At 46.8% G+C, this 72089-nt stretch overlaps 3 protein-coding genes and 1 long non-coding RNA gene across 6 annotated transcripts in view; 3 read left to right on the top strand and 1 right to left on the bottom strand.

Annotated features, from left to right (window-relative positions):
- The window catches only part of LOC123747000 (N-arachidonyl glycine receptor), a 40477-nt gene extending 6035 nt beyond the window's left edge, over positions 1 to 34442 (top strand). The window contains 10 exon segments of the mRNA XM_069317335.1: positions 70 to 535; positions 19854 to 19956; positions 23993 to 24077; positions 24079 to 24147; positions 24859 to 24922; positions 24925 to 25029; positions 29512 to 29609; positions 29611 to 29658; positions 31819 to 31896; positions 32037 to 34442. Of these exon segments, the coding sequence (XP_069173436.1) occupies positions 223 to 535; positions 19854 to 19956; positions 23993 to 24077; positions 24079 to 24147; positions 24859 to 24922; positions 24925 to 25029; positions 29512 to 29609; positions 29611 to 29658; positions 31819 to 31896; positions 32037 to 32270 (1197 nt within the window). The 5' untranslated portion in view covers positions 70 to 222 and the 3' untranslated portion in view covers positions 32271 to 34442.
- On the top strand, positions 12868 to 15653 carry LOC138358848 (putative mediator of RNA polymerase II transcription subunit 12; the record flags this gene model as incomplete). The annotated part of the gene is given in 4 exon segments (XM_069317198.1): positions 12868 to 13041; positions 14717 to 14829; positions 14892 to 15432; positions 15435 to 15653. Coding segments are annotated over 4 exon segments (1047 nt in total), but the record flags the coding sequence as incomplete, so codon positions are not given.
- Positions 34443 to 39021: 4579 nt separating the features above from the next.
- Positions 39022 to 65938, bottom strand: LOC123746999 (neuronal acetylcholine receptor subunit alpha-2). Of its 3 annotated transcripts, none has more exons than XM_069317333.1 (10): positions 65876 to 65938; positions 57453 to 57752; positions 54510 to 54646; positions 54207 to 54251; positions 53266 to 53369; positions 49102 to 49318; positions 47086 to 47281; positions 45635 to 45787; positions 41358 to 41524; positions 39022 to 40958 (listed from the first exon to the last, which is right to left on the bottom strand). In XM_069317333.1, the coding sequence occupies exons 2-10, from the start codon at positions 57526 to 57528 to the stop codon at positions 40704 to 40706; spliced, it is 1350 nt and encodes a 449-aa protein (XP_069173434.1). In that variant the 5' UTR covers positions 57529 to 57752; positions 65876 to 65938; the 3' UTR covers positions 39022 to 40703. The 3 variants fall into 3 exon arrangements, with proteins under 3 accessions (XP_069173434.1, XP_045584874.2, XP_069173435.1); XM_045728918.2 differs by having other exon boundaries at positions 65850 to 65920; XM_069317334.1 differs by lacking the exon at positions 65876 to 65938 and adding an exon at positions 65830 to 65873.
- On the top strand, positions 60955 to 70327 carry LOC138358920 (uncharacterized). Its single transcript, XR_011225626.1, has 3 exons — positions 60955 to 61044; positions 61500 to 61628; positions 70017 to 70327. It is a non-coding gene; the product is annotated as an uncharacterized lncRNA (long non-coding RNA).
- The last annotated feature ends 1762 nt before the right edge of the window (positions 70328 to 72089 follow it).

The following is a 72089-nucleotide window of genomic DNA, read 5'->3' as shown; positions in this document are numbered from 1 at the left end:
GTTATACCGTGATATGTGTACTGAAACATGTTGAATTTAAACAATATTAACAATTAAAAGACTTTACAGAATGTTAATAATTTAAACAATCTGGAAAATGATTGGTTTATATCTCGTGAATTACCACGTTTAAGACGAGGAGAAACAGTGAGTGACCTCGTGTGACCTCCAGCTCTTATCATGACCCAGCAGACTGGTTGACCCTGAGTGACGTCTCCCCTGATGGCGGCCACCGACACCCTCAACCTGACCCCCACCGTGACCTTGGAGGACGTGGGGGAGGACCTGGCCAATCAGAGCACGTTGACGACGTGGTCGCAGCAGACGGTGGAGGCCGGGGTGGCGGCGGAGGTGACGGCGGTGGTGGTGCTGGTGGTGGGGGTGGTGGGGAACGTGGTGGTGATGGGGGTGTTCCTGGGGCGGCCATGTGGGCGCACCCCCATGCAGGTTGACCGTGTCGTGGGGCTCCTGGCACTGATGGGACTGCTCACCACCCTCGCCTCCGTCCCCTTCCACATCGCATCCTTCCTCACAGGTCAGTCATCTATTGGTATTTAGGCCTCAGGTTAGGTTGCCCAACACCTTGTCTTCCCTAGAATATGATCTGCCAGTCGTTTTACACCCAGGTTCCCACCTCCTGCTTGGCACTGACGGGAGAAGGGAGGAACAGTCCCCACTCATGTAGCCCGGTCTCTTCAACAAATGCCAAGTAATTAATTATAAACTCTAAGACAGTTTAAAATTTATCTGGATTTGAGCCGCTGTTACCGCGAGAGTAACTGAGTGAGCACTTACATTTAATTCCTTCTCCGGATCCCTTCGGCGGGAGGGACAGACTGTTTAGTCCAACCCGTCCTCAGACCTATCAGCCCGCCTTCATAAGTAAAGGTCAAAGTCCATTCCATGCACCCGCCAAACCCCCGTATTTATAGAACCCATCCTCAGACCAAGTCCATTCTATCCAGCAGTCGACCCCAAAAACGCATTCAGCAATTTTAACATTCTGGTAATTCAAAACAGAACTTTTCTAAAATATAAATTAATATTATTATATATTAGCATAATGTGCGTATTTAGGCATTGGTTAGGTTAGGTGTTTAGGTTCTGTTGGCGATTATTTCAACCCGTCCTCGACTCAAGTCCATTCCATCCAGCGGTCGACCCCACAGACGCATTCATAAATTTTAACATGCTGTTCATTCAAAACGGGAATTTGCTCAAGTATAAATTAATATTATAATATATTATCATATTGTGCATATATAGGCATAGGATAGATTAGGTGTTTAGGTTCTGTTGGCGATTATTTGTATTTGTAGTACGTGGGTGAAGCATTTACAGCGTTGTGGTTCGAACACTATTCGTCAGTGAAGCACTTGTTCCGGAAGTGTTCGAACGTCATCAGTTGTGAGTCGTGTGTAAACCGTTTTTCATTCATAAAAAAGCCCGTCCTCCAAACAAAGACCCAAAAGTGATTCCATGCACCCGCCAAACCCCCAGCTGTTTATGAATGAAAAACGGTTTACACACGACTCACAACTGATGACGTTCGAACACTTCCGGAACAAGTGCTTCACTGACGAATAGTGTTCGAACCACAACGCTGTAAATGCTTCACCCACGTACTACAAATACAAATAATCGCCAACAGAACCTAAACACCTAATCTAACCTATACCTAACTATACATAATAATAACAATAATAATAATAATATAATAATAATAATAATAATAATAATAATAATAATAATTTATATAGGAACAGTACATACATAGTTGCAGAGTTACAGTACAAACATTGTGTTAGATTTTTTTTTTTTTTTTTTTTTTTTTTTTTTTTTTTTTTTTTTTTTTTTTTTTTTTTTTTTTTGAGATATATACAAGAGTTGTTACATTCTTGTACAGCCACTAGTACGCGTAGCGTTTCGGGCAAGTCCTTAATCCTATGGTCCCTGGAATACGATCCCCTGCCGCGAAGAATCGTTTTTTCATCCAAGTACACATTTTACTGTTGTGTTAAACAGAGGCTACAGTTAAGGAATTGCGCCCAGTAAATCCTCCCCGGCCAGGATACGAACCCATGACATAGCGCTCGCGGAACGCCAGGCGAGTGTCTTACCACTACACCACGGAGACTGCCAAAGATTTAAAGATAGAGGCAGTACATACAATACCTAAAGCCACTAGTACACATAGCGCTTCGGGCAAGGAGAGGTGGGGAAAAAACACTTAGACTAAAACTTAATAATTCTAAAATAATTTTTAGACTTAATTTTTAATAACTTAATAATTACTAAAAACTTAGTAATTCTATCTATCATACATACCATCTTGAGGTTATCTTGAGATGATTTCGGGGCTTTAGTGTCCCCGCGGCCCGGTCCTCGACCAGGCCTCCACCCCCAGGAAGCAGCCCGTGACAGCTGACTAACACCCAGGTACCTATTTACTGCTAGGTAACAGGGGCATTCAGGGTGAAAGAAACTTTGCCCATTTGTTTCTGCCTCGTGCGGGAATCGAACCCGCGCCACAGAATTACGAGTCCTGCGCGCTATCCACCAGACTACGAGGCCCCCTCGTAGGCCCCCTACGAGGCCCCCTCGAAATACATAGAATTTTAATATATAATAATACCTCATGAACTTTAAACACCGTATTTGTGAATATATGAGTGTCACTTACCGTACTGAGGGGCCAGATTCACGAAGCAGTTACGCAAGCACTTACGAACCTGTACATCTTTTTTTCAAATTTTGGCGGCTTTGTTTACAATTGATAAACAGTTAATGAGCTCCGAAGCACCAGGAGGCTTTTTATAACAATAGCAACAGTTGATTGAAAAGTGTTCATGCTTGTAATCTCTTTAATAAATGTAACCAAAGCCGTCAACTATTGATTAAATATGTACACGTTCGTAAGTACTTGCGTAACTGCTTCATGAATCTGGCCCCTGTGGTACTGCCTCTTAGGCACTGTGCTTCCTCTGTTAGTAGAGACCACAGCGAGGATGAAGGCCACACTATCACCTCTCGCTGTTGTCTCTCTTAGTTGGTCTCGCCTCCAACTCAATATTATAGAGAGTATCTCCATCATTATTATGAGACCTGAGGTGAAGTGTCAGGGTCAGCGACTCAGTTGTTTGTACATTAGTTGTCGTCTTCTTGAAGTAAGTGCTGAGTTCTTTATTGTTCTTGTGTACATATCTTTGTCTTTCATTTTGTATAAATAAATGTCAACCCATGTCTTGCTATTTACAATCGATACTGCTTGTTGACCAACTTGTATAATTGCTGATTTCTGCAATATTTCCCCCCCCCCACACACCTATTTTTTATTCCTTTTTCAACACAATTTATACTTTAATCTCAGTTACTATTAAGTTTAAGTCTGTTGTTTTTCCCCCACATCTTGCCCAAAACGCTGTGCGTATTAGTGGCTTTAGGTATTGTATGTACTACCTCTATCTATACATCCAACATTATGTTTGTAACACATCTTCTAGGTATATACTTTTACCTGAATAAACATTTGAATTTGAATAAAGTTTAGCTTTATTTTTGTGATTTGTAGTCATATTGATTAAGTATATAATGATATATTGTTTTTAGCTAATTTGCTATATAAATACTCTTGTTAGCCCTAATGAAGGAGTTTAAGACTCTGAAACGTCTGACATTGTATATAATGTGAAAAGGATGTATATTGCTGCACGCGTCCTACAGATATTGATAACATTAGTAAGACGCCTAATAATATTAACATATATGCAGGAACAAACTTATTTTTATTGCACAATATGTAAAAATTGATGACTATGACTTGGGGGTTGGCCGCTGCTTTAACGAGCCTGGCCTGAGTACGGGTTGCCAGGTGAGTACTCTGGTCAGCTTGGTGGTGTTAAATAATCTGTCTTGATCTACTTTATCATTTCCCTTGAGAAATTATGCATGTGGTAATCATGTCTCCACAGACTGTTCTGTCTTCAAGTAACGTGATGTTTAATTCACGCAGCCTTTCCTCATAACTCATGCCTCGCAATTCTGGACCTAATTTGGTGGCATACCTTAGAATTCGTCTTGTGCCTAACTGGTTAAGGACGCCAGGCCGCGCCGCAAGCCGGAAAGAACAACAAGTTGTTCTTGTTCTCAAGAGAGAACAAAAAGATGTTGTTCTCGCGGAGAACAACATCTCTCAGAACCAACTGCAGGTAGAGACGAGGAGTCACAATACCGTGGCTGAAGATATAATACCCAAGGCACACACCACAAGATGAAGACACCACCACGTCTTGGTCCGTCCTGGATCATTATCAAGTCCATTGTGGTGCCGACCGCAATCGACTTGATAATGGTCGATAATGATAATATGAGCAGCCTCCTCACTGTTGTGTGTGGCAGTGAACATGAGAAACAGTGTCTCAGCGTCTCTCTGCAATAAGGCATAATCGAGTTACTACTATTAGGCAAAATTGTAAGTTAATTTTGTCAATAAAGTTGCTAATAGTTGAAGAGGGACGAAGTACTCTTCCTGCTGCTCGTAGGTGTCTGGGGACTGTTCTTGTCTACACTCTCCTCTCACTCTCCTCTCACTCTCCTCTCACCATCCCTTTCATCTCTCCTTTGTCCCTCTCCTTCGCCTCACACTTCTCTCCGTTTCCTCCATCCCCATACTGTGATTATCGCCTCTTGTGTCCCTCCACTGTGTGATCTACGACCTCTCCCTCCTTCCCTAAGTCCTCCTCACCTTCACTACCTACTGTTGGAGTGTTGGTAAACTCTCCAGTGTGCCAAGAGGCAAATTAATAAAAAAAATTATTTTATGAGAACTATAATGAATTGATTGACACGGTGTGAGAGGAGAGAGAGAGAGAGAGAGAGAGAGAGAGAGAGAGAGAGAGAGAGAGAGAGAGAGAGAGAGAGAGAGAGAGAGAGAGAGGGAGGGAGGGAGGGAGGGAGAGGGAGAGGGAGAGAGGGAGGGAGGGAGGGAGGGAGGGAGGGAGGGAGGGAGGGAGGGAGGGAGGGAGGGAGGGAGGGAGGGAGAGAGAGAGAGTCAGAGAGAGAGAGACAGACAGACAGACAGAGCTGGAGCTGAAGGTAAGTGTTTATAAAGAAGGATAAGAGATAAGAGTGGGCAGGGGGGAAGATGAGAGTGATAATGAGATACAATACTTATTTTCCCAGTAAAAATATATGAAGAAGGTCGGGAAGGTCCCGGGGAGGAGCGGACCCGGACGCTCTGCAGGTGATGTTACCAATTACGGTGAACTGTGCGCCCTCGCTCACTATACACACACAAACACGGTGCTGGGCACACACCTGGGCCACCACACCCGCCACACACCGCACCACACACAGGCTCTATACAGAACAGTGTAATATTTGTGTCCAAGTACACGTATGTGCAAGGCTTGAGCTCTGACGAGAGGATATATGTGTCTACTGGTCCGTCTCACTCACCCACCATCACTTCTCCAACACCAGACCCGCTACACTCTCCACCACACAACACTCTTACTGTAGTGTGGTCTCTCTACCTCCTGATATTATTGTCTGCCTCTCTACCCTTCTCCTTTACCACTCACAGGATGGGTATGGGGTCCACACTACCACCCCACAGGATGGGTATGGGGTCCACACTACCACCCCACAGGTGGGGTATGGGGTCCACACTACCACCCCACAGGTGGGGTATGGGGTCCACACTACCACCCCACAGGTGGGGTATGGGGTCCACACTACCACCCACAGGATGGGTATGGGGTCCACTACCACCCACAGGATGGGTATGGGGTCCACTACCACCCACAGGATGGGTATGGGGTCCACTACCACCCACAGCAGGGGTATGGGGCCCACTACCACCCACATGATGGGTATGGGGTCCACTACCACCCACAGCATGGGTATGGGGTCCACTACCACCCCACAGGTTGGGTATGGGGTCCACTACGACCCACAGGATGGGTATGGGGTCCACTACTACTCACAGGATGCTATGGGGCCCACTACCACCCACAAGATGGGTATGGGGTCCACTACCACCCACAGGATGGGTATGGGGCCCACTACCACCCACAGGATGGGTATGGGGCCCACTACCACCCACAGGATGGTATGGGACCCACTACCACCCACAGGATGGGTATGGGACCCACTACCAATCACAGGATGGGTATGGGGTCCACTACCATCCACAGGATGGGTATGGGGTCCACTACCACCCACACGATGGGTATGGGGTCCACTATCACTCACAGGATGGGTATGGGGTCCACTATCACTCACAGGATGGGTATGGGGTCCACTATCGATCACAGGATGTATATACCACCCACAGGATGGGTATGGGGTCCACTATCACTCACAGGATGGGCATACCACCTATAGGATGGGTATGAGGTCCACTATCACTCACAGGATGGGCATACCACCTATAGGATGGGTATGGGTCCACTATCACTCACAGGATGGGCATACCACCTATAGGATGGGTATGGGGTCCACTATCACTCACAGGATGGGCATACCACCTATAGGATGGGTATGGGTCCACTATCACTCACAGGATGGGCATACCACCTATAGAATGGGTATGAGGTCCATTACCACCCACAGGATGGGTATGGGGTCAACTACCACCCCACAGGAGGGGTATGGGGTTCACTACCACCCCACAGGAGGGGTATGGGGTCCACTACCACCCCACAGGAGGGGTATGGGGTTCACTACCACCCCACAGGAGGGGTATGGGGTCCACTACCACCCCACAGGGAGGGGTATGGGGTCCATTACCACCCCACAGGAGGGGGTATGGGGTCCACTACCACCCACAGGAGTGGTATGGGGTCCACTACCACCCCACAGGAGGGGTATGGGGACCACTACCACCCACAGGAGGAGTATGGGGTCCACTACCACCCCACAGGAGGAGTATGGGGTCCACAACCACCCCACAGGAGGGGTATGGGGTCCACACTACCACCCCACAGGAGGGGTATGGGGTCCACTACCACCCCACAGGAGGGGTATGGGGTCCACACTACCACCCCACAGGAGGGGTATGGGGTCCACTACCACCCGACAGGAGGGGTATGGGGTCCACTACCACCCACAGGATGCTATGGGGTCAACTACCACCCCACAGGAGGGGTATGGGGTCCACTACCACCCCACAGGAGGGGTATGGGGTCAACTACCACCCACATGATGGGTATGGGGTCCACTACCACACACAGGAGGGGTATGGGGTCAACTACCACCCCACAGGATGGGTATAGGGTCAACTACCACCCCACAGGAGGGGTATGGGGTGCACACTACCACACACAGGAGGGGTATGGGGTCCACACTACCACCCCACAGGAGGGGTATGGGGTCCACTACCACCCACAGGAGGGGTATGGGGTCAACTACCACCCCACAGGATGCTATGGGGTCAACTACCACCCCACAGGAGGGGTATGGGGTCAACTACCACCCCATAGGAGGGGTATGGGATCCACTACCACACACAGGAGGGGTATGGGGTCAACTACCACCCCACAGGAGGGGTATGGGGTCAACTACCACCCCACAGGAGGAGTATGGGGTCCACTACCACACACAGGAGGGGTATGGGGTCAACTACCACCCCACAGGAGGGGTATGGGGTCCACACTACCACCCACAGGAGGGGTATGGGGTCCACTACCACCACACAGGAGGGGTATGGGGTCCACTACCACCACACAGGAGGGGTATGGGGTCAACTACCACCCCACAAGAGGGGTATGGGGTCCACTACCACCCCACAGGAGGGGTATGGGGTCCACTACCACCCCACAGGAGGGGTATGGGGTCAACTACCACCCCACAGGAGGGGTATGGGGTCCACACTACCACACACAGGAGGGGTATGGGGTCAACTACCACCACACAGGAGGGGTATGAGGGTCCACTACCACCACACAGGAGGGGTATGGGGTCCACTACCACACCCAGGAGGAGTATGGGGTCAACTACCACCCCACAGGAGGGGTATGGGGTCCACTACCACAGTAACTGCGTGTGGACCACAGAGTGCTGGCGGCCACTAGATGCTCGGCCTGGATGAAATATTTCAAACAAAAATACATAACATTAATGAGTCTCGCAGCCACCTTATGAAGGCATCGAATTTTTAGCGCTAAATAATTAATTAGCGGCCCAATTAAATTTAATTAATCTGACTATGGTGTAAAGCAGAGGTTCTTTACCTGTGTTGGGAGGAGCCCCTCTGTGGTGGCTGGGGCCGGGAGCCCCTCTGTGGTGGGTGGGAGGAGCCCCTCTGTGGTGGGTGGGGGCCGGGAGCCCCTCTGTGGTGGCTGGGGCCGGGAGCCCCTCTGTGGTGAGTGGGGGGAGCCCCTCTGTGGTGGGTGTGGGAGCCCCTCTGTGGTGGGTGTGGGAGCCCCTCTGTGGTGAGTGGGAGGAGCCCCTCTGTGGTGGGTGGGGGCCGGGAGCCCCTCTGTGGTGGCTGGGGGCCGGGAGCCCCTCTGTGGTGAGTGGGGGGAGCCCCTCTGTGGTGGGTGTGGGAGCCCTCTGTGGTGGGTGTGGGAGCCCTCTGTGGTGGGTGGGGGGAGCCCCTCTGTGGTGGGTGGGGGGAGCCCCTCTGTGGTGGGTGTGGGAGCCCTCTGTGGTGATATATATGAATGCTACACAGTATTCATCTATGGACATCCATATATGGTGAAACACATGTGAAGAACCTCTCACACACTCACAGCTCCCTGACAAATGGGAGCCAGCTTAGCTTAGCTGCCAACACCCACACATAGTGTCAGCAAAGGGGAGCAGCCCGCCTGCTTTCATACCTCTCACTGTATTTCCCACTTCTATACTGCCCTTCACCTATGCCTCTCCTTCCTCTTTACTCCCTCCCCCCCAAAAAAAAAAAACTGAGCAAAGGATAGAGCTACACAGGGAGGGAGAGAGCTACACAGGGAGGGAGAGAGCTACACAGGGAGGGAGAGAGCTACACAGGGAGGGAGAGAGCTACACAGGGAGGGAGAGAGCCACACAGGGAGCAAGAGAGCTACACAGGGAGCAAGAGAGCTACACAGGGAGCAAGAGAGCTACACAGGGAGCAAGAGAGCTACACAGGGAGCAAGAGAGCTACACGGAGGGAGAGAGCTATTGTTACGGCCAGCTTGGGCCAGTAACCGGGTTCTTACTGTTATAACCTTATCTTCTTCTATATCTAACCCCAAATCGGAGGTAAGTTTTCAAGAACTGGCTGTTGCAAGTAGTAGTGCAAAAAATAAATGGGGGGGGGGGAAGGGGCAAGGGAATAAACAATACACAATTACACCTTCACCAGTATATATATATTATATTTCAGTATTACTACACGTATTTACAAGGTGTCTTTTTCACTCAGGACACAATACATCGGCAGTGTTCATCAAATCCCGGTGAATCCACACACAGAGATCACAATAACGTGATGCATCAAATGAACAAATCCACAAGGATTTGTTCCCGGTGAATCCATTTTCCAGGTACACGTCGTCCACACCGAGTGGCAAACACCGGCGAGTTCACCTTCTTTAACATGGGCCAGTCCACACACACACCGTATTATCATGATGTCTCAACACCTCACGTCCGCTCCCCAGATACACACTGGCAGAGGGCTTCAGCAACACCCTGATTGTGGTCTCAAACACTCACATACAGGGATAGCTAACACCCTGGCAGAAGTCTCTAGCAGCTCGCTAGCTGCACTTCTCAACAAACGCACCACTGTCGTCGCGTAACTCTTCTTGGCTCTGTCGTCGCGTAACTCAATCCCTGGTACGTCAGCCCATCCAAACACTGCATAAACCAGCATCTAACACTGCTATAACCGACGGCAGCCAATTTTTCCTCTCACAGGACAAAGTCAAGAGCTCTTGGACTGCCAAAGGTGAAGTGCCCTCCTCGACGCAATTGTCTCCTTATGTCACCTCTGTGAACATTAAACGTCATTAGCTAGACAAACAGTATACTGAGTGACCCTAGCAAAACACCCTTCTACCTGGGAATTGACATTGTAAATTGTAGCCACAACCTAGATGGCATTGACCTCGATACTCCACCCACCAGAGGTCATCATCATCGACCTCCTCTGCTAACTGAGGCAAGAAACAGGAGCCTTTCACCGATACCAAGTCACCACCAACTGAAGGCGTTGTCTGCATAGCACCATATACCAGGGAGTTGGAGTGCAAACCCCATAGATGGAACTGAAGTCGCCACTCCATACTCCAGCGATGGTGTTGATACCGTAACCGCTAAACAGGGAGGGAGAAACCTACACAGGGAGCTAGAGACCTACACAGCGACCGAGAAACCTACACAGGGAGCGAGAGACTTACACAGGGAGCAAGAGACCTACACAGGGAGCGAGAGACCTACACAGGGAGCGAGAGAGCTACACAGGGAGCGAGAGAGCTACACAGGGAGCGAGACATGCACAGGGAGCAAGAGACCTACACAGGGAGGGAGAGACCTACACAGGGAGGGAGGGAGAGAGAGCGGGAGGGCAGGAGCATAATACTCAAGCTATGTCAGGAGGCTGGTGTATTGATTGTCGCTCCTCGAACACTTCCCACGATTTTTCTTCACTTTTCTTCAACACTGCTGACATATGTTGACTCCAGCTGACACCTGCTGGCTTCTGCTGACACCTGTTGATACCCACTAACACCAGCTGACTCCAGCTGACACCTGTTGATACCCACTAACACCTGCTGGCTTCAGCTGACACCTGTTGATACCCACTAACACCTGCTCGCTTCAGCTGACACCTGTTGATACCCACTAACACCTGCTGACTGCAGCTGACACCTGTTGATTCCCACTGACAACTGCTGGCTTCAGCTGACACCTGTTGATTCCCACTGACACCTGCTGGCTCCAGCTGATACCTGTTGATACCCACTAACACCTGCTGACTCCAGCTGACACCTGTTGATACCCACTAACACCTGCTGGCTTCAGCTGACACCTGTTGATACCCACTAACACCTGCTGGCTTCAGCTGACACCTGTTGATACCCACTAACACCTGCTGTCTTCAGCTGACACCTGTTCGCGTTTTCTGATCCCAACTGACACACACAATGAAACCTTATAACTCCTTTTATCACCTTCTGACGTCTGCTGATTCTCTTGACACAAGTTCATGATGTCACTAACAACTGTGAGCGCTCATCTACACGTGTCGTCACCCGCGGCGCCTGGCGGGGACGGTGTTAAAAAGCCTCATTCTTGTCATTGTGAAAGGCTTGCTAGTGAGAAATGGCTTCCTAGTCCATGTAGTATTTCCTGAGTAAGTGTTTTATTGCAAAGGTCACAAAGGTTACGCCTGCAATACTAGTTGCAGCGATAACGAATGCAGTATCCCTTCCAGTAAGGTATTGCGGTCGTCACTAGCTGGGTGATTAGCCTTTGAGCTGGTTCTCTGAGCACCCTGGGGTATACTGTCCTGTCTTATGTTGTTCTTTCCTGGCCATTTTGTTGTCGTTATCCTGTTAGATAATCCTGGAGTCCTCAACGGCTTATCGAGAGTCCCAGTAGACCTACGATTGATCAGTCCCAAGACGGTGCACACAAGTCCCTATTTAGGGAGAGAGAGCCATCAAGAGTATGGCTCACACGCTTCGCCCTGCGCGGAAATCGAACTGTGGTCCACTTAGCAGGGAGGTGGGTGGCGCCAGCTGCAGGTCACAGTACTCTAGTGGCCGTGGCGAGGTGGAGGCTGTGTGGCCGCCTTGTGGGGGCTTACTGCTCTCTTCTCCTCCCACCTCTTGTCTCTTTTATATCGAGGAATGTTGTCGTGTGTTTGGGTGCCAGACATGTTATGATGCCGTGTGTTTGGGTGCCAGACATGCTAGGGTGCCGTGTGTTTGGGTGCCAGACATGCTAGGGTGCCGTGTGTTTGGGTGCCAGACATGCTAGGGTGCCGTGTGTTTGGGTGCCATAATGCTAGGGTGCCGTGTGTTTGGGTGCCATAATGCTAGGGTGCCGTGTGTTTGGGTGCCAGACATGTTTGGCGTCAATGAATGCTCTGCTCAGACTGTCGGCAGTGTTAAATATGACCAGAATATCCTGGCGGTGAGAGGAGCGGAGATGGTGTACAGAGGGGGCATCAGTGGTGCCTTGTGAAGTGATTATCATGGTCAGTGATACAACTCCTTATGCGGCTCACTGTTCACACTGCCCAGGACCCGAACCCTCCCGGAACACAGCCCGTCCTCTTGAGCAAATTAAAAATGCTCGTTAATAAGGTCGCCAAACTCCGTTTATGAATAAGAAATTTACAGAGGAGTGTGTTTATGAGGACGGGCTGCGGGGTTCACCGGTGACTGCGTCTTGGAGGTGCCGCCTCCTGGAGCAACCCGTCCTCTTAAAAATAACGTCACTTTTGGCTCGTATGCGCTATGGCCAAATTTGGACGTAATTTGAAATGAAATTGACTCACAAAAGTGACGTACTGTTCCGTTTTCTGTTTGAGTCGTCCGGCCGACTCTGTAAGGTTAGAATAGATGACTTTCAATTCACGTTTTTCATAACGTTTTGAAACTTTATGAGAATTTCCTGCCCACCTAACCTATCAGAGGTCCCTTAACTTACTGTTGTTGAAAAAAAAAATCCCAAATTTATTTTCATTTTTTTTCATTTTCAAATTACGTCCAAATTCGGCGGAGAGCCTAGCGTGAGGACGGAGTGGGAGTCGAGCGTCCGCAGGTAGTGGCCGGACGACCTCACTGGAAGGCGCCAGAAAGTCACCTCACTGATCTTTTCCATCAGCCATCTTACTCTCTTTAGATATGCGAAGATGAGGCATCAGCAGCAGGAGATATACAAATGTGGAGGACTTATAAAGACTCAGAATTCCAAACCAATGTAAGAGGATCACAGGAGATCTTCTTAGATTGGTTCACCCAGTGGAGGAGGGCGAAGGCTCCCCCTCCTTCCCCCGCCCCCTTCAGCAACAGCGTATATGGTGCCAGCTCAGTTACTGCCCCGCTCCTGTGCCAGGTAAGTCCACTACGGGCTCACCATAGTCCGTGCTACTTGGAACATTTTGTTCCAGTAGTTGAATGTAGAACAACAACAACAACAACCACAACAACAACAACAACAACAACCACAACAACCACAACAACCACAACAACAACCACAACAACAACAACAACAACAACAACCACAACAACAACAACAACCACAACAACAACAACAACAACAACAACCACAACAACAACAACAACAACAACAACCACAACAACCACAACAACCACAACAACAACAACAACAACCACAACAACAACAACAACAACAACCACAACAACAACAACAACCACAACAACAACAACAACAACAACAACCACAACAACAACCACAACAACAACAACAACAACCACAACACAACAACAACAACCACAACAACAACAACAACAACAACCACAACAACAACAACAACCACAACAACAACAACAACAACCACAACAACAACAACACCACAACAACAACAACAACCACAACAACAACAACCACAACAACAACACAACAACAACCACAACAACAACAACAACCACAACAACAACAACCACAACAACAACAACAACCACAACAACAACAACAACCACAACAACAACAACAACAACCACAACAACAACAACAACAACAACAACCACAACAACAACAACAACCACAACAACAACAACAACAACAACCACAACAACCACAACAACAACAACAACAACCACAACAACAACAACAACAACCACAACAACAACAACAACCACAACAACAACCACAACAACAACAACAACAACAACCACAACAACCACAACAACCACAACAAAAACAACCACAACAACAACAACAACAACAACCACAACAAAAACAACCACAACAACAACCACAACAACAACCACAACAACAACAACAACAACAACCACAACAACAACCACAACAACAACAACAACAACCACAACAACAACAACCACAATAACAACAACAACAACCACAACAACCACAACAACAACCACAACAACAACCACAACAACAACAACAACCACAATAACAACAACAACAACCACAACAACCACAACAAAAACAACCACAACAACAACAACAACAACCACAACAAAAACAACCACAACAACAACCATAACCACAACAACAACCACAACAACAACAACAACAACAACCACAACAACAACAACCACAACCACAACAACAACCACAACAACAACAACAACCACAACAACCACAACAAAAACAACCACAACAACAACAACCACAACAACAACAACCACAACAACAACCACAATAACAACAACAACAACCACAACAACAACAACCACAACAACAACCACAACAACAACAACCACAATAACAACAACAACAACCACAACAACCACAACAAAAACAACCACAACAACAACAACAACAACAACCACAACAACAACCACAACAACAACAACAACAACAACCACAACAACCACAACAAAAACAACCACAACAACAACAACCACAATAACAACAACAACAACCACAACAACCACAACAAAAACAACCACAGCAACAACAACAACAACAACCACAACAAAAACAACCACAACAACAACCATAACCACAACAACAACCACAACAACAACAACAACACCACAACAACAACAACCACAACCACAACAACAACCAACAACAACAACAACAACAACAACAACAACAACCACAACAACCACAACAAAAACAACCACAACAACAACAACCACAACAACAACAACCACAACAACAACAACAACAACAACAACAACCACAACAACAACAACCACAACAACAACAACAACAACACCACAACAACCACAACAACAACAACAACCACAACAACAACAACCACAACAACAACAACAACAACAAAAACAACCACAACAACAACAACCACAACAACAACCACAACAACCACAACAAAAACAACCACAACAACAACAACCACAACAACAACAACCACAACAACCACAACAACAACAACCACAACAACAACAACAACAACAACAACAACAACCACAACAACAACAACAACCACAACAACCACAACAAAAACAACCACAACAACAACAACCACAACAACAACAACCACAACAACCACAACAACAACAACAACAACAACCACAACAACAACAACCACAACAACAACAACAACCACAACAACAACAACCACAACAACCACAACAACAACCACAACAACAACAACAACAACAACAACAACAACCACAACAACAACAACCACAACAACAACAACCACAACAACAACAACAACAACAACAACAACAACAACAACAACCACAACAACCACAACAACAACAACAACCACAACAACCACAACAACAACAACAACAACAACAACAACCACAACAACAACAACACAACAACAACCACAACAACCACAACAACAACAACCACAACAACCACAACATCAACAACAACAACAACAACCACAACAACAACAACCACAACAACAACAACAACAACAACCACAACAACAACAACAACAACAACAACAACAACAACAACCACAACAACAACAACCACAACAACAACAACCACAACAACCACAACAACAACAACAACAACAACCACAACAACAACAACCACAACAACAACAACAACAACCACAACAACAACAACCACAACAACCACAACAACAACAACAACAACAACAACAAAACAACCACAACAACAACAACCACAACAACAACCACAACAACAACCACAACAACAACAACCACAACAACAACCACAACAACAACAACCACAACAACCACAACAACAACAACCACAACAACAACAACAACCACAACAACCACAACAACAACCACAACAACAACAACCACAACAACCACAACAACAACAACCACAACAACAACCATAACCACAACAACAACCACAACAACAACAACAACAACAACCACAACAACAACAACAACAACATCCACAACAACAACAACCACAACAACCACAACAAAAACAACCACAACAACAACAACCACAACAACAACAACAACAACAACCACAACAACAACAACAACAACATCCACAACAAAAACAACCACAACAAAAACAACCACAACAACAACAACCACAACAACAACAACAACAACAACAACCACAACAACAACAACAACCACAACAAAAACAACCACAACAAAAACAACCACAACAACAACAACCACAACAACAACCACAACAACCACAACAACAACAACCACAACAACAACCATAACCACAACAACAACCACAACAACAACAACAACAACAACCACAACAACAACAACAACAACAACATCCACAACAACAACAACCACAACAACCACAACAAAAACAACCACAACAACAACAACCACAACAACAACAACCACAACAACCACAACAACAACAACCACAACCACAACAACAACAACAACCACAACAACAACAACAACAACAACAACAACAACAACAACAACCACAACAACAACAACAACAACAACCACAACAAAAACAACCACAACAACAACAACCACAACAACAACAACCACAACAACAACAACCACAACAACAACCACAACAAAAACAACCACAACAAAAACAACCACAACCACAACAACAACAACAACCACAACAACAACAACAACAAGGCAGGCGGGAGGTGAGGCGGGTCAACACAGCAGGCTCGGCCACGCTCGGCTCCTCCCGCCTTGCTGGCTTCTGTTGACCATATTTCTGAGCAGCTTTTGTTGTCATTGTTTTGTTATTTCTATAATTATAACTGTATTTACGTCACTCATATTGTTGCTGGGGTTATATTATTAGCATAATTTGTATTGCTGTTTATACTACTTCAAATACTACACAAACATAACAGAGACTACGGCCATAACTGTCAATAACATTAGACAACAAAATGTCTACTGATCCAATAATTTTAAGGAAACGTGTATATTTAGAGAAAGGCTGGTAAATGTTGCTGTTATACATCCTAAATATGTGTATGAATATAGTTGTGCTTGCGGGGGTTGAGCTCTGCTCTTTCGGCCCGCCTCTCAACTGTCAATCAATTGTTTCTATTACAACTTTTTTTCACACCACACACACACACACACACCAGGAAGCAGCCCGTGACAGCAGACTAACTCCCAGGTACCTATTTACTGCTAGGTAACAGGGGCATAGGGTGAAAGAAACTCTGCCCATCGGTGCCCGGGATCGAACACGGGGCCACAGGATCACGTGCCCAGCGTGTTGTCCGCTCGGCCACCGACTCCCAGATGTGTATGAATATGAGGTGTGGGCGAGACTGGATTCCCTTACCTAAAGAAACAAAATAAAGCTAGATAAGGACGACAGATATTCATCACGATTCGTTCCTTATCTAAGGATGTTGAGCTGTGAAGAAAGGCTGTGGGACCTGGGACTCACCACACTTGACGGAAGAAGGAATAAAGCAGACATGATAACGACATACAAATTTCAAAGGGGAATTGACAAAGAAGAACAACAATATTCAAACTGAGGAACAGAATACAAACGGGACACAGAGTGAAACTGGAGAGACACTGAGTCACACAATGTCACAAGAAATGGAGGAAAATGATGTTGATTATAAATGTATATAAAATGTTTTATGTAAATATAATAATGAAAACGGGTGACTAAACTCAGTGGAACCTTACCAGGGTGAACACTCTCACCCGTCCTCTCACTCCCTCTATCTCACACTCTCACACTCACACTCACTCCCTCTATCTCACACTCACACTCACTCCCTCTATCTCACACTCTCCCTCTCACACTCACACTCACTCCCTCCTATCTCACACTCACTCCCTCTATCTCACACTCTCCCTCTCACACTCACACTCACTCCCTCTATCTCACACTCACTCCCTCTATCTCACACTCTCCCTCTCACACTCACACTCACTCCCTCTATCTCACACTCTCCCTCTCACACTCACACTCACTCCCTCTATCTCACACTCTCCCTCTCACACTCACACTCACTCCCTCTATCTCACACTCTCCCTCACACTCACACTCACCGACCGATCCCCGGTGGAGGCGGAAACAAATGGGCAAAGTTTCTTTCACCCTGATGCACCTGTTTATCTAATAGTAAATAAGTACCTGGAAGCTAGAAGCTGCTACGGGCTGCTGCCTGCGTGTGTGTGTATGTAGAAAAACAAAAATAATAATCAGTTGATTGATTGACAGTCAAGAGGCGAGCCCAAAGAGCCAGAGCTCAACCGCCGCAAGCACAACTAGGTGAGTAAACTCTCCCTCTCTCACTCTCACACTGGAGGCCCCGACGCTTACAGCATAGTGGGCCTTCCTATCGCACCTCTGCCTTTATTATACGACAAAAACAACTCCCCAATACATAATACCTTGCTCCACATGCCTTGAGAACAACTGCAATCAGCATCTGGCCCAACACTAACACTGAGCTTGTCTAGCCGGCAGCTGTTGGATGCTCAAAGTAAATCCAGTATTAATAGGGACGGGATTAAAGCCACAGTGTTGCCTGCGGGTGGCGGCTGCGCTCTGGGCCGGCCAGGCGGCCCCAACCTGTAGGGCGTCACTCCTGTCATATACCAGCCGCACCAGGCGTGTTGACCCTGTGTACTACCAGCCGCACCGGGCTGGTGTTACTCTTGTGGCTACTATATAATGCACTCACTGCTGCCCCCACACTCACTCCCTGCCCTCACACTCACTCCCTTGCCCTCACACTCACTCCCTGCCCCTCACACTCACTCCCTGCCCTCACACTCACTCCCTGCCCTCACACTCACTCCCTACCCTCACACCCACTCCCTGTCCTCACACCCACTCCCTGCCCCTCACACCCACTCCCTACCCTCACACTCACTCCCTCTCCTCACCCCCACCGTGACTGACTTCACAGGACGTGCCTGGACCCGGAGATCAGAGCGTGAGCGATGGACACGCTGTGTTAATACTCCCCCCCCTCTCCCCCAAGCACCCCTCCCCCCCCCCTCTCACCCTTCTCTTATTTTCCCGCCGCTCTCTCTCTGCTCCAGAATATAATTGGTTTTGTTAATTTGGAGCTGTGTATCAGCCGCCTCCCCCAGCGGGCACAGCATCTAGCCTCTCCCACCCTGGCCCAGGAGTCACGTGTCATTCTCCACCCCTGCGTGGGGGGCGGTGACCCCCCCCCCCCCCACTCTGCTTACTGCTTGGTCTCTTGCCTTTTGTGTTTGTGCTGTAATTAAGAACCTCAGGTGTTTGACGCTTTACCAATGTCCGGTTCTGCTAGCAATCTATATTTATAAAAGATAATATCTGTTTGTGTGCCTGTTCGAGGTTGGGGGCCAGATGCTTGGGGCTAGCCTCACCAAACTTTGCGGGGTGACTGGTCTTTGTCCGGGGATGGTCATAGGTGCGTCGCCGTAATACCCTTTCCCACCCCCTTCCTTTACATCATGTGATAAATTACACATATTTCCAATGTCGCCAAATACCAGACTCCATCTTCACTGAGATTCATCGAGCTTATTATTTTATATATGATTAAATGTTGTTTGTCGTGTGGAGTTTATTAATTGACGAAGACATAGGCGAGTGGAGATGGTTACAGACATGAAGGGAAGGTGGCGAAGGTCCTACCAACCCCCTCTCTTTATACCCCCCCCCCCTGCCAGCCACACCCTGTATACCTCCCTGCCAGCCTCACCCTGTATACCCCCCTGCCAATCACACCCTGTATACCCCCCCTGCCAGCCACACCCTCCATACTGACCTACACGACACTCTCAACCATAATAAGTATTGTTGTGTTACAGGGGAGTACCCGGCGCGAGGGTCACTGTGCCAAGTACAAGGCTTCCTCCTCAACCTGCTCTGTCTGCTCTCCCTCTGGTACACCGCCGTGCTCGCTGTCGAGAGGTACGTCCACCACCAGGTCCCTGGTACACCGCCGTGCTTGCTGTCGAGAGGTACTTTCCCTCCACCAGGTCCCTGGGTTACACCGCCGTGCTCGCTGTCGAGAGGTACGTCCCACCCACCAGGTCCCTGGTACACCGCCGTGCTTGCATGTCGAGAGGGTACGTCCCCCCACCCAGGTCCCTGGTACACCGGCCCCCCCCCGTGCTACGGTGTCGAGGAGGTACGTCCCCCACCAGGTCCCTGGTACACCGCCGTGCTCGGTGTCGAGAAGGTACGTCCCCCACCAGGTCCCTGACGTACACCGCCGTGCTCGCTGTCGAGAGGTGACGTCCAACACTCAGGTCCCCCGGTCACACCGCCGGGCTCGCTGTCGAGAGGGTACGTCCCGCCACCAGGGTCCCTGTGCTACACCGCCGTGCTCGCTCGCTGTCGAGAAGGGTACGTCCCCCACCAGGTCCCTGGTACACCGCCGTGTACTCGCTGTCGAGAGGGTAGAGTCCTCCCACCAGGTCCCTGGGTACATCCCGCCGTGCTCGCTGTCGAGAGGTACGTCCACCACAGGTCCCTGGTACACCGCCGTGCTCGCTGTCGAGAGGTACGTCCACGCACAGGTCCCTGGTACAACCGGCCGTGCTTGCTGTCGAGAGGTACGTCCCCACCAGGTCCCTGGTACACCGCCGTGCTGCTGTCGAGAGGTACGTCCCCCACCAGGTCCCTGGTACAACAATTGTTTCCATTGCGAGGCCTCAGTATTGGATTCCAGCTTAATGTAGACTTGTGTTGCGGAGGCCTGGAGGTGGAGGCGTGTGTGTGGGCGGCACCCTGGAGGCTGCCAACACAATGGAGGTACAACAGTGGTGGAGGGAACCACGTCCTCGGCTCCAGATCACAACTATATATTGTTCCAGCAACGTGAGGCTGTTGTTGTGTAGCCCGGCCTCATCCAGTTCCAGCTGTCCTCCCGCCTCTAACCCGCCATTATCCAACGCAGTTTAGCTTCTGGAACACTTTGATATATCATATATAATGGACAAATATTTTGCAGTTTTCCTTTGTGAGGTCGTTTGCCACACTTTAGAAGGACACAACGGGCAAATTGCGCCAAGTATATCCCCCACTGGCTGCTCTGAAGGCAATGAAATGGTTTATTACACCTTTCGTCGCAAATGGTTCAGTGTTGTGGGTGCCTTTGATGTCGGCCATTTTATAAGCGCTTGAGCGTCCCTCTTCCCTGGTCGGCCATAAGCGTTAGTGGCGGCAAGATTTTCTTCACCTTTCTTCACCTTGAGATGGTGACGCAGTGTCCCACCCACAAGGTCACCCAAGCCAGTAAGTCATCAAGTCAGAAAGTCATCAAAGCACCAGGTCACGAAACCAGCAGATCACCAAGCAGATCTCCAAACCAGTAGGTCAGCAGGTCAGCAGGTCACCAAGCCAGCACGTCATCAACTCACCAAGCCAGTAAGTCATCAAGCCAGATTCTCACCAAGCCAGTAAGTCATCAAGCAGTAAGTCATCAAGTGACCACGCCAACACACTACCAGTTGAGAACGTTACCAGAGCGTCAGGTCAATAAGGTGACAAGTGAGAGGAGGTGACAGAGTGTAGAGGCGACAGAGTGTAGAGGTCACACCCTCGGTCACACCTGGGAGTACACAGTGTGGCTCACTCATTGATACTCATCTGAATACTTTAAGAGTATTTTTATGGTTGGTAATTAAACATGATCCCCCTCCTGGTGTGAAACTTAATTAAATGATCTGCATATTGACTGTTGAGACTTTTATTTGTTTTAATTAGAGAAGTGGGTCTAAGCTCAACTAATTCTAATTTAACGTTTTCCGATATCCAATTTGTGCTAAAGCGACCATTTGAAATCTTATTGCGTGGAAATGTTGTTCTGGTGTTGAATTGGTCCCCGAATGACGAATTTAATTTGCCAATAATGGCACCAATTCATCTTGGGTATTGTCAAATCGTTGCCACTCAGCTGCTCTCAACCAATCCTTGGTTATTGGTAAAAAACTTGTATATATATTCTGTTTACATAGTTGTGTACAGGAGTGGACGGTTTGTGACTTCTGTTAGCAGGCTGAGAGCTTTCCCTTCCCACAGCTCCTGGTAAGCTTTATCTTGAGATGATTTCGGGGCTTTTTAGTGTCCCCGCGGCCCGGTCCTCGACCAGGCCTCCACCCCCAGGAAGCAGCTCGTGACAGCTAACTAACAACCAGGTACCTATTGTACTGCTAGGTAACAGGGGGCATAGGGTGAGAGAAAACTCTGCCCAGTGTTTCTCGCCGGCGCCCGGGATCGAACCCGGGAACCACAGGATCACAAGTCCAGTGTGCTGTCCGCTCGGCCGACCGGCTCCCCTTAGCCTTAGTAGTGTCCTCCCCGACACACCACCCCGCTAATTGGTTAACAACCTGATACCAAATTACCGCTGGGTAAACAGAGGCGAACAGTTAACAACCATAATGTCCACTTATATTGTAGTTATATGTTGATATAAACTTTACTACAATGTACCTTTCATCTTTCCTGATCTGTTAGATTAAGGACCTCTCCTGAAACGCTATGTGTATTAGTGGCTTTGTAAGAATGGGACAATACCAATATTATGTAATCTCACAAATCCATTGTATTTTCTTGTAAATAAAATTATTATTATTAAAAATTGGCGCCCAGTAAATCCTTCCTGGCCAGGACTCGATCCCGGACTAAGTCGCTCTCAAGGCTCGGGTCGAATGTGCTACCACTGCACCAGAGTAAGCCCGTCCAAATCTTTCCCGTCCAAAGGCTAGTCCAAAAGAGTGTCCACATCCCAGATTCATTGTCTGTCAAATCCTAAATTGTCTGCTTTGTGATTCTCCTTGTTCCGCTGAAGGACTTGCTTGTACAGTACAGCAGAGTACAACAGCTAGTCACTATCATTAACTAGTCAAGTCAAATCAGCTAGTCAAATCATTAACACTTCCCAGTTGACTGTGCAACTAGCTGACCCTTCCCAGTTGACTGTGCAACAAGCTGACCCTTCCCAGTTGACTGTGCAACAAGCTGACCCTTCCCAGTTGACTGTGCAACAAGCTGACCCTTCCCAGTTGACTGTGCAACTAGCTGACCCTTCCCAGTTGACTGTGCAACTAGCTGACCCTTCCCAGTTGACTGTGCAACAAGCTGACCCTTCCCAGTTGACTGTGCAACAAGCTGACCCTTCCCAGTTGACTGTGCAACTAGCTGACCCTTCCCAGTTGACTGTGCAACAAGCTGACCCTTCCCAGTTGACTGTGCAACAAGCTGACCCTTCCCAGTTGACTGTGCAACAAGCTGACCCTTCCCAGTTGACTGTGCAACTAGCTGACCCTTCCCAGTTGACTGTGCAACTAGCTGACCCTTCCCAGTTGACTGTGCAACAAGCTGACCCTTCCCAGTTGACTGTGCAACTAGCTGACCCTTCCCAGTTGACTGTGCAACAAGCTGACCCTTCCCAGTTGACTGTGCAACTAGCTGACCCTTCCCAGTTGACTGTGCAACAAGCTGACCCTTCCCAGGTGACTGTGCAACTAGCTGACCCTTCCCAGGTGACTGTGCAACTAGCTGACCCTTCCCAGGTGACTGTACAAGCAGCTGACTCATCCCAGTTGACTGTGCAAGCAGCTGAACCTTCCCAGTTGACTGTGCAAGCAGCAGAACCTTCCCAGTTGACTGTGCAACTAGCTAACCCATCCCAGTTGACTGTGCAAGCAGCAGAAGCTTCCCAGTTGACTGTGCAACTAGCTAACCCATCCCAGTTGACTGTGCAAGCAGCAGAACCTTCCCAGTTGACTGTGCAACTACCTAACCCATCCCAGTTGACTGTGCAAGCAGCAGAAGCTTCCCAGTTGACTGTGCAACTAGCTAACCCATCCCAGTTGACGTGCAAGCAGCAGAACCTTCCCAGTTGACTGTGCAACTAGCTAACCCAGCCCAGTTGACTGTGCAAGCAGCAGAAGCTTCCCAGTTGAGGTTGAGTGACGCTGGGGGTGTCCACCGACAGATACGTGAAGTTCGCCTCGCCGCACGAGCACACGCTGACCTTCTCGCTGATCAACCTGACCGTGGTGCTGTGCGGCGTCCTGGTTCCTCCTCCTCATCGAGGTCTCTGGCCCCATCTATGGCTGGGCCGAGTATGGCTACGTCTCAGGTAGGTGGGTGTTCCTCCTCCTCCTCACCGCTCTTACAGGTGTGTGTGTCTGAGTCGTTAATGGTTTCTTCTCAGGTGTCTCTGCGGCTCGTTATGGGATGGCTTTTGTAGGTGTGAGGTGTGACAAGCTTGTTAAGGGTGTGTGGTGGCACCTGCACCGGGCTGGTGGCACGTGGTGTATAGTGGTGGAGGCTTATTAGAGTGTTCCAGTTGTGTGTGTGTGTGTGTGTGTGTGTGTGTGTGTGTGTGTGTGTGTGTGTGTGTGTGTGTGTGTGTGTGTGTGTGTGTGTGTGTGTGTGTGTGTGTGTTCTCGTGTACGTACCTGCTTATGATACCTCTGTACAGTTATCATGAACTGTCTGCAACGTCTATGTTAACTTTATAAACCCTGTCCCCTGTGTGTCACCGACCCTGTCCCCTGTGTGTCACCGACCCTGTCCCCTGTGTGTCACCGACCCTGTCCCCCTGTGTGTCACCGAACCCAGTCCCCTGTGTGTCACCGACCCTGTCCTCTGTGGTCACTGACCCTGTCCTCTGTGTGTCACCGACCCTGTCCCCTGTGTGTCACTGACCCTTGTCCCCTGCGTGTCTCTGTAAGACTGTGCCACCCCAGTGTTTATCTTTTCAAGACTCCCCCCTTCCCAGCAACACCCCCCCCCCCCCCCGCATCTTGTGTATCACCCCGTCTAACCTGTGTGCTCTACCCTGTGATCCAACAGGACTGTGGGGTATGCGTGCTGGACCCCGTGTCGACGCACATTCTGACCTACACAGTGATCCAGACGCGTGCTACGTTAGCCTGCCGGTGCTGATCACGTGTGTGTGCCGCCCTCTGCATCCTGCACCGGTGTTTGCACCGACCCCGGCCCCCTCACTCAGGGGCTCCCATGGTAACGTCAGCACAGTGGTGGCTCGGGTGACAAGGGTGTCCAGAATAGGGTTACTTTCAGGAGGAAGTGGTAACATGTGTAACTCTCTCACGTACCTGTCGTGAAGCATATGTAGCCTCCAGGAGGGCTACTGGTTCCGTGCTCACAGGTACTCCTCAGAGCTAATTGGTGCTCGTCTGAGGTCATTCTTGTGAGTTGGGGGTCACAGATGTGTGTAGTGGGACCCTAGGGACGTACCAGGGGTCACAGATGTGTGTACCGGGACCCTAGAGACGTACCAGGGGTCACAGATGTGTGTAGCGGGACCCTAGAGACGTACCAGGGGTCACAGATGTGTGTACCGGGACCCTAGAGACGTACCAGGGGTCACAGATGTGTGTAGCGGGACCCTAGAGACGTACCAGGGGTCACAGATGTGTGTAGCGGGACCCTAGAGACGTACCAGGGGTCACAGATGTGTGTAGCGGGACCCTAGAGACGTACCAGGGGTCATAGGTTAATACCGGAAGTCCACATCACAGAATATTGCTAGCGGCATGTGATTAACTGGCCGATGTCCAAATAGTTTTGAGGAACTTGTGCAAAGGAGCCTTTCAAGTGTTATATTCAAGGTAAGACCAACTGGAGCTCACTGTCCCCACTTTGGAACCCCAGCCAGGAGGAAGCCCTCAGCCAGTACAGTGTGTTGGCTGTATTGTAAACAAAAGCTCCAACGATATGCAACAAGACTAGGCTCTGAGGTGAAGGGACTGAGCTACGAGGAAGGACTGAGTGATCTAGGACTTCACCATACCGAAAGAGAGGAAGAACAGGGGTGGGGGATGACAACGACATACCATTCTAGACGAAGTTGACAAAGTAGTTCAAAGGCCTTGAAAGGAGCTTAATACACAATTTTAAATTTAAATCTGATACCAAACAGTTATGGGATTAAACACCAAAATGTTTGTAAAGCGGGGCTTGGGAGCTGAGGCTCAACGCTTCCACGGACATGCAGGAGGCGTGCACGTGCGCGCGCGCACACACAAAAGCAACATAAAAATAACAACATAAATCCACGAACACATTACAGGTGATGTTGTGATCACGTCTCTCCCCTGACCCCTGAGTCTCTCTCTCCCGCCCTGTGACGCCCTCCCTCGTCACCCGCCCGTCACCCGCCCGGCACCCGCCCGTCACCCGCCCGGCACCCGCCTGACACCCGCCCATCACCCGCAGGAAGCCGTTGGAACACTATAGTGGGCTGATATCTCTTGTGCCAGAGATCGTGGTCGGCCTCCATGAAGTGCGTGTCCCCGAGGGTGAGGCCTGGCTTAGCTTGTGTGGGCGTGCTTGGCCCTACACTTGCCTGGCTCTGTGTCCGTGTGTATGTGGGCGTGGGTCTGTGTATGTGGGCGTAGCTCTGTGTATGTGGGCGTGGCTCTGTGTATGTGGGCGTAGCTCTGTGTATGTGGGCGTGGCTCTGTGTATGTGGGCGTGGCTCGACGTTACTGAGGGTGTAAAGAGGTCCTACACAGTACACTCTTCCAGCGACGGTCTTCCTAACCTACTCCAGGGTAAAGACCTGGATTACGGAGTCCTGGAGAGTTACACGGCATATATTACGGTGAGTCAATGTGTCTGCACCCGAATATTATTGGTGGTCATTATCCCACGGCAGTTATGGTGCAACTGGCAATTATGTTAATGGAATTGTGGCAGAGGAGCAATAAAGGACTAGGAACGAGAGAGAGAGAGAGAGAGAAGAGCACAACACATTAAAGTGCCAAGGTGTTCCAGGTGCATGATAATGGTGGTCATTAGCGAGGGTGCCGCCAGGCAGGAGACCCGAGCCAGACCCGAGAGGAAGGCGGCTGCCTTGTACCACACTCACGGGAGTTCCTCACCACCACGACGATGGACCCCAGGACGGACGGACCCCAATGGACCCCAGGTCACTTGTCAAAGACCCATGGGAGGAGGAAGAGAGAAGAAAGAAGAGAGAAGAAAGAAAAAGCAGATAAGACCAAGCTGAGTGAGACACAATGCCTAGTGTCCCTTGCTGGCATCAGCATCATTGCATGGAGCGTATTTGCAAGACAGGATCGTTTGCCTTAACTGGCCGTCGCTCCGGCAAGCATGTCGCTCTGTTGAGTGATTCCTCCTGTGTCGTGCAGACTTGATTAGTCTGTCAAAAGTGACTCTGAAGGAGGCGTGCTGGAACAACAGGGAGGCCAAAAATAGGATGGGATTTCTACAGTGCCAACTATATGGAGGTTTTGAAACTTGTAGTCCCTATAGCTGTGAAGAACCCCAATGTACGTCTCTCATGGTGACTGACGTAGGGCCAATTACAGATCGGCTGGGACAACCGAATTTCACGGTCCTGTGCGCAGTGCCAGAAGTAACGGCTTCCTGGTTGACCGCGACGTTGTTGTACGTTGACGACGGAGAAGCGACGGAGGCAGTTGTGTTGAGGAAACGTGTCACAAGATTATCTACAAGACCAAGCAGTAATGTCGCCAGCCAGAGATTCTGGACGTCTGTCTACATATTTCATTTTTAGAGTAGGATGGATTTTTATGTTGTTAAAGTTGTCGCACACAGCTTACTTGCTTTAGCAGTGTAGCAAAAAACTTATTTTGGGGAGAAGGGGAGATGTAACACCGTAAAGGTGTTTTGTATTTAATATATATACATAGTACAGGAGTCACAGACAAGATTTTGAGAGGCGCTAGGTTGGCTGCCCCTAGTAATTAAGAAACTCACACCTATAAGTGTTAATGACCTCAAGTCGACCTGTGGTCAGGTCGTGTGATCTGACCTGGCATCTGCTAATCTGATAATTGTAGCCTGATAGCCGGGTTTGTCCTTCAAACAAGCCGCCGTAAGGTGTGGCTCGGAAAAGGGCCTGGGCTATCCACTTGTGGGCGGAGGTAGCTAGTTGGTCCCCAATAAATACCCAGAGTACTGTACACTCAAGAGCAATAGGATAGAGACAGCACAACAGGAGCAGAGCAGAGCAGTGAAGAGCAGCCAGTCAGGCTGTCCGGCTGGGTGGGGACTCTGCCTGTCAACACCCTCCACTCCCTCTCTATCCCAATTAGGCTCAGTCCTCGGTGAGTTGAACGTTAAGGTGACTTAGTCGTGTTTACTAGTGTTGGGTGATGATCAGGGGTAGATGGACTGTAGTGGTCTCGAATTCTTGTGTAATGACTCACGTTGTATAGTAATGCTGACAGAGTGAACCTTCAGTTCGAGTGCTTGAATGATGCTACTTATCATTGCTTAAATATATGTTGATTAACTTGTTTAAATTGTCTTTAATTTGGTTCCCTAGATCTTTGTGAGTTGAGGCGAGAAAGCCTCTGAGTTTACTTATTACATATGCGTACCTGGTTAGAGTGGTACATGAAACAAGATTATGATACAGATGAAACATGATATTAATGACATTTGTTAACAGCTTAAAAGTACAGAAAAGTTCCATTCCTTGTCGTGTATGTAATGAACTAGAATGGATTGGTGGCAGCAATTTCTACTTCTACTTCTCTACCCTTCTACCTCTACCCTACTCCTTCTCCTCTCCCTCCGCCTCTCTCCCACTTTCCCTTTCACCTGACGACACTCCTTACTCCTCCACTCCTCCCTACTTCCCTTACCCCAAACCCTCACTAATTACGTCATTATGCATTTCTTTCCTTTCGTTTCTCTTATATGTTCGTGGCAGTGAAATGTTCAAAGTGTTCTCTAGAGTTGCGGGTAGCTGATCAAGGTACAATACCTTGTGGGTGTAGCACCCTAGGTAATCAAAATACCAGGGTTACAAAGTGTTCAACTAGAAGAGGTTGCAGTAGGAACTCTGGGAGAATCCTAGAATATTTAACTGGGGGCGGAATGGACAAAAAAAAAAGAGTTACTTCCCCCTCCCGCCGTTACAATGCCACACGTCAGCCTCTCCACTAAACCACCTCTCCACACACTAAACCACCTCTCCACACACTAAACCACCTCTCCACACACTAAGCCACCTCTCCACACACTAAACCACCTCTCCACACACTAAACCACCTCTCCACACTAAGCCACCTCTCCACACACTAAGCCACCTCTCCACACACTAAGCCACCTCTCCACACACTAAACCACCTCTCCACACACTAAGCCACCTCTCCACACACTAAGCCACCTCTCCACACTAAGCCACCTCTCCACACACTAAGCCACCTCTCCACACACTAAGCCACCTCTCCACACTAAGCCACCTCTCCACACACTAAGCCACCTCTCCACACACTAAGCCACCTCTCCACACTAAGCCACCTCTCCACACACTAAGCCACCTCTCCACACACTAAACCACCTCTCCACACTAAGCCACCTCTCCACACACTAAGCCACCTCTCCACACACTAAACCACCTCTCCACACTAAGCCACCTCTCCACACACTAAGCCACCTACAAACCACACTAAGCCACCTCTCCACACAAACCACACTAAGCCACCTCTCTGCTGCAGGTGCTCAAATCTGGCGCGGGAATGAGCGTGTTGTGCGGAGCCATGCTGCTGTGTGCACTGCTCATGCTGCCCTACCACGTGGCTGCTCATGCTCCAGGCCTCCCAGCGCCAGATTCCAGTGTGGTCCAAGGTCAGTGGTCCAGCGTGGTCCAGTGTGAGGTGCTCTTTCACCTCACACATAATTAAGACGTGTCAGCATACATCCTCAGCCATAAACACAGTTTGAGAGATCACAAGCATCTCACCAACAACCAATTAATGCCAATTGTTGGGGAATATCCTTGAAGCAGTTAATTGGCACCACCACTCACCCACAGCTTGTCTACCTCAGTATTGAACCGTCACAATTTGGCTTTAATAAAGATTACTTTATTTATCACGTTGGTTGTGGAGAGGTGACGCCCGTTACGGTACAGTATGGTGACGACCGTTACGGTACAGTGTTGTGACGCCCGTTACGGTACAGTATGGTGACGACCGTTACGGTACAGTGTTGTGACGCCCGTTACGGTACAGTATGGTGACGCTTGTTACTGTACAGTATTGTGACGCCGTTACGGTACAGTATTGTGACGCCCGTTACGGTACAGTATTGTGACGCCCGTTACGGTACAGTATGGTGACGCTTGTTACGGTACAGTATTGTGACGCCGTTACGGTACAGTGTTGTGACGCCCGTTACGGTACAGTGTTGTGACGCTCGTTACGGTACAGTATTGTGACGCCCGTTACGGTACAGTGTTGTGACGCCCGTTACGGTACAGTATTGTGACGCTCGTTACGGTACAGTATGGTGACGCTCGTTACGGTACAGTATTGTGACGCCCGTTACGGTACAGTATGGTGACGCCCGTTACGGTACAGTATTGTGACGCCCGTTACGGTACAGTATTGTGACGCCCGTTACGGTTCAGTATGGTGACGCCCGTTACGGTTCAGTATGGTGACGCGACTTTAAGGGGCCGGATTACATTAAATTAAAAGTTGTTCAATTTCAATCAAACTTTTTTTTACTTGTTGTATATAAAAAGTGTTGCAACTGTGCTAGGTTTCAGGGTCGCAGCCTAAAAAGAAAGGGAGGATTATTTTTTCAACGAATTTTACACATTTTCAATAATTCATTACAACCGCAAGTTTCAAATGAAATCATTTCTATGATACTCATCAACCACATTGGCATGTTATAAAGGATTTGTGTAAAAAGTATTATCCAAAATATGTTTAGTTTTACTAATACAAAGTCAAAGTTTCCCCCTAAATTTATGCCAATATATCATGTTTGGAAATATATATAAAATCAATAAATGAACTTAGGAATAAAGTGTTTTATAGAGATTGTTCACTCTACATATAATGTGTAAATTCCATGTAAATTGAAAACAAATGAAAGAGTAGTGTCAATTTTATGTTACTTGACAATGAATGAAGTCAAAGATCCTGCCACCTGTGGTTGAGGTTGACATCAACCAATTTCCTCCAAACTTTGCACCCTTACAGATAGACTTACGTTCTCTAAGGTGTACAAGTTTCGTGCAAATCGCCCGATAAAAAATAAAAAGAACAAAATTCGAGAACAAAATCAATTTTTTTTGCATAAAATTAAATATTAAAATATTATATTATATGCTATTGTGATAGCTTAGAGTCATAGACATGATTACAGTTGACAATGGTGTTTGATGTTAATTTTTTATCATTTTGGAAAATTTTTGACACATAATTAAATATTTTTTCTACCTTCCTATTTATGCTTCGATGCTAAGACTTGGACCAGATGAACCCAATTTCATATAAACTAGTCAAAAACGTTTGATTGAAATCGAACCAGTTTTCATTTATTGCATATTTTCGTAATACGGCACCTTAATTAATTAAAAATATAACATTGGGGCTGTACTATGGGATCGAACTAACATCCCTAGACCTATCAGGGACACGAGCTACCGACTGAACCATGATGGGCTCCATAGTATCTCAGCCAGAAGTAACTTGACTCATCTGGAATATGGAGTCGCTTGCTCAGGTCCTCAACGATGTAAACAAATTAAAATTATTACCCAGAGAGAGCAAGTGAGAGTGATAAAGTGAGCGAGAGTGTGAAGGAGAGGGAAGTAATTATCATAATATGAGTGGGAGAGTGAGAGTGGGAGAGTGAGAGTGAGAGAGAGTGAGAGTGAGAGAGTGACCAACTATGCCAGAGACACAGGACAAGGTGGCCGCGTGCTGTGACCTTGACGTGACCTGTGTGCTCCTCCGTGCACTAAGAACCCCCCTGCTCTCTGTCCCTCAGGTGGTGGCTTACTGGCTCAAGATCACAGCCCTCACCTGTGTCTACCCCGGGCTCCTCTTGTCTGCCGCCCCCTCAGAGGTAAGACCCACCTCTACACACCTGCCTCTACCCCCCTCACACCTGTCAAAGCAGCAGCATATATACAATGCTTACATTAAACCAGCTGTATTCCTTTATACCCAACACGACACCGTAGTGACCAGGTGTGTCCTCTGCAGGTGTGGCCGGCGGTGGTGGCACTCCGGCGGTGCTGGGCGTGGCGGTGCCTGCGTCAGGACGACCCAGGACTCCACCTCTCCAGCCTCGACCTCGGGGCAGGCGCTGACGACTCCCTCAGGAAGGGTCGAAGGATCTCCCGGTCCTCCCACGCCACCGACACCACCTTCCTCTCCTCTCCCGCCCACTCTGCCAGGGACGCCGCCACACCTCCACCCTCCCTCACCAGGGTGTGATGGTGGCGTCACTCCCTCACCAGGGTGTGATGGCGGCGTCACTCCCTCACCAGGGTGTGATGGTGGCGTCACTCCCTCACCAGGGTGTGATGGTGGCGTCACTCCCTCACCAGGGTGTGATGGCGGCGTCACTCCCTCACCAGGGTGTGATGGCGGCGTCACTCCCTCACCAGGGTGTGATGGTGGCGTCACTCCCTCACCAGGGTGTGATGGTGGCGTCACTCCCTCACCAGGGTGTGATGGTGGCGTCACTCCCTCACCAGGGTGTGATGGTGGCGTCACTCCCTCACCAGGGTGTGAGGGACGGTATAGCAAGAACTCTCTCACTACCACATATCGTCTCGCACAAAAGAAATATAGTTTTCTGAGTGTTACCCACTGAGCAACGCGGGAATATGGAGGCTGGGCATATTACAGATGAGAGGAACGAGGCACCGCCACTCCCTGAGAGGAGTATCGGTGAGGTGTTCGCCGCCGTGGTGAGTGGTGGTGTGAGGTGGGTGGTGAGGTAGGCAGGTACACACATTCATGAACATTAAGTGAGTCAAGAGGCTTGCGTAGGCCGTAAAAATGAGGTACACAGGTGCCTCGTCCGCTTACATACCTCAGGGCTGGTTCATGAATCAGCTAGGCAAGTACCTGCCAACATTACATCTTCCCTGAGTGATGGCGGCGTGCACAAACCCCTGATGAGCTACGAAGCACCAAGGGCTGTGTATAACAACAATAACATCTGAGTGGCAAGTTTCCAGGCTCGTAAACTGCTTAATACATGTCGACAAATCCGCCAAACATCGAGGAAAGATGTACAGGTTTCGTAAGCGATTGAGCAAAGGTTTGTTGAATCCTGGCCGTGAGTGAGAGTACACTCTCTCCCAAGTCCTCCCATTACCAGCCAGGGTTCGTCAACCGTTTACACAACCCCAAACAAAACCTCTACATATTTCCTTAATCACGGAGGCTTTGTTTACATTTATTAAGCAGTTTGCGAGCTTGGAAACTTCACAACCCAAGGTTGTTATTGTTATAAACAACCTCGCAGCGCTTCAGAGCTCGTAAACTGTTTAATAAGTGTAAATAAAGCTACCATGTTTGTTGTTGTTGTTGCTAGGCGCTGAGCAGCAGGTGACACAACCTGCTGCTCAGCCGTCTATTCTTTCCTCACTCTCCTAAGTAAGGAGGAGGTAGGCTGGGGCCCAGATTCACGAAAGCACTTACGCAAGTACTTACGAACGTGTACATCTTTCCTCAATCTTTGGCGGCTTTGGTTACATTTATTAAACAGTTTACAAGCATGAAAACTTCCCATTCAACTGTTGTTATTGTTATAAACAGCCTCCTGGTGCTTCGGAGCTCATTAACTGTTTAATAATTGGAAACAAAGCCGCCAAAGATTGAGAAAAGATGTACAGGTTCGTAAATGTTTGCGTAAGTGCTTTCGTGAATCTGGCTCCTGGTCTCCCGGGCACACCTGACTGTACGGCTGGTTGCCCGGGTACTGCGGCCCGGCCACCAGAAGGTGGAGGTGGACCCGCTCAAGCAGAGACAACATTGAGCGAGGAAGGTGTGGGCGTGACAAGCCTGCAGGCACCCGAGGAACTCATCAATATAACATCTGCAACATGTGTGAGGTTGGCAAGTGTCAAACTTGTTTTCAGGCACATAGAGAGGCCTTCAGAACATTATATGCAATCTATGTAAGACCAGCATTTAAACATGCAGCCCCGGGTGAGGAGTCCCCACCTCACAATACACAAAATATAACTAGATAAAGGGCCGAAATATGTACTTGACTGGATGTGTGTGACCTTGGCATCATTACACACATCAAAGATCACTGTTGAGGTTCACTGTTAATTAATGCTGGGTTTCGAAAACAATTAACGAACCTTGCTATGTAAAGTCATTCCCGATTGAAAATGGCAAAAATCGGATTGGCAAATTACTCGTGTCGTTGGCCAATTACAAGCTAGCAATCATGACGTCAGAGGCATTGTGGGCGTGTTATTGGTCAATAATGACTCCTTTCATGTTATTCCTAACCCCGCTGTAGCAGACAATTAGAAGCTTAAGCTTAAAACTGTAAATTGATATGTTGACATTGTGTGGATGTTACAGCAGGTGTTCTGAGTGTACCAAGCCACCATGATCATTAAAGTGTTACTTTAATTACCCGAGTGTTTCGCACCCCCCGCCCGAGCGTGTGCCCTCGCCTCGAACACCAACCCGTCCTCAGACCAGTCTGTAAACAGTCTTTCATTCGTAAACAGTGGGTTTGGCGGGTGGAGTAACAGCATTTGCCTTGTGTTCATGAGGCCGGGCTGCAGGAGGGCGTGTGAGGATCCTCTGGGCATGAGGCTGGCTGGTTATTAGGACCGCTGCTCCACCACTGCCAAGGTAAGGTGAGGCGAGGTTATTATGAGAGAAAACACGAGTTCAGTATAGCTGTATAACTCATGAAAGGAATATGAGGACTGAGTGAAGGAATGGTGGTCAACCACCTGAACCATCAACCTTGAGGTTCGCAAGCTACAACTACACTGTTTTCTGTACAGTTAAGTCATTGTGGGGGATTGTACAGTTTTATTGAAAACTATAATGTGTGTTAGCTATACATTTACAATAACTTTGGCTCGTTGAAGTGACAGTGTTTGTCATCACCATTGTGTGTTGTCATCACCAGTGTTGTCATCACCAGTGTTGTTGTCATCACCAGTGTTGTCATCACCAGTGTTGTCATCACCATTGTGTGTTGTCATCACCAGTGTGTTGTCATCACCATTGTGTGTTGTCATCACCAGTGTGTTGTCATCACCAGTGTTGTCATCATCACCAGTGTGTCGTCATCACCAGTGTTGTAATCACCAGTGTGTCGTCATCACCAGTGTTGTCATCACCAGTGTGTTGTCATCACCAGTGTGTTGTCATCACCAGTGTTGTCATCACCAGTGTTGTCATCACCAGTGTTGTCATCACCAGTGTTGTCATCACCAGTGTGTTGTCATCACCAGTGTGTTGTCATCACCAGTGTTGTCATCAGTGAACACGGGTGTCGGGTGCACAGTGAACACGGTGTCGGTGCACAGTGAACACGGGTATCGGTGCACAGTGAACACGGGTGTCGGTGCACAGTGAACACGGGTGTCGGTGCACAGTGAACACGGGTGTCGGTGCACAGTGAACACGGGTGTCGGTGCACAGTGAACACGGGTGTCGGTGCACAGTGAACACGGGTGTCGGTGCACAGTGAACACGGGTGTCGGTGCACAGTGAACACGGGTGTCGGTGCACAGTGAACACGGGTGTCGGTGCACAGTGAACACGGGTGTCGGTGCACAGTGAACACGGGTGTCGGTGCACAGTGAACACGGGTGTCGGTGCACAGTGAACACGGGTGTCGGTGCACAGTGAACACGGGTGTCGGTGCACAGTGAACACGGGTGTCGGTGCACAGTGAACACGGGTGTCGGTGCACAGTGAACACGGGTGTTGGTGCACAGTGAACATGGGTGTCGGTGCACAGTGAACACGGGTGTCGGTGCACAGTGAACACGGGTGTCGGTGCACAGTGAACACGGGTGTTGGTGCACAGTGAACACGGGTGTCGGTGCACAGTGAACATGGGTGTAGGTGCACAGTGAACACGGATGTCGGTGCACAGTCGTACTGTAAGGAGTGTCTCAGCTACCTTTGTAAAATGTTTAAAGTACCTAACTAATATGTTAGTGCCTGAACCATCAAATTACCTCTTTAAGAATGTCTAATCCTCCTGACTCCCCTATAAAGAGTGCCTGAAGCCACAGACTCCTGGCAGAAAGTGTACTATGATAAATTGCCGAGATTGTGTTGATCCCAAAACTGTTTTTTTTAGTGTTCATAAATAATCAAAATACGTTTGCAGCAGCAGGCTTTGTAGGCGTCGACAGTAAGGCTCCCAACCACTCCAGCTCACGTGACAAGATCAGTCTAAATGCAAATCCGATGTTTCAGGTTTATCACATTAGCACTGTGTAATGCCCCAGTTAGCAACACAATGGCCACGCCAGCAGCCTTGGAGCTGGCTAACGTAATCACCCAACATGAGCTGTTGATTAACAAAAGGTGGTCGTATCTTGGTACATATATTGTGCGAGTCTGACGTGCGTGTTTGTTCTGCATATTGTGAAGGAGGTTATGTGTGCTCTACATTGGCATGGGTTCCGTATGTGTAATTCACACATGGGAAGTGGATTATGACTTCGTTCCGCATTATGTGAGGTGAGTACGTACACACACGCGCAAGCACACACACACACACACACACACACACACACACACACACACACACACACACTGGACAATGTGGTCGTGTACTGGAATATCTCCCATCTCCACTTCCACCCCCCCCCCCCCCCCAGGCAAAATTATCAAGTTATAAACTCAGGAAGGCTTCTAATCTTGAGAGCCGCAGCTGTATTATCATAGCCATCCAAAACCATTTAAATAAACCAAACAAGTTAATGCTGTTGTATATCCCTGCCTTAGAGAAGGGACTGGGAGACTGTCAACCTCACATAATGATAACAACCTCACAAAGGGCTATAATGATCTCACACTTTAAGAATGTACTCCCGTATATTATCAAGGCGGCAGGAGACAGAGAAAGACAGAGAAAGACAGAGAAAGACAGAGAGACAGAGAGAGAGAGAGAGAGAGAGAGAGAGAGAGAGAGAGAGAGAGAGAGAGCGAGAGAACGAGCGAGAGAGAGAGCGAGAGAGAGAGCGAGAGCGAGAGAGAGAGAGAGAGAGCACTGTAAATGTGGCTTCCTACCAGCCATGGCACATAATTTCCAATCGTATCTTTGCGGGAATTAAACGGAATTAGAGTTGGATTAGCATGAGAACTGAACTTGAGTGGCGTCGCAATATGAGGAGGAAGGCAGGAGCCGGAGACACCCACCATGCCTTCCCCTTGACGACTGAGTCAACCTTGTAATTACCTCTCGCCATGAGTGCCTCCGGCGAGTACTAGATTAATCCCAAGCGACATCTGATTCCCAGATTGGCTCTGGGTGTTTCGGAATGGTGTCGTCGTGCATAGCAGTAGTATAATAGATGGAATAGTTGGTGCAAATTGCGCTGTCCCAGGTCTGTGACATATTGATAAAGTTCTCAATATAATACTGCCCTCAGGTTATTCATAGGCAACCCAAGATGACACTCTGTCTTTAAGAGCGCATGCTTTAGTTAACTCACCAGTTCTGTCTTGCATTGGGACTCTAATGTGGAATGAGATCAATAGGAGATAAACGCTGTTTTCATCATTGTTTATTATATTATATCTGTGCCTTGCTTCAGGCACAAGCACGTCTCACTTATGTCTTAAGGCGTTGAGTGCATTTAACGGGTCAACTTTGGATACACATTTGTTTGAGTGCGAGGAGTATGGCAAACAATTATGTGTGAAGAGTGGAGGTCCAGTTATTTATACGAGCTCCCCACTGAGAATAGAAACCATCTCCCACTGCCACGCCACCTGCAGCTTCTGGGGGCACCAGTGGACTGGTGTAGGGAACCATCAGTGTACATAGTTGGCAGAGTGATCACTCTATAATCTGAGCATTATTCTGGCCGAAGTCATTGTATTTTGCCTCAAGTCGAAGCGTGGATTGTTCTTCAGTCTTCTTGGTTGGGAAGGGAAGGATAGTAATTTGGAAATGAGGATCCCCGATGGTGCAGCGAAGTGCCATAGTTGACTCTCAGTCAACTATACAGGCTGAGCTCAGGAACCTGATAGACGCTGAGTTCTGCTGCAGATTTTGTAGTTCATTTTGAGGAACGCTGACCGCCGATAAAGCAGGCTCGGAGGGCGTCTGTGCACAGGTTAACTAAGCATCTTTATTGAAATATAAGAGATTGCAGCACAGAGCGAAGTGCTGTGCTGCAATCTCTCTCTCTCTCTCTCTCTCTCTCTCTCTCTCTCTCTCTCTCTCTCTCTCTCTCTCTCTATATATATATATATATATATATATATATATATATATATATATATATAATATATATAACTGAAAACTCACACCCCAGAAGTGACTCGAACCCATACTCCCAGAAGCAACGCAACTGGTATGTACAAGACGCCTTAATCCACTTGACCATCACGACCGGACATAATGAGGTGATAGCCGAGGCTATTTGAACCACCCCACCGCCGGCACTCGGATAGTAATCTTGGGCATAGCATTTTACCAAATCACCTCATTCTTTGGGGCACACGTGAGGAACACAAATGCGTCTTGTACATACCAGTTGCGTTGCTTCTGGGAGTATGGGTTCGAGTTCAATAAAACGCATTTGTGTTCCTCACGTGTGCCCCAAAGAATGAGGTGATTTGGTAAAATGCTATGCCCAAGATTACTATCCGAGTGCCGGCGGTGGGGTGGTTCAAATAGCCTCGGCTATCACCTCATTATGTCCGGTCGTGATGGTCAAGTGGATTAAGGCGTCTTGTACATACCAGTTGCGTTGCTTCTGGGAGTATGGGTTCGAGTCACTTCTGGGGTGTGAGTTTTCAGTTGCATATTATCCTGGGGACCATTCAGGCTTGTTCGCATATAATATATATATATATTCTCTCTTATTTTTTGTTTCTTACTTTCTTTATCTTATTATTATTATTATTATTATTATTATTTATCACTGTAGAAATACATATCAACAAAACCACGAAGCCGCCAGGTACACTTACAGTTAGAGTAAAAAATAATATGAATGTATGGATTTATGTAAATTTATTTATGAAAACATTCGTCTATTCAAAGACAAGAAGAACTATGCTGAGGTAATGAATCATTTGGACATCCATTGGCGGTAATGGCGACACATAGGTAATGGCATTGGACGTAGGTGTTGGACGTGGATGTTGGACATAGGTGTTGGACGTGGATGTTGGACATAGGTGTTGGACGTGGGTCGGACATGGGTGTTGGACGTGGGTGCTGGGCGTGGGTCGGACATGGGTGTTGGACGTGGGTGGGACATGGGTACTGGGCGTGGGTGCTGGGCGTGGGTGGGACATGGGTGCTGGACGTGAGTGGGATATGGGTGTTGGACGTGGGTGGGACATGGGTGCTGGACGTGGGTGGGACATGGGTGCTGGACGTGGGTGGGACATGGGTGTTGGACGTGGGTGGGACATGGGTGCTGGACGGGGTGGGACATGGGTGCTGAACGTGGATGGGTTATGGGTGCTGGATCCGGTTGAGATATGGGTGCTGGGTCCGGTTGAGATATGGGTGCTGGATCCGGTTGAGATATGGGTGCTGGACGTGGGCGGGACATAGGTGCTGGCCACGGGTAAGACATGGGTGCTAGACATGGTATACACGTTAAGGTTGTATGTCTGTATGAAGGGCTGAGTATGACCAAACAACAGAGTGAGAGGTCACAGACGCCACAAAAATGGTCAACGTTTCCAACAGAAACCATAAGAATTAAGAACAAAAAGAGTTTATTAGAAACCATTCAGAAACATAGAGAGACTCCCGTATATATATATTATTAGAAAACAATACAAGAGGCCATATAACGAAAGAGAGTAGACAATATCAATAAGTATTAGAAACCATTTGAGATCGCTTACCAAGACAAGAGTCGTTAATAATTTAATAAGTCGAAGAATAAAAATATAACCTTAACGATCTACACGAAATCTTTAAAAATATAAAGAAACCAAATGTAGCTAAAGAAAACTATTAAACAAAACTAATAATCAATATTACGAATGAAATGTCACAAGGGAAGAAAACTATTAGGAGAAAGTGCTAAGCCATTACGATTATATAGCACTTGGAAGGGGTCAGGATAAGGATTTGAGATGGGGGGGGGGAGAAGGAATGGTGTCTAACCACTTGGACGGTCGGGGATTGAACGCCAACCTGCATGAAGCGAGGCCGTCACTCTACCATCCAGGCTAAGTGGTTGGGCTGTCACAAGAGAACAAACAGAAACCAAGAGTAGTAAAGATAACTTTAAGAAATGTCTTTCAGAGCATATTGTACACCGGCGGAGAACCCGGGCAACCCCTTCACCATGATAACGGACAGAAGGTGGTAGAATACTCGATAAGATCGCTGACGGTTGCCATGAGGTGACAGGAGCCAGGAGGTGCCAGGAGCCAGGAGGCGCCAGGAGCCAGGAGGCGCCAGGAGCCAGAAGGCGCCAGGACCCAGGAGTCGCCAGGAGCCAGGAGACGCCAGGAGCCAGGAGGCTCCATGAGCCAGGAGGCGCCATGAGCCAGGAGCCGCCCATGAGCCAGGAGCCGCCCATGAGCCAGGAGCCGCCCATGAGCCAGGAGCCGCCCATGAGCCAGGAGCCGCCCATGAGCCAGGAGCCGCCCATGAGCCAGGAGCCGCCCATGAGCCAGGAGACGTCATGAGCCAGGAGGCGCCATGAGACACTACAGAACGCTGTGGAAGCGGATGAAGTTGATGAAGCATATAAGGAGGTAGATGAGGAAGCAGATCCTGTCGAGGACTGCCGCGAGGAACACCCACTCGTGTCTGATGACCGCCTCTGGCAGGTGGGGAGAGGTGAGCGGGTAGTGGTAGGCCGACACCGTCGTCAACGATGACGTCGTCGTCGTTGTCGTCGTCCCCAGCTCTACGTCTTCAGACTTGAGGAGGTGAGGCAGAGTCCGTCTGAATCCAGATACCTGAGAGAGAGAATGAGAGAGAGGTGAGGGAGAGTGACGAGGACGAGAGGTGAGGTAGTGTTGGGGAAGAGAAGAAAAAATCAAGAAGACGCTCGGAAAATTGGATAGCATTGCAGGGTAATGGAGAACGTTTGTGCCTCGGACGCTTGACTTAACACGCTCACGTTACCAGACATGCAGCTAAAGCCATGCTGCCCTGTCAATACTCTCCCAAACTTTGTATAAGTGACAGCATGAACACCTCAGCGGGTGTTCTTCCTATTAGAAGTGAGGGGGCGTGTCACTTACCACGGTGACACATATTCCTAAGGCGGTGTGTTCACTCACAGAATAAGTGCCGCTGTCCTATAGCCTCGACATTCGGAGCAAAGTGCTACCATACCTGAGAAAAATGCTCACCAAGTTATTGTAGTCAGAGAGGAAGAGCCAGGGAGCGAGGTAGGAGAGAGGGGTGGTGAGGAAGCGTGGGAGGCCGGCGGTGTGCGGGTGGTGCACCATCCTCACCACCACCACACTCACAAACAGCACCACCATCACCACAATCACCTGTTCGCACACCAGCTGAACTGTGGGAGGCGAGAAGAACAAGGTCTGAGCACTGAACGATGGACACCAATAGTCTATTAGCTGTGTAACGCACTCTTTACCAGTCATTCATCACCATTGTAACATGATGCACATTTATACATTGTGGAATGCAACAAAAATACAGCACAATATAATAATACAATACTACACAATATAAGTAAAACGTAAGTCACCGTAATGGGGCTGAAAATAAAGGTGAGGACAGGTCCGCGATGGAGCATTATCAAAGGGTGTAGAAACAGTTCAAGTATGTGGTAAGAAGGTGAGGTGAATGGCGAAGAGTTAAAAGGAATGTTCCTATGAACTGCTCACAGCCTTGCCTTACACAGGGACACCACACTCTTCACAGGACGGACCCTAGCGTCGTCCCCTCCAGGTGTGTGGGCTGGGTGTCCACACACTACATCTTCAGGTGTGTGGGCCGAGTGTCCACACACTACATTTTCAGGTGTGTGGACCGGGTGTCCACACACTACATCTTCAGGTGTGTGGGCTGGGTGTCCACACACTACATCTTCAGGTGTGTAGCCCCCCTTCCCATCCGGTCCATTGGTGCCGTGAGGGGGCTTAGTGGTCAGCTGCCGGAGTGTGATGCTCCATGGGACATTCCTTTGTCCTTTTGTGCCCTTATGCTCCTGCTGCTGTCTTCTCCAATTCTGCCAGATAGCTTTTCCTTTTCCTTATGTTTCGTTTTTCTTCCCCCCTCTTCTCCTATCTGCTTATTGTTTCATGCCGACTTTTTGCTTGTTTTGGTTATTCTTTTGGACTTCTTCTATTTTGATGCCCGGATGCTTGGGGAGGCATACTCTAGCATCCGTAGAACTGTAGTACCCAACGTTGAGAGCGAAGGGAACCTTTTTTGTCAATCCTCCTTTCGTCACTGAACCCAATCTCGACGGACTGACGGTTCTTAAGATGTCGTTTGTGGGGCGTATACTCACGACGCACCCCTAGGGAGCCCCGACATGATCGGCGATAGCTTCTTGTTGGGTGTCCTGCCTCTAATTGTGGCTCCATGGTGGGTATGGGGGCACATTCGTGAATGAATGTTTTTCTATTCGTACTTATGTCTAATTCTGTTCCTCTTTTACCTTCTCAGGCTCATAGGGTAGGCGACCAAGCCCCCGAGTAGGACCGTGTTGAAAGACTGGGCTCTGTAGCCCCCACTGCATTGGGCCCCAACCTTGCTCCTCCTTTAACCTTTATGACTACTCCCCTTGACTCCCCTCCCTCCTCTGTGGTTGGGTCGAGCCCCAAGCCCCCAGTGGTGACCACCTTGTCCCCTGACACTGCCCAGTCTCTAGTTGTGACTACTGTGGCTTTTAACCCCTCTTTCTCTCTGGGGGGTTCTCAACGCCGTCCTCGATACGGTCGCACTCGCTCAATTCCTTCCGGTACTGATGCATATCAAGCCTTGTTTGGTCCCGCGTCGTGGGCCAAATATTTTGAACTCCTACTTCTTGATTCTGCGCCTCCTGACGATTTCTCCCTTCATAGGCATATTGTTGAATCCGTAGATGCCTCTGTTACTTTCCACCCCATCCGTCTCGGTACACATATCGTTGCTGCTCCTTCTCAGGATGCAGCCTCTCGCTTGGCCGCCTTGTCCTGCCTTGTCGAGACCCCTGTTTGGGTCTCCAAGAACGCTCGGTTGAATGCCAATGTTGGCACTATTCTCCTCCCACTCCATGTTGCTACCGGTGTTCGGAATCTCCAGGACTGCCACGAAGATATTCGTCATATCCTCGATGCCCAGAGCCATTCTGTCCTCCAGGTAGACTCGTTTACTCGTCCCCCTCGTGGTCATCGCCGTCAACCCTTTTGGGTTGTGAAGATTATCTTTGATGGTAGGACCCTTCCGCCCTGTCATTCTTGCTGGTGCCAGGTGCTCTGTCCAGGAGTACATTCCTTCTCCCGGCTCTGTAATAAGTGCTGGAGGTTTGGGCATGGTGCCCTCCGCTGCTCTGGTACTGTCTTTCTCTGTCCTTTGTGTGGGGGTGAAAGTCATTCTAAGTCGGAGTGCACTTCTCCCCAGGCTCGCTGCCTCAATTGCGGTGAGGCCCACCCTACCTTCTCCCATGTATTGATACATTACAAGCTTGAGGTAGCCGTCCTCAACTTGAAGCACTGGGAGCGTTTGTCTTTTCCTGAGGCGAGGCGCAAAGTTTGCCGACTCCCGCCTTATGCTAACGTCTCTTATGCTCGCGAGTTTCACTCTTCCTCTCCTTGTCCTTCCCACCTTCCTCAGACCCAAATCCGTTTCCAAGCCTTGGACCCTGATATGCCCACTGCCCCCTCCTCTGTTCCTTTGAGTTCTGTCCCTCCTGGTCCTCTGTCTGGGGTTCCCCTTCTTTCTGCCCGGTCTGTCATGTCTCCTGTGTCTTCTTCCTCGTTTCCCTCCGATCCTCCTTCCCATTCTTCACCTCCGTTTATTGGCTCTCCACGCTGCCTGTCAGTATGGGCTGATGTCCATCGCTCTCCCAACGGCCGTCGTGTATGCTCTCGTTCTGCTTCTCCTGTTGAGATGCTGGAATCCGTTGCCCAGTACATATTTGCTGGGACACCTGTCATTTTGAGTCAGAAGCGTAAGTCTGGCTCCTCTCCTTCCTCCTCCCCAGCAGGTAAAAAGGCTTCACTTTCTTCCTCGCCCTCTACTTCTGACTCTCGGTCCGTCCCATCCCGTTTCGGTGGTTACGCCCCCTGTTCCTGCTATGGAGGTCTCTTTGGCCCCTCACTTTCCTCTCGGTTGGTGCCCTGCTGAGGTGCATCCCCTGGTTTCTGTCCCTCCTGCTGCTGTCCTTGACCCTCGGTTATCCCCCCTCTTCTCTCCCTGCTCCGGACCCTAGTCGACCGCCTCCGGTCGGTTCTCTAGCTCCGTTCCCTCCTTCTTTACTCAGTTTACCCATGCCTCCTAACCCTGACTTCGCTGACCCTGACCCTGATCCTGCGCTTCTTTAACGTGCTGTGTTCCCTTTTTGCCTTTGTTTCTTCGTTGTTCTCTGTTGCTGTCCTTTCTCTTCTCGTCGATGTCTATTCTTCAATGGAACGGTCGTGGTTATTACCCCAATTTCCTTGAACTCCAGCTTCTGATTTCACGGTTTTCGCCCCTTTGTGTCTGTCTCCAGGAGCCGATGCTTGGTGCTCGTCCTGGTCGCTTTTGTGGCTATTCCTTTCTCTCCCCCCCCCAGCTGTTGCTGGGGCTCCTAACTCTTCTGCTCTCTTGATTCGCTCTGATGTTCCCTTTGTCCCCTTACTTTTTCCTTTGCCTCTCCATTGTTTTGCTGCTCGTATCTTTGTGAGGAAATGGTACACCGTTTGTTCCATTTATCTCCCCCCGAGTGTCCCGCTTTCTCTTCCCGATCTGAAACACTTCCTGGACTCCTTGCCAGAGCCTGTGCTCCTGCTGGGTGATATCAATTGTCGTCATTCCCTTTGGGGTGATGTTCTGACGAACACCCGGCCCGGGTGTCCACACATTATAAGACACTACACAACAATGATGCAATAACACACAATATAATAATACAGTACAATGTACAATGAAATATTCAAGACATTACATTACAAAACAATACAGCGTAATATAAAAAATTATTTGTAATTAGCATAATAATTATCATAAATAAATAAATAAATATGTTTATTCAGGTAAGGTACATACATACATACAAGTGATGTTACATTAATGGATTGATATATAGATAGAGCTAGTACATACAATGCCTAAAGCCACTATTACGCAATGCGTTTCGGGCAACAAACGCATCATGAAAAATAACAGTAGCTGCAATAATTATAATAAAAGTAATTAAAAACAAATAATAATATTAATAAAATTAGTAATAAAATAATAAGAATAACAATAATATAACAATAAGAATAACAATAACCATGAAGACAACAGGTGTCCACAGAGGCTAAAGTCGGCCGCTGTGTGTGATTAATTAGGCAAGCTTTGTAACTGCTCTCTTATTACAGTCATCAAGCTGTACCCTGAGTCAGGGTCCCGCTACAGCCACCACATGAGAGGGACTTACCTATGAGGAGGTATGAGAGGGGGCGTGGGCCATTACATGAGAGAGACTTACCTATGAGTGGGGTGTGGGAGGGGGCGTGGGCCACCACATGAGAGGTGTAGGCCACAAAGAGCATGTCCAAGATGAGACACAGTCCTCCCACGGTGAGCTTCTCCCCGGCCCCTGGCGGGAGGAGGAACACCACCAGCGTCAGCAGTGACAGACCTGGGGGTTAAGAGCGTCAGCAGTGACAGACCTGGGGGTTAAGAGCGTCAGCAGTGACAGACCTGGTGGTTAACAGTGTCAGCAACCTAAGCTGCAGCACATAAGAGCCGAAAGTGCAAAACCTATCCCAGTTGCAACAACAGCAACACAACTGTTGCAGGAAATTGTCAGCAGTGTTTGTCCTTTGGTATGGGAGTGTCAGTACCGACATTCCCTGGACCATGTTGAGGACTAAAGTATACTCTGCGGTTGGTCAGTGAGGTACTGTGGTGGGCTTAATGAGCCTCCAGAGGTAGACAGGTCTCACGCTCAACACCAAACCAACCCAGCACATCACCATAGTTATTACATATAATAGCTTGGTCTTTCTTTAACAGGTGCCACGAACCAAGGATTTTCCTGTTTTTTTTTTTTAGTTTTTTTCCTTCCAGTGTAAACATGGAAACATTCTGACCACTCCAGGTGGAAACTCTGTGAGTGCGGCATGATCTCCCACATTACATCACCGAATGCTTAGTTATTAGATCTTTCAGACCCGGTGGCATGAGCTTTGCAATTACTTCATTCACTCTCGTGTTCTTGAAGATATCCTCATATTGCACCCAAAATTTGCCAGTGTAGACTACTGAACATATGGCCTTGTATGACAAACCATCCTGCGAGATGAGGACTTCTAGTATAACTGATTCCTTATTCACTCTTGTGTTCATGATATCCTCATAATGCACCCAGAGTCTGCCAGTGCAGACTACTTATCACATGCCACTGGATGACTAACCATCCTGTGCGATGGGGATTTTTTAGTTCAACGTAGCTAGCTTTTTGACACACTGTACTCCCTTTCATATAGTCTAGGGTAGCTGCAACAATACCTAATGTATTAATAAAAAAAATTCCCTGCCATGCCAAGCGTTGACAGATCCATTACACGGGGTGCATGAGGGCGGGATGGGTCGGGCTCCCCAAAGATGGAGACGGCACCTCCCACAACTACACGTCTTTCTAGATATATACCCACCACCTGGCCAAGCTTGTAATTGCCTGCCTACTGTTATGAACACCTGTGATAGGCTCTACACCTGGTTATATCTTATATACATCTGGCTGCGCTTTACGCACCTGGCTCCACCTCTGTGTCTTGCTAATTCGCCACCCACCTCCAGAGGTTATACACCTGCCACACCTACAATCATGCCTCTTCCTTGGCATGCTTGCCCAAGATGTAGATAACCTATTAAGGACACGTGTGTAACCTCTGCTCATCTCCATAAACACCATCCTACACCGTTTGCACACACCTGTCACGGGGAGCTTGATGATCCAGGAGTAGGCCGGGGCATCTCGGGTCAGGATGAAGGTGACCCAGAGGGAGATGTAAGGCTCCGGACAGCAGTCGTAGGCGTTGAGGTGTCGTGTGATCCCTGCCTCGACCACCCGCCACTCCCCTCGGGTGAGGCCCTCACCTTCCTCGCCGTCCCGCTGGGGAATATCCACCTGTACAGGGTGAGAGACACAGACCTCACAGTGAACACCTCTCATTGACTACCAGAGGTGGAGCTCTAGCTCTTTATGCCCCGCCTCCTAGCCTTGTTTTGATCAGGCCTTTGTTGACCTAAGCTGCGGAACACACAGGACCAGATTCTGGTGTTCTCACAGAGGCGAGGGGAGCATTATGTCACCTAACAAACATCAACATGGGTTCTGGAAAGGGAAATCATGCCTGATAAACTCTTTGGAATTCTATAAATTGATAAAATAACGAGGATAAAGCAGGACAGAGAAGGATGGACAGACTGCATATTTCTGGACTGTCAAAAAGCTTTTAATACAGTACCACACATGAGACAGCTATTCAAATTTGAGAGGCAGGCAGGAGTAAGCGGAAAAACCCTAGCATGGGTATGGAACTACCTAACAGGAAGGAGACAGAGAATAACGGTAAGGGGCGAGAAGTCGGACTGGCGAACAGTAGCGAGTGGAGTATCTCAAGGATCGGTGCTGGGACCAATTCTATTCCTAATATACCTAAATGACATGTTTACAGGAGTAGAATGCTACATGCGATGTTCGCGGATGACGCAAAATTTATAAGACGAGTTGTGACAGATGAGGAGTGTAGGATCCTCCAAGATCCTCCAAGTCAGTACACAATGAAGGGGAACTGCCTACCTGTGACGATTCGAGAAAGAGACCTGGGAGTGGATGTAACGCCTAATCTAACTCCTGAGGCACATATAAATAGGATAACGACAGCAGCGTACTCTACACTGGCAAAAGTTAGAACATCATTCAGAAACTTAAGTAAGGGGGAATTTAGGGTGCTTTACACTGCCTATATGAGACCAGTCTTAGAGTATGCCGCGTCATCACAGAGTCCCCATCTGTAGAAACACATAAGGAAACTGGAAAAGGTTCAGAAGTTTGCGCCGAGGCTCGTCCCAGAATAACGAGGGATGGGATATGAAGAGCGCCTGAAGGAACTGAACCTTACACCACTAGAAAAAAAGGAAGAGGGGGGGATATGATAGGAACGAATAAAATACTCAGGGAAATTGACAAAGTGGAAATAGACGAAATGTTCACACGGAATACTAACAGAACGAGGGGACAATGGGTGGAAGCTGGAAACTCAGATGAGTCACAGAGATGTTAGGAAGTTTTCTTTTAGCGTTAGAGTAGTGGAAAAATGGAATGCCCTTAAGGAACAGGTTGGGGAAGCAAACTCTATTCATAATTTTAAAACTAGATATAATAGGGAAATAGGACCGGAGTCATTGCTGTAAACAACCGATGGCTAGAAAGGCGGGATCCAAGAGTCAATGCTCGATCCTGCAGACACGGATAGGTAAGTACACACACACACACACACACACACACGGTCGAGAGGCGGGACCAAAGAGATAAAAGTTCAATCCCCGCAAGCACAACTAGGTGAGTACACACACACACATACACACACACACACACACACACACACACACACGCGCGCGCACTCGCGCTCACACACATACACAGAGGGCCTGATAGCTGAGTGGAGAGCGCTCTGGACGCCTAATCCTAGGGTTCGGGATCGATCCCCGGTTATGGGAGAAGCAAAATGGGCAGAGTTTCTTTCACCCTGATGCCCCTGTTACTTAGCAGTAAATAGGTACCTGGGAGTTAGACAGCTGTTACGGGCTGCTTCCTGTGTGCGTGTGGAAAATAAAAATTAATTAGTTAATAGTTAGTAATAGTTAATTGATTGATAGTTGAGAGGCCGAAAGAGCAGAGCTCAACCCCCACAAGCACAACTAGGGGAATACACAGCACCTCACCTTGGGTTCTTTATCCAGGAGCCTGAGGTCGAGGGTGTGGCCATGATGGACCCAGGAGCCGAGAACGAGGGAGCAGTTGTGAGTGTCGTGGGGCCAGTAGGTGAGGTCCACCACACACACGGCCCTCAGCCTGGCTGGCGGGGCGTACAGTACTCGCCCATCAGGGTACACCAGCGTCAAGGTGTCGTCCCGGAACACACCTTCACCTGCCTCGGCACTGGAAAGGTCAGAAAATATTTAGATATTGTTCAAACTGACTAAAATATTCGTAAATAAAAAAGCTAATGCTACTTGGCTCATTCCGAGCAAACCCACTATCACCTGGGTCGACATTCGATATAGAAAACCTAAAATTAATTATGAAGTGTGTCCAGCAGGACAAGCAAAGATAGGGTTCTCTCACCCTGAAAGGGTCTCTCCTAAAGGGTTCTCTCACCCTGAAAGGGTCTCTCCTAAAGGGTTCTCTCACCCTGAAAGTGTCTCTCCTAAAGGGTTCTCTCACATGTATCAAACAAATATTAGGAAGAGGAGCGGGTCACCGATAAAGAAGAAAAGCAAAGTCAGTGATGACAAAGACATGGATGGTATTTTAAGAACGTTATTTCTGTGCGTAACAGAACAAAAACTTGTTACACCTTGTTATTTTACCAGCTGCTCAACAAATCCATGAAGGTGGCGGAGAGGATTGACTAGGTTAGCGGTTACCAGGGAGGAAATTATTAAACTAATTGAAAAATTAAAGCCTAAGAAGTCTTCCAATCTATGCGAAGGATTTGCCATTGCAAATGAAATAAATCATTAGTGAAGCAGAGTATTGGAATCATTAGAGAGCTGCGCATGTCCTACAGATCGTTAAGGTTACTTACGTCACTTGTGTCCAACTTCGCCAATTAGATTAACATCTGTTGTAGGAAAATTGCTTGAATCAATGATCACAAAATTAATTCATAAATTACTACGAATCGCCTTTGTTTAACAAATTAACTCATTATTTTCCACCTTTTTTTAGCTGATAGCGGAGAGGATAGCGATACTGTGACCCTTGACTTTAGCAAAACTTTTAATATTCTACCTGAGTGGAGTGACCATGGCTCCCCAGGGCCTCTATAGTATATAACATGTAAACATGAGTATGAAACAAGAGTGAACTGCAAAAGTTGCAAGTTTGCAGACAATTCAGAAAAAGGCTGTGAAATAAATTCAGAATATTTAAAATTAGTGTAAGACTAATTAAATTAGACTAATTAGACTTTTAAAATGGGCTAATGATTGGCATATGCTGTTTCAAGCGTAGGTTTTATATATATATATATATATATATATATATATATATATATATATATATATATATATATATATATATATATATATATATATATATATATAATTACCACCACTGGTTTAATTAAAGGGACCCACATCCTCGAAGAAGAAAATAAATAGTGTTCAGAGAAGACCTTGTGGATTCTCACTGAATACTTTAATCTTTTCCTCTCCTACCACCCCTATTATTTTTTTTTATTTTTTTTTATTTGATTTTATTGCAATGCTACAGTTTACAGAAAACACACACTTATATAACAATATACCAATCAATGTTCGAAGACCTCGTCCAGCTCCTCGGGGGTCGGGTGCGTACCCAAGATACAGCACGCATTTCCCCTCTGAACAGCAACATATATTTATATATATATATAACTGAAAACTCACACCCCAGAAGTGACTCGAACCCATACAGCCAGGAGCACTCTGCTGGCGTACAGGATCCCTTAACCGCTCGACCAACACGACCGGACAAAAGAGGATGGTAGCCGAGGCTATTTCCATCCCCCCGCCGGCACTCGGTTGGTAATCTTGGGCATAGTATTTTATCAAATCACCTCATTCTTTGGGGCACACGTGAGGAACACAAATGCGAACAAGCCTGAATGGTCCCCAGGCATACATGTAACTGAAAACTCACACCCCAGAAGTGATTCGAACCCATACTGCCAGGAGCACTATGCAGCTGGTGTACAGGGCACCAGGGAATTATGGGTGGTGACGGCGAGAGAGTTCAGTTAGCTGTGAGACTTCGTCTGGGTAACATATAAGTTGAGTTTTTTGTTTCATTTGTAGATAGGTAGCATAATTTCAATCTGAAGGATGTTACCTTTTAATTATTTAGCCGTTTATTCACTTGTGTTATTCAAAGTAATTGCCATCTTAAATAATATTAATATTACACGCTTTTATTTGTTGTTAAATATACTTTATATATAAATAGTTTTGCCTATATTTTAACCTGGTGTTAGGTATCATTGTTTTGTCTTTCTTGTACCATATCACGGGGCACCCTGGTATATCATATTTAGATACAGATTTTCCCCCTAGATTATAATTAACACTGTACCTGATATATGAGCTGTGCGTACGATAGGCAACAACCATCACCAGAGAAATCTTAGCAAACAACACAGAAATCATCGATAGATACAGCGATAGCAGGCGGCTCGACATCTGCGAGGCACTACACATCAAACATTCAACACCAGCAATCAACAGCTAATTAATGCACAACTATATTCTACCCACTTCAAGACTCCGAACCAATATAGAAGCACCAAGAGGAAGTATGGGCCAATAGGCCCTCTGCAGTTACTTCCATTCTTATGTTCTCATATCCAATTAATTTGTCTTGCGTTGTCACAAGTTTTTTCCTCACCCAACACTGTTGCACCATATCACCTCACCCAAATGCGAGCATAAGTATGGACGGATTTGCGTATTTACAGGTTACAGTTGTGTGTGTAAACTAAAGTCTTTGAAAATGTAATAAGTTATTACGAAATGCGTTCAGGCGTCACTTCAGATTAGAAGTAATAATGAATTTTTAGAATTGATTTTTCAATTACCATCGGCAGTGAAAAGAAACATAAGAAATATTGAGAAAATTCGTGTTAGAATTATTAATCTTACCTTTTCGGTCATATTTAACAACATATGTTTACAAGAAAGACTGCTACCAAAATATATTGCCGGCACTCAGATGGTAACTTTTCAATTGCATATAGTCCTGGGAACCATTCAGGCTTGTTTGCATTTGTATTTCTCACGTGTGCCCCAAAAAATGAAGTGATTTGATAAAATACTATGCCCAAGATTACCATCAGAGTGCTGGCGGGCTGATGGAGAATTAGCCTCGGCTACCATCAGCTTTTGTCCGGTCGTGATGGTCGAGTGGATAAGGTGTCCTGTACACACACACCAGTTGCATTGTGCTCCTGGCAGTATGGGTTCGAGTCACTTCTGGCGTGTGAGTTTTCAGTTGTATAGAGTCCTGGGGACCATTCGGGCTTGTTTGCATTTGTGTTCTTCACGTGTGCCCCAAAGAATGAGGTGATTTGATAAAATACTATGCCCAAGATTACCATCAGAGTGCCGGAGGGCTGATGGGCAAATAACCACGGCTACCATCAGCTTTTGTAAGATCGTGATGGTCGAGTGGATAAGGTGTCCTGTACACACACACCAGTTGCATTGTGCTCCTGGCAGTATGGGTTCGAGTCAATTCTGGGGTGTGAGTTTTCACTTGCATATATGCCTGGAGACCGTTCAGGCCTGTTCATATATATGTATATATATATATATATATATATATATATATATATATATATATATATATATATATATATATATATATATATATATATATATATATATATATATATATATATAATATATACATATATATATATATATAATATATACATATATATATATATATAATATATACATATATATATATATAATATATACATATATATATATATATAATATATACATATATATATATATATATATATATATATATATATAATATATACATATATATATATATAATATATACATATATATATATATATATATATATATATGTATATATATATATATATATATACTGACTGAGTGGATATGAACGGGAGCTGCTCGATATGGGCCAATATACCTTCTGCAGTCCTTTATTGTTCTTGTATATAAAACATCAGTGGCCTCTTACAGTTATATATTTCCCTCTATTGACTTTCGTCTGCCTATCGTCTCTTCCTCTTACAACACCTCTTATTCCTCTACCCCTCCTCTTCCTCTCTTTACAACATCTCCTCTACCCCTCCCCCAGCCTACCTGTTATACAGCCTGAGGTCAGGCATCCATATCTCGCCTGGGTCCATAGCAAGCTTTTCAATCCCCCCGATGGGCAGGTAGGTCAGGCGCCTGTCAATCCACTCCTGTAGTCACCACAAAAAGGGAAAGCAGTATTAAAATAAATTACCGATAAAACAACGTAGTCGGCTCAATATAGCGCCAAAATAGCCATACCCCCAAAATTGCAAAGAAACGCTTTATAGTCGTTTCTGCGAAAAATCGACCATAAAGTCGTTTCTGCAGACTGCGAGAGCAAGGCCTCTATCGATCCTCTTGACTTCAGGGGCTTTAAGCACGAAATGTCAGAAAAGTTACCACGTGGATACCTGGCTTGTGACGGCCAAGAGTTCACAGCGACGTCGCCTCCTTGATCCTTCTATATCGACTCTTCCTATCATTGTGAGGCAGGATTCAGAAGCACTGGACTGTTCACCCGGAAAGTGAGAACGTGAGCTGACAACTCACATTAACTCCCCAACCGGCCAACACCCGAGTAAGCTACACAGCCTTGGACATGGACGAATGAATATACCTGGCTCTGTACACAACGTATGTGAGACCAACTTTTGTATATACAGCACCGGCGTGGAATCCTCACATGATAAGGTATTAGAGAACTTAAAAAGTTCCAAAAGATTTGCAAATAATAATGAAAGATTAAAGGCAGAAGTTTTACTTATTTTTTTACTAATACCTTCTTCCTGGATGTGAGAAAAATAAACATATACAAAATAGGTCAGGGAGAGTAAGAGCGCTGGCAAGAAGGTCATCTGTCATGGATGGCAACTGACCTTTTCTCACCCTCGAATTCCAGATATTTTAAAATGTTACCGCAAAAGTGACTCAAAAGACAGTGAAGAAAAGAATCTTCAAAGAAGACAAAATCTATAAAATATTAAGAAACACAAAGATGTACTTACAAATATGATCCAAGCATCAACCTCCAGAATGTGGCTGTCTTCGTGCTGTGAAGTACATTAATCGGTCAGTAATCAGTTCACAGAACAATACCCAACACAGACGCAACTATATAACAAAACAAGTCACACGTGTAAGTTATAAGATAATAAATAACAAGTTGGCAGCACTGTGGTAGTAGATCACCAGGTGGAGAGAACACCACAGTGAACACATTGTACTCGTCAGCGGTACAAGGTAGATCACCAGGTGGAGAGAACACCACAGTGAACACATTGTACTCGTCAGCGGTACAAGGTACCTACTATATCGAAGTGTTTGAGTGTGAGGCGTCGTAGCCTGAGCTGAGTAGTCCTGGCGGGGAGGGAGGAGCGGTCGTAGCCCCGCAGTAGCCTCTCCCGCAGCTCCTGCTCCTGGGACATCAGGTCCTCGTACCCCTCACCTGGCGGGTGGGGAGAAGTGTTAATTTAATTGTAAATTAAATGTAAATGTTTATTCAGATATAAACACAGAGAGGGACGAGGCAGCAAGCTATGCTGCCTCGGTCACAACACCTGTTTATATGTTGACAAACAATCTCCATGTTACTGAACATTCCCAAGATGTCCACTTGGTCACCGAACACTAGGCTTTTATCATTCATTTGTATACCTGCCCGAGTTGTTATATCATGATATCCTGTTATCCTCATCTCTCTCTTTCTCTCTCTCTTAGAAATTATGGAAAATGAGTGGAAATGCTACGCAAGTGTCCCTACCAAGCTACCAACAAGCAAAACATCAAACAAACAACGGTGATATTAGAGTTCTTGGAAGTTATGAGGACTGACCAATGAGCAGCGAGGTAGGCACAATTGACCGCTTCCTCTCCAACACCTTCTGCACCTTCCTCTCTTGTATTCTGTCTCTTCCTGCACGCACATGCACTCATACACACACCGACATACACATGCTCGCGTGCACACACACACACACCAACCTGTTGATTGACGGTTGAGAGGCGGGACCAAAGAGCCAGAGCTCAACCCCCGCAAACACAATTAGGTGCGCACACACACACACACACACACACACACACACACACACACACACACACACACACACACACACACACACACACACACACACACACACACACAGCCATGTGAAGGGCTGTGAAGGCTGTTGGTCCAGACGGGATCTCACCATGGGTATTGAAAGAGTGTGCAGAGGCACTGTGCTTGCCACTCTCCATAGTGTACAGTAGGTCACTGGAGCCGGGAGACCTACCAGAAATATGGAAGGTGGCTAATGTGGTCCCAATATACAAAAAAGGGTGACAGACAAGAGGCACTGAACTACAGGCCAGTGTCCTTGACTTGTATACCATGCAAAGTGATGAAGATCATGTGAAAAAATCTAGTAACACATCTGGAGAGAAGGGACTTCGTGATAAATCGCCAACATGGGTTCAGGGAGGGTAAATCTTGCCTTAATGACTTAATAGAATTCTACGATCAGGTGAAAAACATTAAGCAAGAACGAGAAGGCTGGTCGGACTGCATTTTTTTGGACTGTCGAAAAGCCTATGACACAGTCCCCCATAAGAGGCTGGTACATAAGCTGGAGAGACAGGCAGGAGTAACTGGTAAAATGCTCCAGTGGATAAGGGAATACCTAAGCAGAAGGAAGCAAAGAGTTACAGTGAGGGGTGAGACCTCAGATTGGCGTGAAGTCACCAGTGGAGTTCCACAGGGCTCTGAACTCGGTTCTATCCTGTTTCTGATATACGTAAACGATCTCCCTGAGGGTATAGACTCATTCCTCTCAATGTTTGCTGACGATGCCAAAATTATGAGAAGGATTAAGATAGAGGAGGACTGCTTGAGGCTTTAAGAAGACCTAGACAAGCTAAAGGAATGGTCGAACAAGTGGTTGTTAGAGTTTAACCGAAGCAAATGTAATGTAATGAAGATATGTGTAGGGAGCAGGAGACCAGATACAAGGTATCATTTGGGAGATGAAATTCTTCAAGAGTCAGAGAGAGAGAAAGACTTTATGGTTGATATCTTGCCAGACCCTGTCCCCTGAAGCCCATATCAAGAGGATAACATCAGCAGCATATGCCAGGTTGGCCAACATAAGAACAGCAATTAGAAACTTGTGTAAGGAATCATTAAGCACTTTGTATACCACATATGTCAGACCAATCCTGGAGTATGCTGCTACAGAATGGAGTCCATATCTAGTCAAGCATAAGACTAAACTGGATAAGGTTCCCACCGAGTATATAGTACCACCATAGTACCCGAGCTGAGAGGTATGAGCTACGATGGGAGACTACGGGAGTTGAACCTCACGTCGCTGGAAGACAGAAGAGTTATGGGGGACATTATCACCTCATACAAGATTCTCAAATGAATTGATAGTATAGATAAGGACATGCTATTTAACACAAGGGGCACACGCACTAGGGAATACAGGTGGAAGCTGAGTGCCCAAATGAGCCACAGATATATTAGAAAGAACTATTTCAGTGTCAGAGTGGTTGACAAATGGAATGCATCAGGAAGTGATGTGGTGAAGGCTGACTCCATACACAGTTTCAAGTGTAGATGTGGGACATTTGGGGCGTGACTCTATTTATTTAAATATTAATGTAATGAAATTCTATTACGAAGGACCACCCGCTTTTATAGTAAAGAGGGAAACTAATAAAATATGATCAGTAGAAAATTTCTAGATGAAACCAGTAACTATGGATAAAATACTAGAGAATATGATCACTTGTATAATTAATGGGCTATGTCATGGGTTCGTATCCTGGCCGGGGAGGATTTACTGGGCGCAATTCCTTAACTGTAGCCTCTGTTTAACACAACAGTAAAATGTGTACTTGGATGAAAAAACGATTCTTCGCGGCAGGGGATCGTATTCCAGGGACCATAGGATTAAGGACTTGCCCGAAACGCTACGCGTACTAGTGGCTGTACAAGAATGTAACAACTCTTGTATATATCTAAAAAAAAAAATGTATTAAAGTTAACTAAAAAATTAAATAAAAATAAACTCTAAATATTCATAGAATAGACAGAAATAAATGCCTGCTAGGATTTTCCCACAACAGTGATGGACACATACACAGTGATGGACACATACACAGTGATGGACACATACAGTGATGGACACATACACAGTGATGACACATATACAGTGATGGACACATACACAGTGATACAGTGAAGCACACGGGTGCTGTTGACTACTCACAGGACGGCCACAGAAGCAGTAGCGTCATCATGATCTTCACAACAACCATCGTTTGTTCAAACGGGATTTTACGCATGTTGCGGTCTACCTGAGAAGGTTGTTGTTGACCTGAGAAGGTTGTGGGTGACCTGGAGAGGTTGTAGGTGACCTGGAGAGATGGTGGGTGACCTGGGGAGGTTGTAGGTGACCTGGGAAGGTTGTCGGTGATCTGGGAAGGTTGTGGATGACTTGGAGAGATTGTGGGTACCCTGCGGAGGTTGTGGGTGACCTGGAGAGCTGACCACAGACACTTGTGCTGACCTGTGGGGAATATTTAGCATTAATAATAAGTTCAGCAATAAAGACAAATCTAATAATAATCTTCATATACGATAATAATTATGGGTTCATTTTAGCAGATAATAATTGCGATAAAGTAAACCAGATGACTGGGTGGCAGAGGGTAGCCTAGCGGGCTGAGAGTGTCTCCACTCCGCCTCTTCTATGTCCACCATCTTACATATATTGACGTAATGGACAAATTGTTTTCCTTTATTATATAATATACAATATAATGTACATATGGTAGCCCATCCCATATGTTCACCAATTTACAAGGGAAAATACTATATATATATATATATATATATATATATATATATATATATATATATATATATATATTATATATATATATTATATATATATATTATATATATATATATATTATATATATATATTATATATATATATTATATATATATATATATATATATATATATATATATATATATATATATATATATATATATATATATATATATATGCCTCCTTTGTGTCTGGAGAAACTCTCCAGACACAAAGCAGAACGCTTTAAAAGAGACCAACGTCGTCTATGCCTTCAAATGCCCACTTGGGGACTGTAAGCTCCAAAAAACCCAGTATATAGGCAAGACAACAACATCTCTTTCTAGGCGTTTAACGATGCATAAGCAACAGGGCTCCATTAAGGAACATATAATCTCTTCCCACAACCAAACCATCGCCAGAGAAATCCTAGTAAACAACACAGAAATCATCGATAGATACAGCGATAGCAGACGGCTTGACGTTTGCGAGGTACTGCACATTAAGAAGTCAACACCAGCAATCAACAGCCAATTAATGCACAACTATATTCTACCCACCTCAAGACTCCGCTCCAATATAGAAGCATCAAGAAATATGGACCAATAGGCTTTCTACAATCACTTCCATTTCAATACCCATTGTTTCGTGTTCTGTCTTGTGTTGATGAAATTAATACCCTATTAAATACCACCTCACCCCATCCACCTCACTCAAATGTAGATATAAACAAATCGGAGATATGTAAGTTCTATTCAGTTGTGTATGTGTAAAGTCTTTGAAAATGTAATAAGTTTTATGAAACGCGCTCAAGTGTCGCGTCAGACTAGAAATAAAAATGAATTTTGGAGAATTGATTTTTGAATTACCTCCAACAGTGAAAAGAAATGTACGAAAGATTGAGAAAATTCGTGTTAGAATTATTAATCTTAATAATTAAGATTAATTATTAAGAATTATTAATTCCACATTCTCGGTCCCTTGATTTGTAGAGCATTTCTAGTTTGATTAAGTCGTACTCTAGGAATATCAAAACTGTATTTATTTCTGGTGTGGTGCTCATGGGTTCTGTTACAACCTTCAATGAAGCTTTTGAGGTCAGGATTGGCATTACAGTTCAGCGTTTTATATATGTATAATACACAAGAGAGAATGTGCAGTGACTTAATATCTAACATATTCAGAGATTTGAGTAAGGGTACCGAGTGATGTCTGGGGCCAGAGTTGGATATTGTCCTAATAGCAGCTTTGTGTTGGGTAATAAGAGGACGTAAATGATTTTATGTAGTAGAACCCCAAGCACAAATACCATAGTTGAGGTATGGATAGATGAGGGAGTAATAGAGAGTCACCAGGGCAGGGCGAGGTACATAATATCTGATCTTAGAAAGAATGCCAACAGTTTTTGAAACTTTTTTTGACATATTTAGAATGTGACCCTGGAAATTCAGCTTGTGGTCGATGAGAACGCCAAGGAATTTGCCATCTAATTTGTTACAAATTTGGGTATTGTTTATTTTGAGATTTATCTGATTAGAGGATTTATTGCCAAACAGAATATAAAACGTTTTGTCAATGTTAAGGGTGAGTTTGTTGGCGGTTAGCCAAAGATGGACTTTCTCTAGCTCAGTATTTACTGTGGCATTTAGAGCAAGGGGGTCAGGACTGGAGTAAATGAAGGTTGTGTCGTCAGCAAATAGAATTGGCTTGAGGTGTTGGGAGGCATTTGGAAGGTCATTAATGTAGATGAGAAAGAGGAGAGGGCCAAGTATGCTGCCCTGAGGAACACCAATGTTGATGGGTAGGGTGGGAGAAATTGTATTATTCACAGAAACATACTTATTTATTTATTTATTTATTTATATCCTAGGTTGTAGATGGACCTTTACAGGTAGATGCTGCATTTTTTTAGCATTAACTGCATCGATTATGTGGTTGACTTTCTTCTTGATATCTTCTGTTGGGTTTCTGCTAATCCTATTGAATTTGGTCTCATCTTGGAGGATTTTTTTTAGTTTGGTGATATATTCATCAGTCGGGATGAGGACGAAGGCTGCGGTTTTATCGGCTCTCCGGATTGTGATATTCACCATGGACTTAAACTGGTGCTTCTTTGTATTTATTATCTAGGGTGTTACTCTTGTAGCCTCCCCTTGGGGAAACATGTATACGCAGATAGACGGAGTGGCCATGGGGTCCCCACTAGGAGTCCCCTTTGCTAACGTCTATATGGACTCAGAATCTTTGGTAATGTGTTTATTGTTTGTGATGTGTGTATATATAGGTATTAACACGATGTACTGAACGGGGTGAGAATAGCTTGAGCTTCCTCATCCCTTTGTGTGTATTTTACCTCAATAAACTTATTTCAATTTCAATTTCTATATGGAAACACTAGAAGACACCATCTTCAAAACCACCGGGAAACCTCGCATCTACTGCAGATACATTGATGATATATTCGTATTGGGGAGTGACCTCCAGGAACTGTCGCGATTAAAGGATCTACTTGTCCTAAATTCAGTGCTTAACTTGACCCATGAGCTAGGAGGCATCGATGGCGCACTCCCTTTTCTCGATGTCTACGTGAAGGGGGGGGGGGGACCGAGATGACGTCAGGGGGGGACCGAGATGACATCAGGGGGGGGGGCGAGATGACGTCGGGGAAGGGGAAGACCGAGATGACGTCAGGGGGGGGGGCCGAGATGACGTCAGGCGGTGGACCGAGATGACGTCGGGGAAGGGGGGGACCAAGATGACGTCAGGGGGGGGGCCGAGATGACGTCAGGCGGTGGACCGAGATGACGTCGGGGAAGGGGGGGACCGAGATGACGTCGGGGAAGGGGGGGACCAAGATGACGTCAGGGGGGGACCAAGATGACGTCAGGGGGCCCGGCGAGCACCAGGTCAGTGTCCAGCCTGCCGGCGGAGGTGACGCGTGCTGGTGTAAACATTAACTGTTCTTGCGTCTTTAACGCTTATGTTGGTAATTATTTTCTTATATTTTCCCCTTTGCTCTCCAATCTGTTGGTGACGTTACATGCGTAAACTTTCTCGTCCTCAATAATGTAAATCTGGCTTTTCCGGACTTTTGCTTAAATGTGAATTACTGTAACATCTTTGCAAGTCGGTAATTGGTTCTCCAGGTAGTTTATACTTTACACGTTAATTCTCTTTGTATTTGCGTGTCACCGTTAATGTTCTTGGTTGTGGGTGGCATTGGCTTCTGTAACTACTTCAAGTCAACTACCCGTAGACTGAACGACTTCCTTGCATCTCTTGACACTAGCTACATCAGCCTCCACTACTGGCCCCTTGGTTTTTTTTTTTCCTCTGTCCCCCTAGTCCGGAAGTGGTATTATTTACATATATAATTTTACTTGAATTGCTTGTTTAGAAATTTGCGTGAGGTGGTATACTGTGTACCCATTGATCCCACAGTGATGGTTCCCAGTATGGAGCCTGGGAGGAGGGGGACCATGGCGGCCCTCTTGATGACTGCTACCATGATGACTGTGGTGGTGACGACGGCACAAGAGACTACTGACGTCGCCAGACCTGCGGCTTACGGTAAGGCAAACCTACATGTGTTAACACTTGCTGAGAAGGACAAATATTAAGCTAGGTAACTAGCTACAGCTTGGTGTGCGTGTACGTACTCGCCTATTTGTGCTTGCGAGGGTTGAGCTTTGGCTATTTGGTCCCGCCTCTCGACTGTCAATCAACTGGTGTACAGGGTCCTGAGCCTACTGGGCTCTCGTATCTACATTTGAAACTGTGTATGGAGTCAGCCTCCACGACATCAGTGCCTAATGCATTCAATCTGTTAACTACTCTGACACTGAAACTTAAATTGCTGCTTCTTTGTATTTATTATCTAGGGTGTTACTCTTGTAGTCTCCTCTTGGGGAAACATGTATACGCAGATAGACGGAGTGGCCATGGGGTCCCCACTAGGAGTGGGGTCTCTCTGGGGGAGGAGTGGGGTCCTCTGAGGAGAGGGGTCCTCTGGGGGAGGAGTGGGGTCCCACTAGGACTTGTGTCTCCCTCCCTTTTGGGAGGAAACTGAATGCTTGTTGTGACCTGTGCCATATCTGGGTGCATGGAGGGTAACACATCTCTGCAACAGGCACTGTGTGGGCGGTGAATAGGTGGATGGGAGACGCCCAGACGCAGGGTGGGTGGGGTGGGATGGCAGGAGGTACAGTGGTGCGGTGAGGCCGGTGGGACGGGAGAAGGGAGGGGTTGACCGGGCACCGCTGGGCTTGAGGGGGGGTGGTGGAGGGATGTCAGGGCGACACTTAAACACTGGTACAATTTCCTTGTATATCACTGCACAATGGTGATTGAATCATACACTTGTAGTCTGACACACTGTGAGCTCCATTAACACTAAATATGATTGTTAATTTTTGTTTATCTGCCTATCCCCACACACAGTAACCCTCCTGCCTGCCTATCCACACACACAGTAACCCTCCTGCCTGCCTATCTACACACACAGTAGCCCTCCTGCCTGCCTATCCACACACACACAGTAACCCTTCTGCCTGCCTATCCACATACACAGTAACCCTCCTGCCTGCCTATCCACACACACAGTAACCCTCCTGCCTGCCTATCCCCACACACAGTAACCCTCCTGCCTGCCTATCCACACACACAGTAACCCTCCTGCCTGCCTATCTACACACACAGTAGCCCTCCTGCCTGCCTATCTACACACACAGTAACCCTCCTGCCTGCCTATCCACACACAGTAGCCCTCCTGCCTGCCTATCTACACACACAGTAACCCTCCTGCCTGCCTATCCACACACAGTAGCCCTCCTGCCTGCCTATCTACACACACAGTAACCCTCCTGCCTGCCTATCCACACACACAGTAACCCTCCTGCCTGCCTATCTACACACACAGTAACCCTCCTGCCTGCCTATCCACACACAGTAGCCCTCCTGCCTGCCTATCTACACACACAGTAACCCTCCTGCCTGCCTATCCACACACAGTAGCCCTCCTGCCTGCCTATCCACACACAGTAGCCCTCCTGCCTGCCTATCTACACACACAGTAACCCTCCTGCCTGCCTATCCACACACACAGTAACCCTCCTGCCTGCCTATCTACACACACAGTAGCCCTCCTGCCTGCCTATCTACACACACAGTAACCCTCCTGCCTGCCTATCTACACACACAGTAACCCTCCTGCCTGCCTATCCACACACAGTAGCCCTCCTGCCTGCCTATCTACACACACAGTAACCCTCCTGCCTGCCTATCTACACACACAGTAGCCCTCCTGCCTGCCTATCTACACACACAGTAGCCCTCCTGCCTGCCTATCTACACACACAGTAACCCTCCTGCCTGCCTATCCACACACAGTAGCCCTCCTGCCTGCCTATCTACACACACAGTAACCCTCCTGCCTGCCTATCCACACACAGTAGCCCTCCTGCCTGCCTATCTACACACACAGTAACCCTCCTGCCTGCCTATCCACACACAGTAGCCCTCCTGCCTGCCTATCTACACACACAGTAACCCTCCTGCCTGCCTATCTACACACACAGTAGCCCTCCTGCCTGCCTATCTACACACACAGTAGCCCTCCTGCCTGCCTATCTACACACACAGTAGCCCTCCTGCCTGCCTATCTACACACACAGTAGCCCTCCTGCCTGCCTATCTACACACAAAAAGTGCAATCTGAAAGAAGCATATTTATTGTAGTTTTAATTTTCTTACATTTTATATCATTATGAAACATTAAAAACCTCATTAACTCCATTCTAATGCTTGGTCCACATAAAGCTTTAAGAGTGTCTTTATGGACAATTAGATAGTAGAATTTGGTACTATTCACTTTATAAAGTCCACAAAAATAAAGCTAGACACTAAACTTAAATAAACCTAGGCCTAGTATAGCGCATATGTTTATAATATTAAGCAGCAGATAGCGTGTATTAAGCTTAGGATGGTTTGGCTAGACTTTATTAACATATATGCAAAACTTTTTCCGGTTTGTCCAAATTCAAAAGTTTATTTATTATTATTAGTATTATTCCGTCGGTTTTCCCTCTTTGGCTTCATATTTAGTTACGAGGACAATGTGGTGAGGGTGAGGGTGAGGGAGACAGGAAACTGGGTGTTGGTATACAGTGAGAGGACGCCAACACACACAGATATACACAGAAGTATATCTCGCTTCGTGCTGTATATACTGAGTTTACTTCAGTCCTCCTGAACTAAAGTATACTTGATGGTTGGTCAGTAAACAGTAGTGATAGCCTTAATAACTGTGCAGAGGGTGACAGGTTCATCAACATGACACCAGTTGTAACCTATCCACCGCTGCCCACTGGATGGGGGGCGGTGTGCAGGACAAACATATAAATTGTGACACTAGCTCTCCACATATGTCAGTTGCTTAATTTAGAACCTGTACTTGAGGTCGATCTCGAACCCATTGTTGATGTGACGACTTGTATTGAATTTTGTAACTAGCTCATCAAGATTGTAACTTGCTTAGCTAAATGAATTGTGGGGTTCAGTCCCTGAGCCCATTATGTGCCTCTGTAACCCTTTCCACTACCGCCCACAAGATGGGTATGGGGTGCATAATAAATGAACTAAACTAAAACCAGGCTGGCCGGGGTGCCTCAGGGCACCGGCCTTGAACCCCAATTGTCCCTTATATGGGTCGATCACACGCTCTGGGAGGGAGCGTCTCTCAACCATAGTGTTACCAGACGACTGCATGCAACACAGCACTACACCATCATATAAACAATGGAACAGATGCAGTTAAAAAAACAGATGCAGGCGGAACCAAAGAGCCGAAGCTCAACCCTCCCCGCAAACACAGCTAGGTGAGTAATATTTATATTTTATCAACAAGCTGAAATATACAGAGGAAGGTGTTGATACAGTTGTTACATACGAGGGATTATCAGGTATAGGTCTGGAGCTGACTTGTAACATCCCCATCTCACAGGTTGGTGAGGTAGAGGTAGCAGCCTCGGGGGCACTCACCGGTGGGGCAATACCCATGCTCAAATGTACTGATAAAGCAATACTGTTGTAACCCTCAAAGTATTAAGAATTAGGCAAGTACACTTAAGCACTGCAACACTTAACATATCAACAAATCATTAACAAACTAATCTCTGTTTAAAAGGCTCTCCCTCTGAACAAGAGGAACACACTGTGAACAAGGGGAACACACTGTGAACAAGGGGAACACACTGTGAACAAGGGGAACGCACTGTGAACAAGGGGAACGCACTGTGAACAAGGGGAACGCACTGTGAACAAGGGGAACGCACTGTGAACAAGGGGAACACACTGTGAACAAGGGGAACACACTGTGAACAAGGGGAACACACTGTGAACAAGGGGAACACACTGTGAACAAGGGGAACACACTGTGAACAAGGGGAACACACTGTGAACAAGGGGAACACACTGTGAACAAGGGGAACACACTGTGAACAAGGGGAACACACTGTGAACAAGGGGAACGCACTGTGAACAAGGGGAACGCACTGTGAACAAGAGGAACACACTGTGAACAAGGGGAGCGCACTGTGAACAAGGGGAACGCACTGTGAACAAGGGGAACGCACTGTGAACAAGGGGAACGCACTGTGAACAAGGGGAACGCACTGTGAACAAGGGGAACACACTGTGAACAAGGGGAACGCACTGTGAACAAGAGGAACGCACTGTGAACAAGGGGAACACACTGTGAACAAGGGGAACACACTGTGAACAAGAGGAACACACTGTAAACAGGATGAGTGCACTGTTACCGAGGCAGGAAGACACTGGAGCCGCTGCCCATGTGAGGACTGAGTAAGCAGACCCACCCCACCAGCCACCCTCCTGCATACCACCCCCCACCCTCCTGCAGACCACCCCTCACCCTCCTGCAGACTACCCCTCACCCTCCTGCAGACTACCCTCCACCCTCCAGCAGACTACCCCTCACCCTCCTGCAGACCACCCCTCACCCTCCTGCAGACCACCCCTCACCCTCCTGCAGACTACCCCTCACCCTCCTGCAGACCACCCCTCACCCTCCTGCAGACTACCCCTCACCCTCCTGCAGACCACCCCTCACCCTCCTGCAGACTACCCCTCACCCTCCTGCAGACCACCCCCCACCCTCCAGCAGACCACCCCCCACCCTCCAGCAGACCACCCCCCACCCTCCTGCAGACCACCCCTCACCCTCCTGCAGACCACCCATCACCCTCCTGCAGAAATTTTGCAATGTCCAATAGTTTGGACGTTGGGGAACTGAGTCAGGACTTGCACGCAGGTTACTCTGCATCCAGTCCAAATGAGGAAACACTGGGAGAAAGCGAGGAAGCAAGATTTACTCCCTTGGAAAACATTTAGAAAAAAAAAATTGTGGCCAGAGTTTTGATAACATTGGCAACTTTCTTATATAGAATGAAACTCTTAAACAATGACATATATCCTTAAGAATAAATCTTCTTCTATGAGATATATCTTTTTAATTAGTTTTAAAAGTTTGTATTTACCATAATGATGATGCCTTCCAAACATGGCTCATTAAAATAATTTTTTGTTTATGAAATCGTGTAAGTATTTATGCAATATTTATTATAAAACAATCATAATACGCAGTGGCATATCATTTTTATAGAGAGGCTTTATAAGGTAAATATAATAGCAATGCGAAACTCTTTCTATCTGACATATTTTTATTTTAAATAAATACAGTTGGGCGAAAAAAAACATGTCTATTGCCGCATGAGTGACTGGAGTGGGCTCTTGTAAGGCTTTGGAATTTGTTGGAGGGCGGGAATGTGCAGAGTTCTGGGGGGGGGGGGCCGTGAGATAGGGATATTAGATTGACTTAAAACTTAATGCTAGTTATTTAGTCAAGAATGGAATGGAATGGAACTATCAGGAGAAAGTGCCAAGCCATTACGACCATGTAGCACTGGAAAGGAGTCAGGATAAGGATTTGGGAATAAGATGGGAGGAAGGAATGGTGGCCCAACCACTTGGATGGTCAGGGGATTGAACGCCGACCTGCATGAAGTAAGGCCGTCGCTCTACCGTCCAGCCCAAGTGGTTGGACTATTTATTCAAGAGTTGTATTATTTTTTTTTATATATTGAAGCAGATATTTTTCTCCCTGATTCTATGTATGACTAACGACCCAGTGCAGGTTTGGAAGGCTTTAGCAATTAAAGCACCGTAAGATTGTGAGTGTTCAAGTCTAGGGGGAACTAAGCATTTTTTTGTGTGTGAATGTGCAAAGCCCGTGTTTATTTGTGTAAGTTAAAAATTGAGTTTTTTGTTTGTGTATAAGAGTTTAGCAATGTGTTTTAAGTAAGATTGTGCAACTGTTTTAAGTTTAGGGGGGGACTAAGTATTTTGTGCGAATGTAAAAGCCCTGGGTTTATTTGTGTAAGTTGAACCAAAAAAAAATGAGTTTGTTTTTGTGAGCGAGTTTGTTTAAGCATGTGCTATCATTAAAAACTTCCAAAGTAATGACAGTAATGCCAAAATGAATTCATCTTTTCACTTTTTGAAAGGTGGAGGTGTAACATTTTCTGAAAACCTTTGCGCTTGATATACCACGGCACTGACATAAATGGCAACTGATGGAGTCGACTTTTAAATTTTTAACACATGATTTCAAAAAGCATTTCATAGCAACAGATAGTGCCAGTCGATGCGTTACATGAAGTTATTGGGCCCCCACTACAATAGCTGCAAACTATTATGATGTTAAAAAAATTCAATTTAATACAGAATATGAACAGATTTCTAGTACATATTACATTGCTTAAACCACTCAACCACTTTCCTTTAAAGTATATTTACGAGTGTCAAATTAATGTTTGGAGTGTCAAACCCAACACAATATGGCTGAGGCCCCACTATTTAAACTTCTTTTCGTATTCTATGAAATATCACAGGTATTGTTAATGCTTGTAACGTTTATTACAAAAGATAGACATACATTTGATGTTATTTTTCATATTAAAATCTAATTTGAGGCCCGAAAAATATATCTATAAAATCTATAAACAGGTTAGAACCATACAAAGGCAAGCATGCCTTTTTCACCAGTAATCAACTGAATGCCACATAAAATGGAATCTTTACTTTAGCTACAGAAAACGGAGCAAAGTCAAGGGGGGATGACTGGAATAAACAGTTTCCAACCTGACTCTTCTCGCACATAAACATGTCTTTCTTGACCTCATTTCAAATTATATAGAGTACTGAAAGCTCATTTTCCATAGCAAATATACTAAGGAACTCATTTTACGACTAGAACGCAAACTAGGACCCCTCATTCAGATTCAAAACACGAGAATTATTGACTGAACATTTACCCACATTCAAGCACACACAGGACTCTTTAAAGCTATCTTAACTTCTTTAAAACCCTAATATGACCCATCTCACATGCAGATCCTGTTCTATGACTCGCCCTTCATGTCAATGTACCCCACAGTATCATGCAAATTCAAGATAAGGCTTACTACACCTATATATCCAACTTGTTCTTTGTAAGGAATCTTGACCCCCCCCCCTTCTATGCTTGACCCCACTGGGGTAATCATAGGTAGGGGGTCCCTATTGCCGACGTCATGTCACGTGACACCCCCGCGACAAATAAGGAAAATTTCACCTGATTGGCCCATGACCCCGAGACAGAAAGATAATTTTTCTACTCTGCTCCTGATTGGTCAAAAATCGCGCCCCGTTCTCACCGCTCACCTCTGACCATTACAGAAAATGGAGCTGTGCCCAAGGGCTCCCTGTACTATTCAGTCATAGCCTCATTAAAGTACTCCAAAAACTTCTATATTCGCTTTCAACTGTGTTTCTTGGTTTGAATCTATTGAACATTCACCCTCTGATCCATTCAAAAGTAAGGGCCCCCAAAATGATACCGTAGTACTCTCGTAACACCCCCGGGCCAAATCGTGAATTTTTGCTCATGCCATTAAAATACTCCAAAAACGTTTATATGCCTTTCACCAGTGTATTTTTTGGTTTTCATCTATTGAACATTCATCCTCGGTACCTCCCATAAGTAGGGGACCCCCTTCTTGATGCCTTAGACTCATCTTAAAAGCACGAGAAAAAACAGGTTAGGATAGGGCACCAGTTCCTCAGGTACATCCTGGGTGGTGGGCCCTTGGTACCCCTGGGGGGGAATGGACCACCACTCCACCCAGCCAGCCAGCCAGCCAGGTGTGCGCCCAGCGCGTCCTGACCCAACTGCTTGAAAAAGATTTTCACGATCTGGCCCCCGGGAGTCGAGTCGGCATGGAAGTGCCCAACCGTTTCTGAAAATCAATTCCCCATGTGTCTCCTTTTACACTACTAGGTTAGGTCGTCGAAAAACAATTAATTCATGAAAACTTGGCTTATTAATCAAATCGGGCCTTGCATAGTAGGCTGAGAAGTGCGTTCTGGCTACTAGGTACGATATATATATATATATATATATATATATATATATATATATATATATATATATATATATATATATATATATATCCTTGCCTTGCCTCTGCTCAGTGTCCAGCGGAGAGAGAGCCCCGCAACCTACTGAACCGTGACTCTGTTAGCTTTGCCGGCCGACCAGACGGAATCACACTGCGTCCGTGGAAGGGTGGCAGGCAGTTAGCATGGGACTATACTTGCGTATCCACCCTGGCAACGACATACATCACCCTCTCTGCCGGCACGGCAGGAGCCGCAGCGACACACAGAGAAAAACAAAAGTCAGTCAAGTACAGGCAATTAGATCAAAGGTACAATTTCGTTCCAATAGGGTCTGAGACCCTAGGCCCATGGGGTGAGAGTGCAAGAAGGTTTCTTAAGGATCTTGGTTCCAAGCTCATTGACACCACAAGAGACCCTAGAGCAGCAAGTTTTCTCTTTCAGCGCCTCAGTGTCGCGATCCAGAGGGGAAATGCCCGCTGCATCCTCGGTTCCTGCCCGGCGTCGGAGGAGTTCGAGGAAATCTACAGCCTCTAGGAAGCGAACTTTTTCTTGTGTCCTCTTAATGTTCATTTTTTGTATAAAATCAGATATGTAACTGTATAACCTTGCATAATAAAGTGTACATCATAATAAAAAAAAAAAAGGGGGTGGTAGGAGAAGTGAACACTCTTTCGTATTCAGAGTTAAATGTCAAGTTTTTCCCTGAGTGCTCTGTGTTCCCTTCTCTGAGGCTGTGGGTCCCTATAATTACACCAGTGGTGGTACCCCCCTATATATATATATATATATATATATATATATATATATATATATATTGTAGATTTTGCTGGTAAATTTCCTAAATTCGGGAGATCCATAAGCGGTTTTGTCTCGATGCAGAGACAGGTCTTGCATAATAGGAGATTCAAGGTTTTATGTCTCAGATGAATGAACTTCAACAGTAAACAGAGGCAGCAGAATCATCAGAAGATGATATATGGAGGTCAGGTGACGAATAATAAGCTACTGGAGAAGTTTGCATTGAATTAATTGAGATGTCATGCTGAGGTGTAGGAGTGGTGGATTCAGGAGACAGCGTGGCCAGTGCAGGTTGATGAGGGTGGTCGGCAGGGGACAGGAGATCAGCGAGTACAGTAGGGAGAGACGATGATGTAAGAAGCCGAGGAGGTAGTAGTAGCAGAGCAGACGTTGAAAACGTGAGGAGGTCCTCTGGAACAGTGAATTTTGGGAGGCCATTTGCGACATAGAGTTTGTTAAGAATTCGGATGAATTCCTTGTAGTTCGTGCCTGCCCTTATTTCAGTCAGACGTGTAAGTGCAAAGACGGTACTATGAACGGTGTTGGGGCTAACAACTGGTGTGGTGAAGGCTGGCTCGATGATTGGCTAGAGAGAGGTTGTGGTTGTGGCGGCTGGGTCGATGATTGGTTGGCGGACTGGGAGCTAGGCTCCCCATTGGATTTCAGGCTGCATAGTTTCTCCGGCACCACCCGGAACCTCTGGGAAGTTGGCGGTTTGTACTTTGAAAGTTCTTTGTGGACGGCGAGTCGTGTTGACATGCGTGGCGTCGGACATCTTTTTGATTGGTGGCTGTCATGTACAGGAAAGAACTTGACAGTGACAGCAGTTATGGAAGGGTTCTACTCGTTAAGGCTAGTGACGACGTCGATGGCAGCTTTTTCGGAGAGTAGGGAGCTCACTCTCCGAACAAACACTGTCCTGGCTGCGAGGTAGTGACGTGGTGGGTGTGAGGAACAGGTGCGCCTCCTCAAAAGCAGTGAACATGGTGGGGTCCAACAGACCATGTACGGCTGTGGCACTGCTGAACAGCAGTTGGAGTCCTCCATCATCGACGACGACGATGTCCAGTGGTGCAACAGGGTTTTTTGTAGAGATCAGGTTCACGAGTGCTGACCAGGTAAGGGTGCTGTTCCTTCTGAATCGCACCTTGATCCCGTAGATCATGGTACACAAGGCTTAGTCTCAGATGGTCGCTCTTTGCTTAGGAGGCCTTCCGTCTCTTCCCGGTATGTTGCACCAGGCTGGGAGTAGGATCTGACCTCCTAAAGTAAAGCGCTCTGTGTGCTCAAGACTGGAAAACCTACAAGAAGGAGGCCGGTAGATGGACGTCGTGTGAACTCCACCTTCGGGGTTCAAGGGTGAGTTTGTCCCTCCGTTCATGCATTGGCTTGGTTGTGCTGCAAAAGGAAACATGACACAGTGATATGCGAGTACCTGAAAAAAAGTAGATTGACTTTACTGGACGAGTGATTCCTTTCATACAAAAGGATATCATACGTTTGTGTATTATTTATTCAGGTGTAAGTGTGGACGCCGCAGGTAACAGTTCTATGTACCAGAGATGTGTAGTGCATTAAGACGTCAAGATGTGTGACGATCTGTGTAGCCGGGCCCAGACCCGGCTCACGAAACAATCACAAGAGCATAGCTTCATGCATACCAGTAGATGCTTCCTAACTTTTATATATATTAAAGTCACAAGTCTGGTGTTAAGT

This window comes from Procambarus clarkii, chromosome 87 (assembly GCF_040958095.1).
Source record: "Procambarus clarkii isolate CNS0578487 chromosome 87, FALCON_Pclarkii_2.0, whole genome shotgun sequence".
Taxonomy (NCBI): Eukaryota; Metazoa; Arthropoda; class Malacostraca; order Decapoda; family Cambaridae; genus Procambarus; species Procambarus clarkii.
The sequence above is the reverse complement of the archived record's forward strand: the minus strand, read 5'-3'. Positions and strand labels throughout refer to the sequence as shown.

What these genes read in the sequence shown, in the direction of transcription:
- LOC123746999 (XM_069317333.1), bottom strand. Translation starts at nt 57,528, where the DNA reads ATGCGTAAAATCCCGTTTGAACAAACGATGGTTGTTGTGAAGATCATG. An exon ending in TCCTGGATAAAGAACCCAAG is followed by an intron (nt 47,282 to 49,101) that starts GTGAGGTGCTGT and finishes CACCCTGTACAG; the next exon opens with GTGGATATTCCCCAGCGGGA. An exon ending in CTCCCACACCCCACTCATAG is followed by an intron (nt 41,525 to 45,634) that starts GTAAGTCTCTCT and finishes CGCCTCCCACAG; the next exon opens with TTCAGCTGGTGTGCGAACAG.